Here is a 72,089-nt window from a genome sequence, read left to right as displayed (position 1 = left end):
CCCATCTGGCTGGGTTTCCCCAGCCACTCTGGGTGGCTCCCAATAGAATATTAAAAACACGATAAACCTTAAACATTAAAAACTTCACCTAAACAGGGCTGCCTTCAGATGTCTTCTAAAAGTCAGATAGTTGTTCATTCCCTTGACATCTGATGGGAGGACGTTCCACAGGGCAGGCACCACTACCGAGAACGCCCTCTCCCTGGTTTCCTGTAATCTCACTTCTTGCAGGGAGGAAACTGCCAGAAGGCTGGACCTCAGTGTCTGGGCTGAATGATGGGGTGTGTGTGTGTGTGTGTGTGTGTGTGTGGAGACGCTCCTTCAGGTATACTGGGCCGAGGCCATTTAGGACTTTAAAGGTCAGCACCAACACTTTGAATTGTGCTCAGAAACTCATCTTCACTTATTTCATTTCAATCATTTTCATACATCCAAAGCTCATTGAGCTCAGTGAAACGAAAGTGTTCACACACTTCAGCTTATATTATTGTGTTCCATACCAGCAATAGGCATACTCTGAGCTTGTGGAAACTGCTTTGGCTTTTCCTGGAACTCTGAGGTCCATCAGCTGCAGCCAAGTGCAAACCTGCTAAGAAAATGTGCATGGGGATTGCAAGCTAAAATATCTACAAGGAAGGTTTTGACAGCTGAGAGGCTGGGAGAACCAGCAGAGACCTCTGGCTTCTTGCCACTGTCAACTTCCATGATGTCTTGTTCCCAACAGCATACTTTATGTGGGGACTCATGAATCCAAATGCTCCTTTGTCGTCCCAACTTTACATCATTGTCTGGTGCGCCTACCAATTATTTAGCTGCGTCAACATTTACCATGCATATTTCATAGGGGAGGGTGTCAGATTCCTCCTCGGTTTATGACAAAAGTTACTTTAATGGCAGATAGGAGCCTTCAGTGAGAAGGCAAGATTAAAAGCCGAAATAAAAACCAGTTACCCCCTTTTGAAATCATAGGCCCACTCCTATACTTCTGAAAAGTTACGGTATCTCTGTGAAGCAGCTTCATAAGCATTTGCTAGGGTTTGTAACATAGTTGCTAAAGCAATTAGCAGGAAGGAGGTATGTAGTTGCTAGAACAATTGATGGAGAGGTCCAGGAGGGGGTGAAGTACAGCGTAGTGCAAGGATGGTGAGCCGGTTGTTGGATTCGAACTCTCATCATTCTCAGACAGCATGGCCAATGAACAGGAACAATGGAAGAAGAGAAGAAGAGTTTGGATTTGATATCCTACTTTATCACTACCTGTAGGAGTCTCAAAGCGGCTTACATTCTCCTTTCCCTTCCTCCCCCACAACAAACACTCTGTGAGGTGAGTGGGGCTGAGAGACTTCAGAGAAGTGTGACTGGCCCAAGGTCACCCAGCAGCTGCATGTGGAGGAGCGGAGACGCGAACCCGGTTCCCCAGATTACGAGTCTACCGCTCTTAACCACTACACCACACTGGATACTGTAGGCCTAGGGTTGCCATACGTTTGGATTTTCCTGGACATGCCTGGGATTCAAACTACAAAAACTGCATCCGGGGTGGGTGGGTTTAAAAACACCAAAATGTCTGGAGGTTTCAGAGCACAAAAAGCCATGCCCTGGAAGAGGAAGCAAGCCGTTGCCTCCTTTCCTGCCATCACTAGTCAAGCACGTGCAGGATGCAATGCCAGGGCTGCGTCAGCATCGCAAGAACCCTTATGCCTTCTCAAAATCATGCAGGCTTTGGGAAGGTAACAGGGAAGGTGCTCCTAGTCCCTAGAAGGGACCCAGAGCAAGGCTTGGATGGCTTAAGGTGGTTCCGGGGGTTATGCAAAAAAATCACAAGTATCCCTACTTTTTGGAATATGGCAACCCTACCATGCTACCTGAACACGGTTCCCACCCCTGATGTAGTGAATAGCATGTTGGACTTGGGCCAGGAAGAACTGAGCTAATTGACTCAGAAACTCACTGAATGACTTTGGGCCCATAACATACAAAGCAAGATGGCAGCTCGTGGCAAATTTCACTGATTTGTAGGACACTTCCATCCATGTCAATGCTTTTAGGATTAAGCTGCAAGGCAAGTTTCAACTCTTATAAAAATCTGTCTGTTTCTACTTTTTTCTTCCCCATCCAGATTCTAGTGGTGGCTTACCAGTTATCTCCTGAAGAAAGCGCCTGGAGGTCAACTAATCTTTATATGGTTATATAACAACTTTCTACTAAGCATCAAAGACCGGCAGAATCAACAAATAAGCACCATATGCTTGTTCCCGGATTCTCATTCTCTCTCTCTCTCTCTCTCTCTCTCTCTCTCTCTCTCTCTCTTTCTCTGCATGCAGTGCAGTGCAGTAGTTTTCTGCTTTAGGGGGAAATTGCTGCTTGGTTGACTCTTTATGCTCTTCTTCTCCTTCTATAAGTAAAATAGATATGATCAGATTGGTCTCCACAGCTTTTGTTCATGTTCTGTTCAACTCATTTTCCATTAGAGAGCATTTATGCAACCCATTACTAGGTTTTTCCATACCCTGCTTGCAATCTTTTGATGCTCACAAAAGGATATTGAGTGTAGAAGTGCAGAGTGGTACAGTGGACATGGAGAGGGCCTTGACAGAGCCATATACCCCAGAGAGCAATTCATGCTACAGGACTGTAGACAGGAACCATATATATCCCCCTCTCACCCCAAAATCATTGGCTAAACATTATTGGGGCAATTGGACCAGGTTAGCCATGCTCACATTGAGAATTCTCTGCTTCTCTACTATGATTACTTATTCTATTTATTTGTCACTTTTTATACCCAAGTGTCTCAATGCAACTTACGCAGTAAAGAGAGAAATAACAAAACAACTGCCTCCATTAAAATGAAATGCAACAACAGCAATAAAGCAATACCTTCATTGTTTTAGTCCAAGAATCATTCAAGAAGCAAACAAATCCTATTCACCTCAATTAAAAGGATTTGTGAAAAAATGGGGTTACTAACTAGTTACCTTCCCAATTAAGTACCACAGCCCTGGGAAAATGAAAATATTTCTGCCTGGCACTTCAAAACAGACAACGATGGAGCCAGGTTTAGCTTGCTGGGCCTCTAGGCTATGATCAATATGCCTCTGAATGCCAGTCACTGGGGATCGCAAGTGGGGTGAGTGCTGCTGTGCTCGGGTCCTGCTTTTAGGCTTCTTTTGTTCTTATGAGAGTGTTCCACAAGCAGGGAGCCACCACTAAGAAGGCCCGTTCTCACGTCCTGAGTTCCTATACCTGGTCAGCTGAGAACCTGACTGTGTAACCTTGGGCCAGTTATTATCTGTACATAAACAAAGGGATCATGTGTCAGGCCAGACCTTTCCTCCAACCCCCCAAGCCTGTAGCACTGGCAAATGCTGCTCTGGAAGATGGCATCATTGCTCTTGATGTGCACCAGAGCTATGCTTCCTCCTTCCTCCGCCTCTGTCCATGGGTGAAAAAGACTACATGAACTGACACTGAAAAATCAGGAGCCTGTAGAAGCGTGTATTTTCCCAGAGATTTCGGGAGCTTGAAGTAATAGGCTTGAAAACTGCCAGGTGTGAGAGAGCCCTTGTTACTGAGTAAAGTCACTGAATAAGAGGAGTCAAAATGATGGAAGAAGCCAAAGGCAACAGTGTCAGCGTAAAAGCTGAATCGTTTACCTGATTATAGCTCTTTTAAAGGTAAAGGTTATTGCGCTGGATGAGGACAGGAGAAATTGCTTTCTAACAAACTCAAATATGTCTCTTTTCATTTCCACATGGCTATCATTTTACAATTACAAAGCTACTTTCCCTTGCAAGCTGCCATTATAATGTAAGATTCTGATGTTTAGCTCCTTTGTAGAATATTATAATTACAGGACGTATAGGAGCTATTTCTGAAATACACTGAATTCTGTCATGGGCATTGGAAAACTGCAACCCTCAAAAGAGATATATTCCTTCAAATATTATATAAAACTGTTTGTGGGTCCATTATTATTGTTATTGTTATTTTTAAGCTGTCAGCACAGAAACCTTGTTTTCTAGAGACATGGCTGTACCATTTTCTGAGAATCGTATTATACCTAGTTTATACCTAGTTGAAACCTATCGGGTCAGTGAAATCCTAGTCATAATTCTTTTCACTGCTTTTCTATTTATTTCTGCCATCATCCCTTTATCTGGGCACCGTCCCCCGTTTTATTGATGTAATTCAATTCCCATCACTTTTGCCAAGAAGGCTGTTTTCAAAACTCTTAAATGCTCCAAATTTCTCCATCTGTTCTTTCTTTCTGTTCTTCTTCCTTCCTTCCTTTCCTTCTCTTTGCCTATCCCTTCTGTGCATTTCCAGCACACAGCATCTGGTTTTACTTGGGTGTCCTTGGCAGGCTGTCTGCACCGCTCAGAAGGTTGGCTTCGGACCAAGCTAGGATCCACATCCTTCTAGATTGCAGCAGGGCCTTTCATGGTAAGAGTTGATGCAAGCATTTCTCTAAGTGTGGTCTAAAGACTATCAGTGATGAACAGAAAACTTTCAGGAGGTCAGAGGAGAGAGCTTTGTTATGACAGTGAAAAGAATATCTGCATTTAAGCATTTAAGTTTCACACAGTCCAGCTCAAAACTTTAGCTGCATTATTGTGCCAGGTTTTCTTTGTGCTGAATATGACAATTCTGCTGCACTTTACAGTGTTTTTATTATTTATTCTTCTTGTAATTATTATTGCATTTGTAATTTGTTATTGCTTTGTAATTGTTATTGCATTTTTGTATCAATCCCCTTGAGCTTGGAATGGTGGTATTGTATTTTAATATTTATTTCCTCCCTCTCCTCCAAGAGGCTCAAGGCAGCACACGCCATTCACTCCCAATTTTATCCTTACAATAACCCTGTGAGGTAGGTTAGGCTGAGAGACAGTGATAGGCCCAAGGTCACCCGATGAGATTCATGACTGTGTGGGGATTTGAACACTGCTCTCCCAGGTCCTGGTCCAAGACTCTAACTACTACTCTACAGTGTAGCGTGTTAAATAAATATTAACAAAATAACTGCTTTAAGTCTATTCTTAAATAGTTGTTCTCAGCATATCTAAGTCCTGTCAGGATGGCAGAATGTATAGAACTGTGGCGTATTAAAAGGTCATAACAACAGGCTGGAAAAAAATAAACAAGAAAACAAAAATTCTAATGTAATTTAATTGAGTCACCTTGTAATTCCTTTTATTTTTCTTGAAGATTTAGAGCAGACTCGCACTTACTACAAACCCAGCTCTAAATTCCCATTGAGTAAACATGCTTCACTAGGTTCACGCAGGTCATACCTATCAGACTAAAACTACCTCACAATGTTCTTGTGTGATAAATGCTGAGTTCATTGCACCAGACCCAGGAAGCCAAGCAAAAGTGAATGGCTGTTTCTTACCCCTTCATTATTTTCTTCCCCGTGAAGGGACTCTTTCAACATCCAAGTATGCATCAAAGTTTGTTTTCTGTTTTCAGCTAGGTCACAGAATGTGACTTGGAGAAATTTCATATACCATACAGTCACACAACTTGTTTTCCCATATCTTTGGTAATGTGAATCCAATTATCTCCTTTTCTTTCTCCTGCACAGCTTAATCTAATAATAGTTTTGCAAAGACCCTGGGAAGAACACTGTACATTTTTCTTACAAGTTAGGTATTTACAGTGGAAGCAAAGATGATTGCTATGCTCTTTCCGAGGGTGTGGAAATCTAGTTATCAACCAGAGACATTTATTTGTTATATCTCAGATTTATACTCTACACCTTCCTCCAAGCACTCCTTTAAGTAGCATTAGAAACTTTGTTTTATTTTGCACATACTGTTGAATATGGTTTGTGATTCCTCCTCTCTAATGAATATTGGAAAACAAACCTTAAGTAATTTGATATTTTCAAGTTAATAAGATCAAGTTCCTTAGGAGATGCAAATACTGATTTTTGTTCTTTGTTACAAGACTGAAATGGGTTTGGGTCTCCCTGCTTCATTTCTCAGGTGTGCTTCAAAATATGGTGCAAGTATGGGGAAAACTGGGTCCTGTAAGTTAACAGAATGTGTGTGTGTGTGTGTGTGTGTGTGTGTGTGTGTGTGTTGGCTTTTCCAATGCAAAAATGGGAATATGATTAAGAGCATGCAGCAGACGCAAGACCTGCTGCAGAATGCACCTACAATAAAACACCTGTCCAGAGGAGCCTCTTTATATCTCCTTAGGTCACCACATCCCCTCAAGCGGCCATATCATGAACAGGCCAAGGGGTGGGGGGTGGGGAGGAAGATAGCAAGGATCAGAAAAGCAAGGAGAACTGCAGAACCAAAAACAGAACTAAAGCTCAAGTCTAAAAAGAAATTGCATGCATTTTCCTGTGCTTTTTGAATCACTTCTTCCTCAAATAGGAGGAAGGACTTTCCAGCCTTCTCTTGCCACTTGTCCTCAATGGGCATTAGGTTATCCCAAACCCACATGCTTAAATAGGGTTGCCATACAAGGGTCGCTCTGTGTGTGTGTGTGTGTTTTCCCATTCTAAGTGCAGGCTTGTTTCTTCTGGAGACTGACTGTGCAAGCCGTAGCAGCACACTAGGGTGATTGGTTTGACAAGAACCACACCTTGCTTTTTTTTAGACCTTCAGGAGAGAAGTGGAAAAGAGAGGTGCAGGGCAATAGCTCAGCGGTAGAGCATCTGCCTTACATTCAAAAGGTCCCCAGTTTGCACCCCTCCATTTTTAAGCAGGGCTAGGAGAGACTCCTGCCGGAAACCCCAGAGAGATGTAGACAATACTGAGCCAAATGGACCAATGCTCTAACTTGGTACAAGCCAGCTTCCTATGTGCCAATGTTCCCAGAACAGTATCCCACCATTTTTTTACATTTTCATATGCTGGAATTCTAAAGCATTGCCATGCTGGCAAATGAACACAGTACATTGTCTTAAGCACAGGGGATGAACAGGAATCTGGCAATTGTACTGAGTTGGATCTTTGTGCCACAAACCCTCTAATTGCCAGACAATACTTGCAATAGAACTGTTTGTTCTGTTGCTTGCAGGATTACGTTACAGTGAAAAATGGAGAGAAGAAATCACATGGGTGGGTACCTGCTTGTCTATCGGTGGTGGCGAAGGCTCATTGGGACTGGTAGAATGGAAGCCAGGGAGGCCAGCAGTAGGGGGAGTCGGAGCCAACGACAGGCACAGGCAACTCATTCTGGGTTTGCTCCCATCTTCCTCCCAGTTGTGTTGTATAGGTATTAAGGAGGAGGAAGCTGACAACCAGTTTCTGGGCTGGATGTACACCCTTGTGCAAATTAATTGAAACAAACAATGTATTGTACAAAACTCACATATACGTACATTAGTAACAGGTATGACCTCCGCTATTTTTAAGCAGCATTTGAACACGGTTTTGCATGGAGTCTACTTGTTTTGAACAGTCACTGTTGATTTTCAGATCCCTGTACCACACTTGAATCAGCGCCTGAATGAGCTTCTCCATAGTCGTACAGTCTACAGCACGGAGGCGACTTTTGCATATAGCCCACAACTTCTCAATGGGATTTATGCCCGGGGAATTCCCTGGCCAATCAAGTACCTGTATTTGCTGCTCTGTCACGAATTTCTTCACTTTTGATGTGTGACAGGGGGCTAGGTCCTGCTGCAATATCCCAGTACCGTCAGGATACCTCTTTTCCAGTTCTGGAATAACTCTCTTTTGTAGAACCTCAATATATTGTGGTGAGCACATCATTCCTTCTATTGGCTGCAGGCTTCTGACACCATAATAATCAACTGACTTTTCGTGTTTGTTTTGAGTACAGGATTACGAGTAAGACAGAAAACATGCTTTATTTCAATTAATTTGCACAAGGGTGTAAGTAAGAAGGCAGATAGGTGGGGTTCACTGAAGGCAGGCAGAGACGGACTGAGTTTGGTGGGGCTGTGCCCATTCACCTTAATGGACCAGACTCCAGTACAGTCTTTTTAAGGCTGAGTGTGCTCCCCTTTATGGGAGTTCTTGTGTACATCCTACGTTTGGAAAAGGAAGGTGTTGCAGAAGCATCAAGACACTGCCAGAAACAAATGGCCTCCCTCTCTGCAACAAAACGTGCCTCCCACTTCAAAGCGCTGGCCTGAAAAATCTCCTAGAATGCTTTGGCCATAGGGCTGGTCCTGATCCTGGTTCAATTTTATGGCTGGAGCCATAAAGTGACTGAATTAGAACAGAGAACATGTCCAAAGCTACAGACTTTAGAGCTTGGCAAAAAAAATAGCTCCTTGGCTAGCCCTGTAACGTGCTTCAGAAGCATCCGTGTTCATCATTTCATTGCAATATCTGTATACCATGTGATGTGCCAAATATTACATATCTGGCTGACCTGCAGTGGGAGACACATGTTTGACATTATATTAAAAGGTTTTGCGTGTGTGTGTTTTGTTTCTGCTTTGTTCTATCGCCATTGTGCTAACCTAGTCTCAAGCACATCCAAAGTAGTCAGAAGGGGTTGTTAAAAATAGCCCAGATTTATTTATTTTTAAAATGGATCATCCAAAGCCCCATGCACGCAGGAGCCCAGCGCCCTTTGCTATAAAGGGATACACTGTGTGCATACCAACAGTGGAATGGATGGTGGGTCAGAGCTGCAAAGCCACCCTCCGGACAGCAGCAGCAGCACTGCTGATTACTTAGGGTGGGCTGTAAAACCAGGACCGTGTGGTTGCACTGATAACAGGGCTGGATTGGTGGTGGCACTCCTCCCACAATAATGGCACTGCCCCAACCTTGCTGCTGCCCTGTCTCAGCCCTATCCAAATAAACAGCAGTGGCACTAGGGTTGGGAGGGTGGCTTCTGCCCACTGTGTAGACCACTGCTGCTGCTGTAATAATAATAATAATAATAATAATAATAATAATAATACCCCGCCCATCTGGCTGGGTTTCCTCAGCCACTCTGGGTGGCTTACAGCATATATAAAAACATAGTAAAACATCAAGCATTAAAAACTTTCTGAAACAGGGCAGCCTTCAGTTGTCTTCTAAAAGTTGCATCTCCTTGACATCTGGAGGGAGGGTGTTCCTTAGGAAGGGCGTCACCACCGAGAAGGCCCAAACAAAGGTTTACTATTGCTGCTCCAAATTTCATCTTTGCTATAGAACAGGGCAAAACGGTAGCACACTGAGCTCTGTTTAGCCAGCCGTCAATTTATCATTATTGTGTTGTTGGCACTTACAGTCTTGTCTGGATTTAGCAAGGAAAGGCAGAGCCTGCAACCCCTACTATCAGGGAAAGCTTCCAGTGTCATGAAAGTCCTGCTAAAGAATTCTCTGAACGTAGACTCTGAATTCCAAAATTCATGACATTATGACATGGAAGGCTTAGAGGAGCCTCCAGTCAGGAAAGTAGGCAAGAACTTTTCTCCCGCAGCAGAGAACAGAACGGCAACAGGAAACGACTGCCTCCACCCTGATACAGCAAAGACCAGTGCCAACTAGTGACTTAAACTGTATAATAACACTATTTACACACCCAGAACAATTCCTGCTATGCTTGTATTACTGCCCTCTACAGCCCTGGATCTCACATTGAATCAACACATCCCCAATAATATCTGCAGTCATTTTCGTTTTATTGCTGGACTGCACTGAGTGTCACATAGCATTTCTGATTGTTACCTAGTAATAATGTCCAGAAGAAATAAACTAGAAATGAGCAAACCCCGGTCTTTTGTATAAGAGAGAGGACTCCTCAACAGCTGACTACCTTCTGCGTGAATCAGCACTGCTGCCAGATGGAGCACCTTAGTTATCGCTGTTTTGTTATTAGGTTGAAATAAGCTGTCAAAGTCTATTTGCCTCCTACCGCGTAAAAGCCAAGGAATGGACCGACTTCTTTCCACTGCTGAGCTGACATACCTCAACATCTCGGAGCCGCAGGAAAAGAATGTGCTCTCCTAAAATCAACGTGGATTTATTCTTGTGGATTGATTAAAGAATGCTTAGCTTACTATTTCCATAGGTCCAGTTTGTACACCTTGAAAGTGCATTTGGGGGGAGGAAATGCAATGCTGGGTGAAGGACATCACAAAATTGTATTGTTTGCAGTAAGAAAAAAAAAAGTTCTCTGAGTCTCCACGTTATGAGGAGTTTGCCTCTGAATTTGCTCCAGATGCTGGGGAATGCTGTTGCCTCCGTTCCCTGTTTGAAAGCCTTGGGCTAATTACAAATGGAAACAGACTGCTGGGCAAGATGAACCCTTTCTTCAGGGTAGGAACCTAATCTTCCCCTCTGTCCATTGGTTGTTTGCTGTGATTGGCAGTGGCTCTCTGGATTCTCAGGCAGAGGTCCTTCCCATCGCATGCTATGTAATCTATTGGGTTGTGTCTAATGATGGTTCTACTCAGAATAGGCCCATTGAAATCGATGAGCCGTAGTCATGTCTATTAAGTTTAAGGGGTCTACTTTGAGTACAATCCCTCAACAGGAAATGCCTTCCTTGTGAAAGCTGCAGGTCAGTCAGGCATGCCTGAACAGACATTTTCATGGAAAGAGTCTGAAGAACTGCAGCTAATCATGGGAGCAAGAGTTGTAGCATTAGGCCTGACAGACAAATTAAAAACATAACAAAAATGCACCTATGTTTTGATCTAGTCTCAATTGTCTGCAAAAATCATTCACATTTTTTTTTAAATTTCTCTTTATTAATTTTCATACACATATATACACACATATGTACAGAAAATAAATTCTTCACGGGAAAAAAACAATAATAAGAACAACATAATTATAAGAAAACAAACAAAAAAAAACAATCAAAGACAAACATGTAAATTATTGACTTCCCTCCACCTCAGTTTTGGGTTATGTAATACATTTTCCCCCGCAGTTTTTCTTTAAAACTTTTGTACGTCGTAGGGTTATATTAAGCTTACTGTGATCTTTGGATTTTTTAAATCTACTTCAATATAGGTTATGAATTTATTCCATTCTTTAATAAACTTTGTTTCTTTCTGGTCTCTAATTTTTTGTGTTAATTTTGCCAATTCTGAATATTCAAATAATTTACTTTGCCAATCTCTTACTGTTGGGATATTGATTGATTTCCAATTTTGGGTGATTAAAATTCTAGCAGCTGTTGTTGTGTACTGGAATAAGGTCTGGTCCTCTTTCTTAATTTCATTGCCAATCATTCCCAGAAGAAAATTTTCAGGTTTTTTAACAAAAGTATATTTAAACATTTTTTTTAGTTCATTATAAATGAGCTCCCAGAAGTTCTTGATTTTTTCACAAGTCCACCACATGTGGTAAAAACTACCTTCCTTGTTTTTACACCTCCAGCACATTTTATCTCCATTCTTATAGATTTTTCCTAATTTTACATTCACAATCATTCACAATTTCTCTCTCTCTCTTTCTCTCTCTCTCTCTTTTTTGTCACAAATGCCAGAGGATATAGAGGGTGACTGTGACTTGGCCTGGCAAGTGGTGGCTTGCTTTGATTTATAATGCTCCGAAGAATAAATCTAGCTTTTCCGTCCTCTATCACTTTGGGGATGTATCACAAAGATAAATCTGTTAGGCTAAGATTTGCAGGGTAGAACTGAAGAGCCCCCTCCTTAGTGGGGAAATTGGTTTCAAGTCAGAGAATGCTCCTCCTTGACTTCGCTCTCACCGATAGCCACCTGGCCCCAATATGTCTCTGCTTATACAGTTCCTCTTTAAATAAATATAGTTGCCACAACGATGCTTGGAATTCTCTTGCGTTGCCAACAGAGCTGCTTTATTTTTGGACCATCACAGAGTGCACAAAAGCTGACATCTCAGGTCTCTGGCTTTTCTGGCAGCAGGGATTTGAATCCCAGGACCTCCTCTGAAAAGGCTGTTCATCAGATTCGCAGAGGACGTGAAAGGGAGAAATGGGCTTTCAGGAACGTTGATGTAAGATGAACTTTAGGTGAACTTCAGGAGCTCCATAACTACAGGAACAGAAACGACTGAGAAAACACTGTCTTACAAAGTCCCTTAGAGGTCCCCACTCCTCCAAGAAGCCTATCTATTCATCTGGTAGAGGTACAGCAGTTTCCAAAGGTATTCATGGAGGCACAGCCCCTTTATGGACCACAAGAGTACTGTGAGATGTCCAGGCTAAGGGGACAAAAGAGAATCATGTTGGCCACACTCCACATCCCTCAGGAAACTGGATTCATGCTGGCATGCAGAATTGCCAAGGCATCGGCCCTTCCTCTGAGTTTTTGTTTGTTTTGTTTTATAATATTATTCTCTAACTCACTGAGGGTTTGAGACTCATTGGCTACCATCACCTGGTTTAGCCGGCCAATCAAAGCCATTCCTGGAGTGTGGTTGCTGTTGCATGCTGACAAGCTTCTAGGAGCCACAAAGTGAGAGGTAAGGGCATAGTGGGAACCAAAGGTGTACAAACTATCCCGGAAGGAGCATGACATGTGTCACGCCAGAGATGCTATCCCTGCATGCAAAGACTGAGGCTCCAGCAGAGTGAGCAGATGAGGCCAATAGTGGGTCACACAATCAAGAAGGCGGTTTTTGCATGGACGCCTCCTTCTGGCAACTCCTGTAGCCAAGCTGGTACCAAACATATTGCTCTGCTTTCCTTTGGGCCACATTAGTAAGGCCAAGAGGAGAGTCTAGTCATCTGGGCAGCCCAGGACCTCCACACACACACACACAAACACTGCCCAGCCCCGTGCCCCTGGGAGGTCACTTTGGTGCTGCTAACACAGCAGTTTGACTTCACTCCCGGAGGTGAACTCCATTGTCTCTTGAGACAGATGGTTGCCAACAACATCATGATCTATCATTTTATTTTTATTTCTTATTTCATTTTATAACCATAATTTGAGGGGTTTTGAGGGTAGTGGTTGTTGTTGTTTACAATCCAGTGGTGTATACATTTTACGAAATAAATAAATGATCAGAATATCTGATACAGAAGCATCAGTACAATAACACCCCAGTCTTACTCTTATGCAGGATTATTTCTTTGTTGTGTTTACTTTTACCCGTAAGCACCCTCTTCCTGCCAACCTTGGAAACTTATCTGCTTTCTGCTGCCCTTCCAAATACTGTAGCACTGTTTTCTCATCTTACTTTTTGTCCATCCCCAATTCCTACAAATTCAGTGGGAAACTTTAACCAACACTTCAGAACAGCACTAGTTACAACTTTCCAGAAACTGGAGCAATAGTAACAGTTAATGAATCACATAATGAAGTACCATAAATCAGAGCCGTAGATATGGGGGGTGGGGCTAGCTGGTTTTTTTGTCCCGGGTGAAGCCTCCAGAGGGGCACCATTGAGGCTCCCAGCCTGTGTGTGTGTGTACAGAAATGTTTGTGGTGTGTGTGAAACTGGGGCTTTTGACCACAGGCGAAATAAAGCCTAGTTTTGCCCCTGCATAAACACATAAAAGTGTTTTTTCGTATATCCTAGGAAATGCAATCACCAATGAATCCCTACAGAAAGAAAACCAAAACTTTAAATAATTTGTAAAAATATGCAGGGAAATCTGTCTGAATAATTGGCGAAAAGCAATATTTAAAATCAAAATAAGGTTGCATTTCATTATAATAAAAAGGTAGTGGGATGTATAAAAAAAGATATAAAATCTTTTCTGTGTCTACACTTATAAAACAGAACATCCTCTCATTGATCAACTGTTAAGTTAATTGTTGAGAAGCTACAAGGACAGCAGTGGGCCATCTAAGGACATCTAACGTGTTTTAAAATATTCATTAACAATATGGGAAAGGCTGTGAAAGGTAGAGTGGCAACATTTATTATTCATATCAAGTGCCTTGCTAACCATATCGGCCTTAGAAAATAGGAAAGAGAACAAACAACAGTACAATTTTTAATTTGGATAACTATCCTTTAAAACTAGACTATCCAGCTTATCTTAAAAAACAGGGGTGGGGAGCCTTTTGCAGCCCAAGGGCCACATTCCCTTCTGGGTGACTTTCTGGGGGCCACATACTAGCAGTGGGTGGTGCCAGAGACAAAGGTGGACAGAGGCACCAGTGCAAAATTTTCCTTTATAAAGTAGGCTAGTGTATAAACGCAGAGACACACACCTGTTTATCCTCCATCTAAACAAATAAATGACATCATCGGAGCTCAGGGACACATGACAGCAGCCAAAAACCCATAAGGAGGGTGCAAAGCCAATCAGTGACCTCACCTGGGGAGAGTCTTGAGGGCCAGATAGAGAAAACTGGAGGGCCACATTTGACCCCTGGACCTGAGGTTTCCCTTCCCTTCTTCTAAAAGTACTGAAAGCAAATGTTATATGAGAACCTGTGCAAACGCCATGAGCAGCAGCTGTGAAAAAAAAGAGAGGCAAATGCCATCTTAGGGGTCATTAGGAAAGGAACTGAAAATAGAATTGCCAGTGACATAATGTCATTATACAAATCTGTGGCGCTCCCTCACTTGGAATACTGTGAACAGTTCAGATTCCTCAGAAAGGATATTGCAGAGCTGGAAAAGGTTCAGAAAAGGACCAACTCCCCCATGAGGAATATGAGTATTACTAGCTAAGTACTGAAAAGCGTCTGATTTCTTGTGGTTTTTACTCTTTGCAGCAATTAATTTCCATAGTGAAGAAAGCATAGCCATGTGCAGATAGTGCCAAGATGTCACTGGACTTCCTTGTTCAGTGTATCTGGGTGGATTCTGGAGTTTCCTGTCGCTGTTCTGTTATTGTAATAAAGCCTTTGTCTAGCTTGCTGTCTGGTGTCTCTGGTAAGCCATCCATGATACCTCATAATGTATGAGTGTATTTTCCACTCCAGGCTCATGTCTCATGAAGCTACCATTCCTTTCGTCTTCTAGCTGTACAAGCCTTGCATAACAACAACACCACCTTCCAAACATATGGGAGAAGCGTTTTCTGGCAAAGAGGTAAAAAAATAGTGTGTGAAGAGGTCTTCAGATTTTAGATAATTCGGGTTAACTAAAAGGGCTCTAATTTAGCAGTTTTAAAAGATAATACCCAGAACTGACCATTGTCTGGGACAGAGTAACAATGGTGTGAACATTTGATCCACTTAAGATAGCTGCTATTCTCTCACAAAAATGTTAGCAAAGATGCCCATTTTTGTTGTCATTGTTGGAAGACTCGTGGAGAGCTTGAGACTATCAATGCAATGGTTTAAGTGCCTTCCTCTACAGTTTTATGAGATAATAATAATAATAATAATAATAATAATAATAATAATAAATTTTATTTATATCCCGCCCTCCCCAGCCGAAGCCGGGCTCAGGGCGGCTAACAACAATCAAACAATCAAATAATCAGATAATCGCACATTCTAAAAATATTTCATTATAAAAATCAATTAAAATCAAATTAATGGCAACTGATTAAGCAAGATTCTGTGCAGGTTGCCAGAGGAGGGAGTCAGGCTGCGCCCTGACCAAAGGCCTGGTGGAACAACTCTGTCTTGCAGGCCCTGCGGAAGGATGTCAGGTCCCGCAGGCCCCTAGTCTCTTGTGACAGAGCGTTCCACCAGATTGGAGCCGCAGCCGAAAAGGCCCTGGCTCTAGTTGAGGCCAGCCTAACCTCTCTGAGGCCTGGGACCTTCAGGATGTTATTATTTGCAGACCGTAGGTTTCTCTGTGGGGCATACCAGGAGAGGCGGTCCCGTAGGTACGAGGGTCCTAGGCCGTATAGGGCTTAAAAGGTTAAAACCAGCACCTTAAACCTGATCCTGTACTCCACCGGGAGCCAGTGCAGCTGGTATAGTACCGGATGAATGTGATCTCGCAGCGAAGACCCCATAAGGAGTCTCGCCGTGGCATTCTGCACCCGCTGGAGTTTCTGGGTCAGTCTGAAGGGCAGCCCCATGTAGAGCGAGTTACAATAATCCAGTCTGGAGGTGACCGTCGCATGGATCACAGTGGCTAGGTCAGGGCGAGAGAGATAAGGGGCCAACTGCTTAGCTTGGCGGAGATGAAAAAATGCCGCCTTTGTTATAGCTGTAATCTGCGCCTCCATAGAGAGGGAGGTATCGAAGATTACACCCAAACTCTTAACGGACGGTGCTGGCACTAATTGCACCCCCGCAAGAGATGGGAGTTGCCCCCTCAATCCCATATCGTCCCGCCCTAGCCAGAGGACCTCTGTCTTCGAAGGATTTAACTTCAACCGGCTCCCACGTAACCATCCAGCCACAGCTTCCAGACATCTCGCCAGTGTGTCTGGGGCCGAGTCAGGATGGCCATCCACCAACAGATAGAGTTGGGTGTCATCAGCATACTGATGGCAACCCAGCCCAAAACTCCGGACAAGCTGGGCGAGGGGGCGCATAAAGATGTTAAAAAGCATCGGGGAGAGAATCGCACCCTGAGGCACTCCACACACCAAGGAGTGGCGTGATGACAATTCCCCCCCGAGCGCCACCCTCTGTCCCCGACAGATGCTCCTGTCATCCATTCCTTTCATGTTTAGATGCAAGTTTTGGATTGAGAAGAACAGAAGAAGAGCCTCCTGGTAAGGCCAATGGCCCACCTTAGTCCAGCATCCTGTTCTCACAGTGGCTGACCAGATGCCTATGGGAAACCCTCAAGAAGTACCCAAGCACAAGAGCACTCTATTCTCTTGCAGTTTCCAGCAACTGATATTCAGAAACAGTATTACCTCTGACTGTGATGAGGCAAGAAGCTGGTAAATGCTGGTCCAATCCCTGACCAGGGCCAGATTTAGATTTGATGAGGCCCTAAGGTAATGGGGACCCTTCATATGTCCAGCTGTCCTCTGTCAACAACAAATTGTCGCTGGTTTTTTTGTGTTGACTATATGCTATACAGTAATTTATGGACCTAATAGGTATCTAAAGCCATTTGCACATGCAGAATGGAGGCACCCTATATATAGAAATGAGCAAATCAGTGATATTTTAGGGAGCAGGCTAGCAGACGGGGGCCATTCTTTACATCATAGGAGCCTACACAATCCAAAACACTGTTGCTGTATGTAGGTTTTATTTTATTTGCTTTTTATCTTATATTTTGGAAATGTACACCCAGTTCCCCCCCCCTTTCCCCCTTTTTGGGAGCCCCCAAGAGAGTGGGGCCCTAAGCTATAGCTTGTTTAGCTTATACGTAAATCCAGCACTGCCCCAGACTTTCGTATGTACAACGTAAGGTGTGAAAGCGGCTTCAGTGTACATTCAGCTCTATGTGTCCTAGCCACACCGGGTCAGTAGGTGTTCCTTGTCCCCCATGTTCACACATTCATGAATTGCATGGGGGAAATATCTGAAGAGCGTTGTTGCCTGATTGTGGCACTAAGACAATAAAGACCCTTAATACTGATTTGCTATTTTTACGTTTAGTCTTTTGGATATCTGACCAAAGCTTTGGTCTTCCCAAAATTTGCACAAAAACTTCTGAAATGTTGCCGAGAGAAACGTTTCCATATGAAAATTATTAAAGGTTGCATGTCGTGCAATTCAATATCCTTGCAATCTGATAGCAGGAGCTCTATGGAAAAATCAGTAAGTACCACATTAATGTTGCATGCAAAAGTATTACAATAACAATAACAATATAAAGTAGCAAACATTTTGTTGGTAAAAGAAGCAGCTTAATTAAACCTCAATAAAGCAATTAGATGTGGGGGGTTTTGGCAGGCGAGAGAATTTTTAATTCTTAAAATGGCAATGCGTTGCAGATTTCTTTGCTGCATTGCTTTGATTCATTCATCTTTTTTCTTTTTCTTTTTTAAAAAACCTAACATGTTGTAAAGATCCAAATACAAGCTTTTTAGTTTTGTAAATAAAGACAACCCCCACCCTCCCAGCTTCGGCAGCAATGTCACTGGAAAAACTGTTGGTTGTTCTGAAAATATACAAAGACCAAACCACAGACAGAATTTGCCGAATACTGTAAACATTCTCACAATGTGGGTATAAATATCTCCTCTTTGATTCATGGCATGCCAGATTTTCTTGTAAAGAGATAAAATAGGAGGTAAAGAATAAAAGAGTGTTTGAATTCAGCAAAGAAGCTGACAATCAGGAGAGGCCAAAGGAGGAAAGAACTTCAAACGCTCTAAGTCTTTGTCTCCAGGGAAATCCCAACATTTATAATGTGTGATAACAATAATCTTAATTAATATAATCTTCCAGTTATCCAATATTTTCATGCCAAAGAATCCACTTAGGCTTTGTAAACACAAACGATCTTTTCTTTTCCTTTTTTAAACTCGCTCAGAGGCAAATGGAAACCTTCCCCAAGTATGGAAAAGCTTGTACTACAGAGTATAAGAAAGGCAGTTAAAGAACTGTATCCAATTGAAGTGGCACTGGGGGAAGTTCAGTGTTCAGTCTTTTAAACACAGAATACAAACAGGGCACTTCTTACTGCATTATGAGAATCATTTCCTATTAACCTCTCAGATGTGATAGAGTTTCCGAGACAGGGAGAGCCTGAATTGGGTGTCAGAGAACCTTTAAACAAGAAGTCTCCCATGCCGTCTGAAGCAGGAGAATCCCATGCTGGGCTGCTCCAATTATTCCCGATTTCCAGTCCATCTTGGAAGACGGGATGCAACGCAGGGTTGTAGCCAACTAAGTTCAACTCAAAGAAGACCTACTCAAATTAATGAACCTAAGTTAGTCATGCCTCTTAACTTCAAAAGGCCTACTTTGAGTAGGACTTACCTTGGCCTCAACCCCTGAGCAATGCTCACATGGGACAAAGGAGAGACAGAGTGGCAGGTCTACTGCCTCATCCCAAGCCCTGTCAGCTTGTGCCCGCCAGGGTGGAAGGTGTGAGTGCTTCTTCCATTTTGCTAAGCCAGCTCTAGGCTAGTGCAGTTGAGGGGCCTGAGGGTCAGGTCCTGGCAGGGGCGGTTCATGTGGCTTTGGTTTCAAACGCCCTGTTCAGGACTCCCCACTTGATCCACCAGCAATCATTTCCCACTCCTTTGCTATGATAAAGCCTCCCCACCCCAGTTGTCTTCTATGTCAGCAGAGGCAGGTGGAACAGCATGTACACACCATCTGAACCCCCCTCAAGCTGTCAACATCATGTGTGTATGTTGGACTGCACACTTGTTTTCTTCCACAGATTGTAGAATGGAACATCTTGTGGTGTCTGGGACATAGGACTCTGCTACCAGACCACTGGGGCTCCCACCATGGTTTTTCTAGAGCACTATGGTGGGAGTTGTGGTCCCCAGTTTTGAGCATTTGAGCATACAAAGCTTTTCATCTCCTTGCACGCCATGCCAGCAAAAGCTGCACTCGTCAAATTTCTGCCTGGGAAGCAGCTTTTATATGCACAGGAGCCCTCCTAGAAAAACAGAGTGGCAATCAAGTCTTCCCAAGCTCTGGCACAGACAGGCAGTTTTCTTTCAATTTTTCAGTTTGAAAATCAATAACAAACTTCTTACGTTCTCTCTCCTCAAAACAAAAATCATCCACAGCTGGTTCTGACAACATGAGGTAGGGAGGAACTGACTATCTCCAAATGAACATTAATTGGAACGAAAAGCTGCCAATAAATATGGATTGCAGCTAGACCTGCTCTTTAGTGGACCCAGAAGGAACATTGTAAATATATGATTTAAACATGTCTCAGGAACTACTGTCTGATCTTATCATCAGATGTTACTGTGGAATTCATCCATGCATACCCTGGGAGGGAAAACAGATTGAGTACATTAGCTTGCACTGTGAGGAGAGATCCTTGACTGTCTCATCTGGCAGATTACACTCCATTTACAACTTTCAGAAAGAGAGAGGGAGAAGGAGGGAGGGAGAGAGAGAGAAATAAAAGTGTTTCAAATGTAAATTCATTCTTTTTTATTTGCTAGCAACCCTTTTATTAGGTTCATCAGCTCATCAGTCTTTGATGTGAGCAAACAACCCACATTTTCCCTGTGGATGCCTCTCTCCTCCTTCTGCAAAACCAGTGTTAACAATTTGTGATCAGGTTCCGATTATGACAGAGATATTTAGGAGTTGCTCCAATACAGGCTTGCAAATGAAAACCCCTGATGAAAGCCGAGGCAAGAAAATTGGGAGAAATGTTTTTAATGTGTGCATTCATTCAGAGCACATTACTGAATTTTGCTAGAATAAATGGAAACTAATGTGCCTCAAATTGCCTTTCTGTAAGGCAACAAGCTGAACAGAATATTTAACAACTGTTTTGTTATTTAAAATATCATTCGTTATCAAGCTGTGGGTGGGTGGGAGGCTCACATTGCAAGGATCCAGGGTGATGGGGAAGGGTTGTGCAGATCATCCCTCTGTATGTGCTCTGTACATATTGCACAGCACCGCATCCACATGTGCCTTGTGAGAATCCTGTCACCAATGGCTGGGCCATCTGGTGTCAGAAGTGTACTGCAAGTCCTGCCCCCCATTGCATCAACACTCCTATGTGTGTTGCTTTATTTCCCCCTATATTTCCCCCAGAGAGCAGGGAGATGTGCGCTTTTCCAAAGAGAAACAGTGGCTTGAGCCCATTCCATCAAATACACAGAGTTCTTCAGTCATACCTTTATAATAAGAATGCATTATGGGCACATGGCCCAGGAGTCCTTTTGTGATAATAAAATTTACACCTTGACAGCATTTGTACAGGCCTTTGAAACATGAATTTCTCCCACCTCCCACCAGTTTTTACTGAAGCTTGGGCATGTTAAAGAAAATGAATCATATATCTAAGGTACTGGCTATTGTGGCATGTGAAAGACAGATATGATCAGTTAAAACAACAACAATACATGGATGTATATCTCTAGGACTGACCCACCTCACAGGAATGCAAAGAAAAGCATTTTTAAAGGGTTTGCAACTCTATTTGCACAGGGGGAAAAATATGCAGGCAAAAACAGTTTCTTTTGGGTATGAATAGAAGCTTCCATGTAGCGAGGAGACATTAAGTGGGATGAACTCCATCTATTTGGTATTATTTCAGCTGCTGTTTATTTCTGGCTCTTATAGCTGCTGCTGACCCATTCCCTGCAGTAGATTCCCCTCTGTGTGGCCCAGAAACAAGAAGAGGCTGGAGCTAAGAGAAAGCATTGCATTTAAGGGAACCTCAATCATTTTCTGCAGTGATCTGTACAAACTGGGACATTGCTCACCATAAAATGGCACGCGGACAACTTTTCCTTGTGGCAAACATATGGAGGGGGAAATCACTCACTTTCTATATTCAATGAGGCAAATGAAAATCCTCACATCCTTCCACATGGTTAAATAAGTCCCCGGCCAGGTCAATGCAAATTTGCTCCTAATGTCCTCAGTTTGCCCGTCAGCCACTTTCATGTCACAGGGATTCGAAAACGGAAGAGAAAAGCAAGAGGACAACACAGAAAGTTCTTTTATGCAGAGGCCACTGGACGTTCTAACTATGCTGGCCAGCAGTTGCTCTCCAGGATTTCAGGCAGGGGACATTCCCAGCCTACCTGGGGATGCCAAGTATTGAAATCCTAGGATCCCTTGCATGCAAAGTGGTTGCTGTACCACTGAATTATGGCCCTTTCCCACGTGTCAGGAGTTCAGGTTCCCAGCCTGATAACACAGTAAGCATGGGTAGTTAAAAAGGAGGATTTATTGAAAAAACAAACAGATAGCTCTGGACAAGTATAACAAAGTCTCCGACATCATTACTCAAGATGACCCTTCTGAAAACTCCTTCCGGTGTCTACCGAAGATATTGAACTTACGACCTTTACATCTCGTGTTTTGCTTCCTATCTAGCAGCCCTCCCATTCGCCAACTCTTCAGACTTAGTGGATCAGCTCCAACCTCTTCCTGTTCTGAGAGTCTGTCTCTGAGTCTATTTGCGCCTGCGAGCTTTGGCTGTGTTCCAGCCTGCTCTCAGTTACTGCCTTATCAGTTTGCCCATCAATGTCAGGAAGAGCCAAAGTCTGCAGCTGCTGGCTCTCCCCTGCCTGACTAATGTCTAAGCCTCTCTGTTCCTGGCTGCTTTCTGCAGTTGGCTGCAAACCTTTGCCTGGAGCTGGCTCGTTCCTGACCACTTGATCTAGCCATTTGCTTAGCAACATTTCTCAACCCACCCATTTGGGAACCCCAAATTATCCCTTTGGTTGAGAGCCACAGCTAGGGAGAGGAGCCCACCCCACATCTCCATGTGGCAGCCGAGCAACTCCTTGTCACTACCTCCAGGCATGCTTTGGCTCTTGTGTTATTGGACAGGGCTAGATCTATGGAGATAAAAGTAAATTAGTAATAGTACAAGCATTCTCCTGACCTATTTAGTGAGAACCCTTGGTTCCTTTATTCCTTTTTTACAGGGACGTTTAATTATTTTTGTCTCTGCTCTGCTGACCTTTCCCCTTTCCATGTAAATTGAATCTCAAATCTAAATATTTTCCTATTTGACTGTAGGCTTGGCAGAGCGCATTGCTGAGCACTGCGGCATCAGGGTAACCTTTCATTAATTTAGAGGGGAGAAGGAGGAGGAGGGGGGTTCTCCGAAAAAGTTCTGACTCAGCTAAACAGTCATGGGGCAAACGTAGCAAAGAAAGGCACATTGTTCCAGTAGACAAAAGCGAGCTATTGCTTTTCATAAATCTGCATTCCCAAGACAACTTTTCAGCTCTGGTTTAAAAAAAGAAAGAAACAAAGAAAAAAGTCCATTTCTTTGAACCTACATACCATAAAGCATTCTCCATTTTCATGTTTCATCCCCCCCCAATCCCTTGGCAGAGAAAAAGATATTGGTTAAGAATACCTGAACCACAAGCATATTCCATGATTTAGTGGGGAAATAATATAGTTTAAATGCACGGGGCGCAGCTCACACAGAAGGTTTCCTACAGATGTCCCATTGATATGAATGGGAGTTCTGCAAGTGCATATACGGGCAGTTCCTATTTATCACAATGTAAGGGAGCTCCCAGGGATGTGGGTGGCACTGTGGTCTAAACCACTGAGCCTTGGGCTTGCCGATCGGAAGGTTGGCAGTTCAAATCCCTGCGATGGGGTGAGCTCCCGTTGCTCAGTCCCAGCTCCTGCCAACCTAGCAGTTCAAAAGCACATCAAAGTGCAAGTAGATAAATAGGTACCGTTTCCGTGTGCTGCTCTGGTTTCGCCAGAAGCAGCTTAGCCATGCTGGCCACATGACTCAGAAAAATCGTCTGTGGACAAATGCCGGCTCCCTCAGCCTGTAAAGCGAGATGAGCGCCGCAACCCCAGAGTTGTCTGTGACTGGACTTAACTGTCAGGGGTCCTTTACCTTTTTAAGGGAGCTCCCAGATGGCTGCTGCCAATAGGACTCAAAAAATGGGCAGGAAAGGATAAAGGATGGGGAAGAACACTGCAGTATTATTCCTGGAGCCAGACAACAATTTTAAAATGTCATTTTTCTGCTAAATATAGGTCTTAAACTTAACTATACCCTTTCCTAGCTGATATAATTAAGGATCTGGATCATAGGAAAATGTCCCTTTCTTATACTTTGTATGAATTCTGGAAATGTTTCCATGTGTTCTGTCAAGGCCATGATTGTTGCTTGGACTCTCTTGAAAACAATATAGCCTAGGATTTTTATGCCCTTAAACCTGCTGACATTGAGTCTGGAAAATTGAAACTGAATGCTGCAATGAAACCTCATCCAAAGGTGAACAAATATGACCGTGTCAAATGCAAATATTATTAATTGCTAAAGCATAAAAGTAAGGTGGCAAAGAATGAAAATATCAATGAACGCAATATTAACAAAGCTGGGACATTTTGATAAAAATTGAGAAAAGGAGAGGATTGTGAACTACTTTCGGGACAAAATAATTTGTTATTTTAAAGACAAAACCCCTATGTCCACCTTTAGTGCTACAAGATTTAGCTATTGTCACAGACAGCAAACTCGAGTTTGCTTTAAATAAATAAATAAAATAGGTTACATTTCGTCATAACGTTCATCTGCTATATTATTCCATATTGTACCATTTGATATTGAAAGATATAGGAATATTCTACCAGAGGGTCTTTGGGATAATAAACTTATTTATAAAGGGAACTAAGAAAATAATACTTTTTAAATTATTATCTATATGCCATATACAGTTCAACCCAACTAGGGAGGACAAGGGCTATGAACACATTTTCAACTTTCCAATGAGTCTTTCTTCTTCATCATCTTTATTGCTGCACTGCCCCACAATTTCTTACACATTTTTTTTGTACATTAGTATCCTGAGTAGCTTATTAAAAATTGTTCATTTCATGGAAGAATGAGAACGGTAGTAAGCACCTATGAAGAAAGAAGAAAGAAAGAAAGGAGGTACAGTGGTACCTCAGGTTAAGAACTTAATTTGTTCTCGAGGTCCGTTCTTAACCTGAAACTGTTCTTAACCTAAGGTACCACTTTAGCTAATGGGGCCTCCCACATGCCGCCAGTGAGTAATTTCTGTTCTCATCCTGAGGTAAAGTTCTTAACCCAAGGTACTACTTCTGGGTTAGCAGAGTCTGTAACCTAAAGCGCCTATAACCTGAAGCATCTGTAACCCGAGGCATAACTGTACAACAAACACAAATGAAACAACAGAAGGGCATCTTCCTTCTCATGAGCTAGGTTTGTTAAAGTGGAGTAAACGCTTTCAGAAAACATATCAACAGCTCATCAAAGTACTCGGCATTGACTCTGTAGAATGATACCCACACTCATCTTCAGCCTCAATCTTAATTAGATCCTGGATAGAGCTGGATGCCAAGGTATACATTGTCCAAAACTCCCTGTTTGGGATTCTGTGCCTTCACTTATTTGTGTATTTTATGTGTGTGTGTGTGGGGGGGAGAGAGAGTTCTAAGAGCCGCACACCATTATTCAAATAAATTGATAAAATAAAAATAACAAAGCAGAAGAACTGAACCACAGCAATGAATAATGAAGATGAAAGAAAACCAGAACAAAGAACAAAAGGGAAGCACACACCCATTAAAACAACATCTAACAGGGTAAACAAAAAGGTTTTCACCTGGTGCTGAAAAGGCAAGCCTCCCCAGAGAGGGCATTTAGGAGATGAAACATCAGCACCAAAATGGACATGGACTGTGGGGTGAAGCAGGACACAGAAGGGGCAGCCATGCAAGTTATTCATGTGTCTGCCCACTTCATATAGAGTGATAGCAACTTGCTGAAACTAACAGGTCGGAGTCCAGTCAATGCCTAGATGGAAGCTATCCTGGGAACATTATATATGTTGCCTTATATTTCATCATTGATGAAAGGTAATATATCAACAAACCTACTGGATTTTCCGACAGAGGATTTCCCTCATCTCCTTCACCTTGTATGGCTCCTATGGGGAAGGTGTGCCACAATTTGGATACCTTAGGATTTGAACCCACCATAAATCAGCAAGATTGACAACCTGTCTCTTTGGAACCCAAATCTGTCCCACCATCCCCCCTCCCTCTCTTGGCCAAAATGCACATCCGATGTATACATGAAAAAATGAAATAAATAAATCGAAATACTTTGCTTTGTGGTTGCAGCACATTGTAACCCAAGATCAAATGACTCCATTCTGTTATTAGTCTGTTTTAACTTTGTGAGGTCATTTTATGAACTGTGGTCAGGCGGAATGAGTTCCTTGCATTCCTTATGGCTAACTGGAGAAGAGAGCTGATAGTCCCACATTAGACAGATAGCTTATGGAAATCTGGCCACGGAAAAACTGACTAGTCTTGAAAAACCTGCAGGAGACATGTCTTGCTACATGATTACTCTTTAAAACTGCAATAGGTGTCTGCGGTTACAGAGCACAAGACTTGTGCAATTCTGCATTGTGAGGGAGCCAAGAAGTGAGCTTTTCCTGCATTTTCCAAGCCAAATGATATTTTGCTTCCTTTGAACTTTGCCAAAAGTTTATGGATGCTTTTTATCCTTGCTCTCCCTCCACCCCTGGCCTTCCAGGTCTGGGGGAAGCAGCAAAAAAAAAACAACTACCAAGCACGGCACTTGGAAACTCTGGCTTCTTGGCGCTGAGAATTTTTTTGTCACTTTGATGATGTGACAGAACTTCAGAAGAAATGTAAGTTCAGAAACATACAGTAATTATTAATTTTTTCACAGGGGTGGGGCTTGCTAAAAAATTGTGATGATGAGTAGGATACATCCTCATTAAGAAAGGATATTTGGAAAGCTGAGTAAGAAACTAACCCCTTATTAGGCTTGCCAATTTGTATGGTGGTTTCTTGCCAGCTTAACAGCTGTGCCAATCAGAGGTTCAGCAGCTAAAAATTTCTATCTTTCCAAGGGAAAGCTTCACCTGTTGAATTTCCCCTGTGAATTTTTAACATTTGCGGGGGGTGATACCCCCACCACTACCTTCAAAAATTGCTGGGCAGAAATACTTTGACCCAGCATGATTTTTTAAATTTTCTATGGCCAGAGTATAACACACAATGTGACCTTAATTCAGACTCCTAAATCTTTGTTGGATTAAATTGCTAATTAGCTCTGTAGGAAGACCCCGTGAACAAGTGAGTAATGTTTTCCATGCCCCAAAGACCATGGCAAAGCATCCCTGTAGTCTCACATTTGCCCTCCATTGTATCATAAAATAAATAGATTTGCTGTCCTTGCAACTGATAAATGGGCCTGGGGAGAAGGCTGTTAAAGAGGAGGACGTGTTGGTCCATTCTTAATGTGGAATGGAGAATATTTGTTTAGGAAAGACCAAATACTCCTGCTGTAAATTTAACTTCTTGTTTTCCCTTTGATTTCACAGTTAAGACCAGCGCACACGGTCTTCTGAAAATGGCCCACAGAAATCTGTGCAGAGGGAGGTCAGCAAAAAGGCAGTGGTTAAGTGTTTTCATTAGAGGGGATTCAAAACACACAGGGCGAGATAAGGGAGATTCATATGCTCAGTGAATTTCAAACAAGCACATGAGTCACCGGCCAGCCATTTGGTAAGCAAGTATCTTTCTCTTTCCCAGCAGTATGATAAAACTCTGAGGTGGGGGTGGGAAGTGATGCCTTGATGTTGGGAGGCCAAAAAAGATGTGTGTGTGAACCTAGAAAGTTCCCACTGAGCGGAGGGGGAGAAAGCCAGACAGCCATTTATTTCAACACACTGCTGGATTTACTTAAGTTTGTCATGCAGAATATCTAATATAGCTACTACTTGGATACTTAAAGAGAGAGGACACATTTCAGGGATGTTCACGAGGTGTGTTTTGACAGACATGTCCCTGGTCAATAACATGGAAATTGGATCAGGGGGGATGAAAGGTTAGCTTGCTGTTTGGCTGCCCAGATACTAAATATAGACTCTTGACCTGGAGTGACACACATCAAGTTATATCATAAATGGGCAAGACAACATGAGCGTGTGTTGCTCTGACACAGCTAATTTTCAACCTGCAGGTTATTTGCAGGTTGGAGAATTAAACTTCACTTTGGCGCTCAGAATACTTACAAAGCAAATATAACCAAAATCCCTAATGTGAAATAAGAGTACTAGATTTGGCTCCAGTCTAGGGTAGATTGCTGTTTCCAAGCTGCTACCCTAAAGAACAGGGATTTTGAATTTTGTGGGGAGGGGGTAGGGAATAGCATGTGAGTTGATCTTTACTTGGACAATGGCTGCCTTGTTTAAAAGAAAGACAGTAAAGAGTGGCGTGTAGACTGGAAAGATATAGTTTAAAATTCCTACTCAAACAAGAAGCTCACAAAATGACCTTGAACATGCTACCTCTGGCTCTTGGACAAACCTACTGCACACATGGTTGTGACGATAGAGAGGGGATGATGACACAAATGCTGGGTGGGTTCAGGATTCTGTGAACACTTCATTGCAGGATGGGCTGGGTCCCCACCAGCTTGAAGAAGGTCAGTGGGGAGGCCATCCTGGGGGGTGGGAATGCCCTGGGCCCAGAGGTTTATGCCAAATACCTCCAGATCACCTATATACTTTTCTTGGGCAAGATGACTGAGAGGAAGATGGTTCAGCTGTAGACACTCTTTGAATTTCTTGATCCATTTCAACCTGGGTTGTGGCCCAGTTTCGAGACAGAATTTGCCTTGGTTGCCCACATGGATTACCTACTTTGGGAGAATGACGAGGGGATTGTGACCTCATTAATCCTCCTAAATTCATCTCTTTGAAAAATGAAATTGGGGAAAACCAAATAAATTGCTGTCTCAGCTTTAGCAAGTTATACTGCATAAAGGAGGGGATAAAAAAGCAAACTACTGTATGTTCAAAACCGCAGAGGAATGGCAGGACAAACATTTTCAGAAGATATACAGAAGTAAATTTAGACAAATATGAACAAATGTACAGCATCATTAACGTTAACACACCTCACTAAAGTTATGGGTGAAATGGTATTTTAACCCTTTTAATGGTCTCTATAATGCCCAATTCTACTAATGACAGTTGTTGGAAGTATGGGAAAGGCCAAGTGGATTTTATCCTCTGTTGGTAGGCCAGCCCAGAGGATATTCATGATGAGAACTCCTATTCATGAAGCTGTGATTTAACTACCTGCACTCATCTGCAACGGTGGTCTCAAACACACACTGGTCTTAAATATGAAGTGAATGAAGCTTATGTTTTCTAGGCAGAATGAAGCTGGTTTGCGAAAAAATGCATCAAACACCAGCAGTGGCATAGCATGGGTTGCCAGTGCCAGGGATGGGCAAGTGTGTGTCCCCTTGGTGGCCAGTGCAGCTGGGATAAATTCCATGAGGCACATGACTGCCCGTGCTGCTGTAGCTGGTGGCAATGACTGCACACCTTCTTGGCTTGGCGGCTCTGCCACCTCCTGGCTTGACCAGCCCAGAGGTGGGGTGTTTGGACATTCCTTCACCGGCCATGAGGAGAAGGAGGCACTGCCTCAACCCCAAAGGCCTGGTCCATGTGCAGCTTGCCTCCTTGAGGCTCCAGGAGGCAGCAGGAGCTCTGCCACGTGGCCTCGATGAGGGAGCCTGGTTGGGGGCATCTGGTTGTGTCCCTCTCAGAATTTTATGCTTAGGGTCACCACCCCTCTGAGCCCCCTGACACTACGCCACTGACCACCAGAATTTCTTAAGAAACTACAGGATTGATAGGGATCAGGGGTTACATGTACACGGCTTCAAAAACTAGTAAGGGCAGTTTACTGCATGTGGAGTAAGTTGTAATGCATGCACACCCTAAGTGGATGGACAGCTGAAGTAGAATGCCATCAACTTCTTTAAAACTGTAGCTTACACACTTTTCATTTTATTTTTAAAGAGCCCCAATCCTTCCTCTCCATCTCTTTCCTTCCTGTCATTGAAACCACCAGAGATGCTTCTCTTTGATTATTCTTCATGGAACACTTGTAACATTTGCAAGTGTTTTGCTTGCATGTTGTTCCCATCATGTAAACTGACTATCTACATCAGTGCAAGCTGTTTTCATGAATGACAGGACACATGATCTGGAAATGTTCTGCTGGTATGGAGAAGCTCTATGTGGTTAGAACAATGTACAAGAGAAGCAAAAGATGAGGCATGTTAGACAATTACCATACGACTGGGGTAACATTTTGGGTCAAAGGTCAGCATAAACTGTTTTTCACAGAGGCTTAAATCCTGTGGTGTGGAGCATCTTCCCTGTACTTGGTGGTACTGGCTGGTGGACTGTTAGAGCTATTCCCTTCATGGGCTTGCAAGAAGCATGTGGTTGGTCACAGGGGAAACAGGACACTTGACATACACTTCCCTGGGAGGAAGCCCAGTGGAACCAAGTAGAACTTACTCCCTCATACAGTGGTACCTCGGGTTACAAACACTTCGGGTTACAGACTCTGCTAACCCAGAAGTAGTACCTCGGGTTAAGAACTTTACTTCAGGATGAGAACAGAAATCGTGCAGTGGCGGCACGGCCACAGCGGGAGGCCCTATTAGCTAAAGTGATACCTCAGGTTAAGAATGATTTCAGGTTAAGAATAGACCTCCGGAAGAAATTAAGTTCATAACCAGAGGTACCACTGTACAGATGTAATTAAGCAGGTATATATGCTGTCAGTGGACTCTGTGAGACTGATTCAACAGAGCTCTTACATTCTGTGCTCTTAGCACAGGCGGAACAGAGAAGTTCCTCTGGTCAAGTGGTTGGGCAAGGCTGGTCTGTCCACAAAAAGGATTACCAAAGATGGCACAGGAGACTTGATGAGAAGGAGCTGTCAGGAAGAAATGCTTTTTTCTCTTCTGCAGGGTTGAGCTGTAACTTGGAAAGGTTATTTTTCTTCTGCATCCCCCCCCCATAACACCTTGCAAGATTACATCTCTCTCCCAGCGGTCAGATGTACACGATGTCTGTGTGACCCTCCAGCTTAGGAATAAAACCCATTTCCCCTCCTTAGTCTTCCCTGTCTTCTTCCTCTCACAAAACAATAGCACAATGTAAGGCTTAACCCATAACATCTGTAACTGGCTCAGCAAAGGCATCAACAACACTGAATCTGCGAGAAGAGAGAATAATGCTTGGGCACCTTTCTTGTCCTTTTACTCTTTCAAGAGTCATGCAAACGGCCTCTTGGCAAAACGACCTCTTGGCAAAAAGGTCTCTAGAATTTATATATCTATTATGATATCCATATCGAAATGAAAAAAAAACAACCCCTCTTTTGATCACTGCTGGACTCTTATTCCTGCTCCTGCAAAACATATTCAATACTAAATTTTATTCAGGTTCCTTCATAAAATGTTGAATTGTCTTGGGAAGCTAATAAAGGCACACTGACGTCAAAATGAAACATAAAAGGCAGATGTTTCTTGTTACAATTATTTACCCACAGCCACTTTTCCTTGTTTTTAGACAGTGCAGAAGATTATTAAATGGGCCATGCTAACTTGCTAATTATTGTTTCCACCATTGTCCCTGCCAAAGGTTTTATAATAGACAAAGCTTTCTTCGACAATGTATGCATTATTAAATTCATTCCTTTTGTTTCTGTTAATGAAATTTAATTTATATAGATCCACAACACAGATGGTATCATTAGATGGCTAGCTGACTTAGAAAGATCAGTCAGATGTATCTAAGATTAGATCATTTCTTAGATTATATTGTGAACTTGCCAAAGGACCTGCGTTACGTAAGTATTGATTATCAAATTTATGTTTGTCCACACCACCTTATTGTTAATGGGATGCTATGCAATCACGTATCCAATTTGTCTAGATTTCTTTGATATTTCTGTTGCAGAAATGAGATAGTTGCTTGAAGCAGTTCAGGAGATCAGTAGATTTAATAGCTGGCTTTCTCAGAGGCTAGGAAATACCTGGACAGGGGCAAAAGGACCTCCTCCTGCCCCACTAAGCTGAGGATGTTGTAAATCAGGCATCTATGTAAAGAAAACAAGAGAAAGATTGCAGTTTGGGATAGGCAGGGAAAGACACAGGAGCTGAGTTAGGGCTCCGTAAGTATCTTACAGTGGTGCCCACTGGGAAGGGAAGAGGGAGGCCAGCAGTAGGTGGAAAGACAGAGTCAATGACAGGATTGTAAGTAAAGTACTGACTGGTTATAAGTAAAACTACAGGCAGGTGAGGGCTGGCTCAGGACAGATTGAGATGGGTAAGATATAGGCCCACCTGCCCTAAAGGACCAGCCTTCACTGCTTGGGGTGCTTCTTGTCCATTGTGGAAGCACTGGACTTCAGTCTGCTGGGGTATTTAAACGGTGCCCCCATCCACATTCACCCTGTATATGTGTAAATACAGTGGTACCTCAGGTTACATACGCTTCAGGTTACAGACTCTGCTAACCCAGAAATAGTGCTTCAGGTTAAGAACTTTGCTTCAGGGTGAGAACAGAAATCGGGCTCTGGCAGCGCAGCAGCAGCAGGAGGCCCCATTAGCTAAAGTGGTGCTTCAGGTTAAGAACAGTTTCAGGTTAAGTACGGACCTCCGGAACGAATTAAGAACTTAACCTGAGGTACCACTGTATCTGCACACTTCAAAATGCCTAAAGGATCCAGGGACCTCCTTCTAAAGGACACCAAAACTGGGGAAGCACTGCATCCCTGGAACTTCTTGTGACTTGAAGAAGTGGGTGAACAAAAGAATAGGAGGCAGCCCAGTGCAGGATAGATGAGGCTGATCTCGCCATCCATCCTTCACCCTGAGTGGCCCAAGACAGGGTGGCCCAAGACATTTGGCTGCCTGAGGGGGCATCAGAAGCTGATGGGGTTGGCAGTTGACTCTTATACCAATACTGTCAGTGGCATAGTTTGGCCCTCTGGGAAGCTGGTAAGCAGTGAGGATACAGAATGGGCTGTGTGGCACTCGCAGGTCTGTCTTCCAACAGAATGGTATGGCCGGAGACACAGGAGAAAGGGCTGTCTCTGGTGCTGCCTCCTCCCAACTGCTGCCTGAGGTGCTTACCTTACTTTGCCTCATGATAGGGCTGGCCTTATACAACAACAACAACAGCAGCAGCAATTTATTATTTCTACCCCTCCCATCTGGCTGGGTTTCCGCAACCACTCTAGTTGGCTTTCAACAGAACATTAAAAACATAACAAAACTTCAAACATTAAAAGCTTCCCTAAACAGGGCTGCCTTCAGATGTCTTCTAAAAGTCTGATAGTTGTTTATTTCCTTGACATTTGATGGGAAGGCATTCCACAGAGCGGGCGCCACTACCGAGAAAGCCCTCTCCCTGGTTCACTGTAACTTGACTTCTTGCAGGGAGGGAACCACCAGATAGCCCTCGGAGCTGGACCTCAGTGTCTGGGCTGAATGATGGGGGTGGAGACGCTCCTTCAGGTATATTGGGCCGAGGCTGTTTAGGGCTTTAAACCCAACACTTTGAATTGTGCTCGGAAACATACTGGGAGCCAATGTAGGTCTTTCAGGACTGGTGTTATATGGTATACACATCTACCTTGTCCTGGCCTTGCTCCCTCCACCATCCTCTCACCCCCCCCCCCCCGCAAAAAGATGTTAGTTGTATGCAATGCATTATTAAAAACAAAACAAAACTAACAAAGAAACAAAAGTTACTGAACTGCAGCAATAGAAGTCGTGTGTTTTTATTTTAAGAAATGCTTAGTCTTTCTGTCAACTTAAAAGCCTGCCATTTGCAGAGCTCCAGAATACAATTCATAAACCCTGCTAAGTGGCAGAACGGGCTTTACAGTATAGCTGTCGAGTCCCCCCCCCCCCCCCCGCTCCTTCTTTACCCCTTTCCTCCCTAACATAATACATTTTTTTCCAACTCAGCAAGTTTTATTCCTTGCTGACTGCTTTTGGCCTGCTATTATATTGCACCAATAACATGCCCATATGACACTGTAGTATCTTTTTACAGTATAATTGCATGTACATATTTTCATTCGTAGCCCGAAGCTTCATTTAAGGGCGCATGGTAAGAATCCATGCTCCACCAGACACAGAACAAAATAATCAATAATTCCAGACAAATCTGTTTTTATAGCCATTTCTATAATAAAACAATATAAAGTTACAGCGTATAAGGAGACATATTAATGTGACTTTCCATATGTAGTGTAGCTTTTAGGTCTCTTAAACCTTCAAGTTAATAATGCCTAAGGATCCCACTGTGAGTTCAACTACACTTTTAAAGGCATGCATGCCTTAAAGTGTGCTTTAATAGTAATATATTGCTCTGCACACAGTCAAAGAAGCCATAGGCTGGATGTCACTAGGCTTCTTTACGATGAATACATGTAGAATATATATCGAGGGCAGGATCCAATGGACTGTAGCCAGAGCTTCTGCATGAATTGGGGTCTGGGAGGCCGGCCCCAACCTTTGACATCCTGTACATCCCCCACCCAATATATTCAAAGGAGAAGATTCTGCTGATTTGTGTTTGATGCAGAACAAGAAGCTGCAGCCAGAATAAAAAACATCTGAGGAGATGTATCATATATTTTTCAGATGACTAGGGAAGAGGCCATAGAGCGCATGCTTCACGTGGAAGGTCCCATATTCAATACTGGCATTTTCATTTAAAAAGATTACATGGAAGGTTATGTGAAAGGCTTGGCTGAAACCAAATGCAACCTGGTGGGCTCATGATGCCTCTGCAGCCCCCAATATCTGCCGGTTGCTTCCTGGCAGACTAACTGGTGCAGGCAGGCAGTGGTAGACAGCAGCTGTGCCATCATGGGCAAGCCACCTGCCATTTTACTTTCATTTACTTCATTTAATAGATTTGAAGTCCACCCTTCACCCAAGGGCATGAGGGTGGCAACAGTTCCTGCAGTGCCCCAACATCAGGGCCGGCCCACCTATGAGGCAAGGTGAGTAGACCTCCTCAGGTGGCAGGATCCACAGGGGAAGCAGGTATGGCCTCCAAGGAATGCATTGCCTGCTGCCACTGCCATAGTGGTAGCAGAAGCTGCAGCACACTCCTTGGGCAGCCTGCTGCCTCCCCATGCCATCTCTGCAGTGTCTTGGAGAATAGGAGGCCCTGCTGGTCTCCTCCAACCCTTGTTTCTGTATCCCCCGCTTGTTCCTGATGTAGATTTTCACTTATCCCATCTTCCCAGGCAGGGCTGGGCTGGGGAGTGCCATTTTGCGGTGCCAAAATGTATTGGGCTGGCCCTGCCCGATATAACATCATTCTAGGTGTTGTCAGCAACTTAAAAGGGCAGAGCAATTAAAACTCATAATAGAAGCAGAAATCTATTTCAAAATGCCCACTGCAACAGGGAAGTCATTGGTTCCACAGGAAGGGAGCCTGTTTAATATCAGCCAGGAAGGAAACTTGAGATTCCCTGCCTACTGTATTATGGCTGTTCCCACTGGTACTAATAGCAGCTTTAGCAAAGGAGGGGCAAATTTGGATCAGAAATGCACCCTGGGAGGAAACTCAGCTTTACTGCTCCAATCCAAATCTGATTGCAGATCCTTTTCTTGCATCTCATCTGTGAGAGGCCCACACAAATAATTTCTTATCTTCCTCTTTTTCACACTTGAAGGGAGCTTCAGATCTGTGACCTGCTGATATGAGGTTGCCCCACATGCTTGGAAAAAGGGAATGCTTTGTTGTTATTTGGCCTTCAGTACTGGAATACCCAAAGTGTGAAGTAGTTTGCTTTTTTATCAGTGAGATAACTGGTGATATTTTAGGTTGCCAATTAGCAGATTACCAATTTCAATTCAATGGAGGCAGCTCATGGGAATTGTCTCATGTTATAAACCTTGGAAGCAGAATTGTCTCATCGCACTCATTGCAGTGGCAGGCTCTAATAGGCCTATAAATATAACCTCCTGATACCTTGATGGCGATCTTTTCCTTAATTCCTATTCGGTGTGAGACTTCTTTTTTTTGACACAACCTTTCCTTCATCAGTTGGGATCCTAATCTACACGTACTGTATTACCAAAGGTGGGCCTTGTGGCATGTCACACAGAGCAGTGTAAAGACTCCCTGGCTATAGATCCTGACCAATATCCACTGTTCCTGAGCATGACCCCCCCTAGTGAAAACGCAAAGCTTTGCATTACCCAAGTGTAATGTTCAAACTCCCCAAACCAACACCATGCCAAATTATTATTTTAAATCAGGCTTCCTCAACCTTGGCCCTCCAGATGTTTTTGGCCTACAACTCCCATGATCCCTAGCTAGGAGGACCAGTGGTCAGGGATGATGGGAATTGTAGTCTCAAAACATCTGGAGGGCCAAGGTTGAGGAAGCCTGTTTTAAATCATAGCCTTTTTAATGAGTTCATTCTTTAAACAACTTGTCCAAGAAATGCAAACGTCTGCACAACTGATGCTGTGGTTTGGGTTGTCCAATAGGTAATCGAGGTAGGAGATATCTCAAGATCTCTTTACCTTGCCCTTTGACTACCGAAAGAGATACTTTTAGGACTCTGTCCCAGTGCTTTTCTTCTAGAAAAAAAAAAGTGCCGGACTACTCCAGAAACAAAGCACTGCCCCCATTATTTAATGCTCACTTTAAGGCAATGTCCTAAGTTCTTAGGTGCCCTATCTATAATACTTCATTGCAAACAATAAGCAGACCAGACATTTTGCATGAAGCAGTGTATTCCCAGATGAGAAAATGTGCAACCTGCACTATAGGAATCAAAGGCAGAACTCTTCATAATACAAAACAATTAGATACTTTGCCCTGTGATGGAAGATGTATACAGCCTTTGCAGAAGTATCCCAAAGCCTATGGAGTTGTATGAAGTATTTCTGAGTAGCCAGACATTTTAACGATTGCTCTGTATTGCTTCTAAAGGTCTTTCATGCTGCTGTTCACCAAAATAATGTTCTGTGAGAGGACATTATATAAAATGTGTGTGTGTTTCAAAATTAAAATTCCACCTTCAAAAAAAGGTAGGGAAACGGCATGTGGAAATCTCACAGAAATGCCAGCGGTTCCAGCAGATCTGGAACTGTAGTTTTCTTTCCTGTGGTTGGTTTGTCTCAGAATCCTCTGGAATTCTGCCTGAGGTGGCCGGTGGGGTGGGGGGTGGGGGAGTGTGAATGTCACCACCTCCACAGACCTCACATGTTCTGTTGTAAAGTGACACTTCTCAAAGTGTTTCATAACTTGTGTGCTGCTTCCATTTGGGCTCTTGTACACATTTGACTTCTCTTCCCCCGCCCCGCTTCCTTTCAATTTTTAATCGGGGTAGTCATATGTTGTTAGCTGTTTTGTTTCAAGGGCAGCAAGCTGGCTCAGGAAGGAAGGAGGGACGGAAGGGAGGCGAGGTGACTAGACTGGATGGTGGGCCTTGTCCATAATAATAACAATAGTATTAGTAGTAATAAAAATAATAATCAGCCCCAAAAAGTCAAGGAGGGCTTCCTACGATTGCAAAGCGAGATGCTGTTCCAAACAACAGACATTGGCTTTGCAGCGTTCAAGCAATCTGAGAAATACATAAAGTATTGTTATGAGTTTGGACTGTTAAGCTGTGCGCCAGACCCCTCTAGTCCCTGGATCCAACAAGTGTTAGAATTTAATCAAGGCTTCCAATTCTTGGAATAGCCTGACTAGCCTCCTGCAGAGGCGATAGCCTGGGTGAGGGGGAATTAATGGGCTCTGTGTAAGATGGCAAATGGGTGGGACAAGATCCTTTTGAGTGTTAATGCTGTGAACCCCTCCATCTTAGGCTCAGGTTGTATATATGTATAAATAAACCATATGCCATAAAGACACCACAGTCTCCACTGTGCCTCATTCCCAAAAGGAAACACGAACCCTGGGTAACATGCCTGGAACCCCCTGGAATCTCTCATGGCTCAAAGATTGGATGGTGGGCAACAGCACTGTATGTAAATTATGTATCCCTTCTCAAAAAAACCTCATTTAAGATTTAGAGCTGTGCGAAACATCCACAGACAGAAAGCTGGCTGCAGGAGACCTAGGATATATGTATGCAATTTGTATAAGATGGTTAGACTAACACTCTTATGCCCACCATAAAAGAAAATCAAAAGTATATTCAGTGGCAAAGTGAATTATTTGCCCCAGTTCAAGACTCCAGTTCAGTCCAGACAGAGCAAAAGAGCTGTAATTCTAGAGGACTGGGTTCATGACCAGTCGAAGGTGAACGAATCTTATGGAACAAATGAGCAACTGTGTGTGTTCATTGCTTGAAAAGCTGATAATATGTAAATGTCCTGATTTCCCAGATAAGAAACTGAGGTTAATAGCTAATGCTGTTTTCCAAGGCATCCAATGAGTTACAATTTAAGAGAGGGTCAAGAAGATTTTCTCGCCTTTATCTGCTCCAGTAGTTTGTTGCAGAGTGCGCAGCATATTCCTGAATTCATTTACTCTGGAGTAGTTCTTTTGAAGTTGGTGAAAGTTTCCCATATATTTTAAGGAGGAAAGCGGGACTCCTAATGGGATTAAACTGGAGCTCATTATGTACTGAACTTGCTGCTCCTGGCATTCCACATTAAAGACATACACTGATTGGAGGAATAGTCTTCATTCTAACGCCTCCCCTTAAAAATCCCTTAAAAACGCATGCATATTTGGAAGAATTTGCTCGTTGTACCAATGGAAAATTGAACTGCAGAAGCACAGTGAAATCCAAGATTTAATCTGGGTTCGGAAAACGGAGAAAGCACAATTGCTGAAGAAAATGCACTGGTTACATAACTGACCAAGCCCAGGCTTAAATCATTAACATGTGATCATGTGCGGTACACTTTCTGTTTCCAACAAACCGTTCTGGGATGCTTTGGAAAGGAAAGCACAACAGACCCCCATCTTTGTGGCCTGTTAATCTTCCTGAATGCATTTGTTTGGTTTCATTTAGTGTAGCAACTTGATGTATTTAGAGCATGAAAGGTGGTTGACCGAGCATGACTTGCAAGATCACAGCAAACAATGTTTTTCTAGTATTAAGCAAAATCCATAGTAAAGACATGAGACCATCTGATCTCAGGTTACTCAGCTAAGGAGAGGAAAAAAAACCCTCTCCCGCTGCTCCCTGCTGATGCTGCAGATGCCAAGAATGGACTGGATCTCTTGCTACTTATTTGTGGGATGAAGTTGCATATGACTGCAACCATATTCACGTCTCTGCTGCAGAGGGTGGTGCTAGCACTCAGCAGGGGTCATCTTTGGATCTGGAATCGGTTTCCAACTCCAGGCTGAGAAACTAAGCACTGGATGTGTACTGAATAAAACATACTGGAAACATTAAAACATAACTTGAAACCATGATATAAAAAAAGACAAAAATTGAAGAAGGGCGGGGGAGGGGAAAACCTGATTAAAAAAATAACTCATCTGCTCTCGAAAGCCTAGGCAAAGAGGTGCGTCGTTGCTAACTGATGAAAAGAGCACAGTGATGGTGTCAGAAGCACCACCAAAAGGAGGAAGTTCCTTAAGCAGGGGGCCACCACTGAGAAAGCCTTACCTCAGACCTCAGCAGTAACCAGCAGTACCAGCATTCAGTCAGATCTATATGGAGTTGGGATCCAAGTTGTTTAGGGCTTCATATGTTAACATAAGCATCTTGCGTTGTGTTATGAGAGAGGGAGAAAAGAAATTATTTCATTTTTCTCTAACTTACTTTGTATTGTTGTACTGTACAGTGAAAGACAAGTAAGAAACCTTACAGATAAATAACTAAAGCAGAAGCCTAAACCTATATTCTTTTAAATGTGTTTGTGGGAGGGGAGGGTTATTGGTCTGTTTTGCTCTTGTTTTTATTACGTATTTTGAGTTTTTATTTTGTATTTTTATGCTGTGAACCCCCCATCATCTGAAGATCTCAGTTCAAACAATTAAAAAACCCTAAGAGATCCAATAAAACAATAAAACCATTTGAAAGACTGAGCTCATTGAAAGAGTGAGGAAAGATGAGCAATTGCAGGATTGACTACTCCCTCACATAAAAACACCTATGCACTTCAGGGTAAAGACTATAAGCTGGCCTCTTCTTCTTAAACCAGCTTTCTGTTTTCAGAGGCATCTGATGTGGGGAGCATTGGCGGTGACTGGCAGTGCAGCAGATTGTAAACCACATAAAGGGGAGTGGGCCTCTTGCCCCCACATAATACACAGTGGTGTTATTGGAGTCTGGGGGCGCTGCAACCGTATTGTGCAGGCAGATGGCAGCTGACTGGTTAGCAGTGACCCATCATCAGTCTGTGTTGCTGATGTCATCAATTCATGCCACACCTCACTTGCTGCTGCTATTTATTAATCTGCTCTAAATTTATTGTTAAGCTGCTGATGCTGGGAAACATTTGCACAATCCCCTGGAGAATAATTATATGATCCTTTCTTTCCCCCTTTCGTCTACTTACTGACATAAAATGCATGGACACCCAGAATGAGGTCATGAAGAGAAAGTTAATGCAGTTCAGATGGATGTTTTGAGAAGCTGGTGGTTTACACAGCATGCAGGGCCCTCTAAGTTTGGCATGTTAAAATTCCCCAAATGTGCACCGGGATAATACGGAAACTAAAACAGAATATTTTATGCAAACATCCCCTAATCTGCACAGTTCTGGCTCTAGGAGGTTATTGCGTTCCCAGAGAATTTGAATATCTTATCCAAAATGAGATGCTAGTTGCAAACTGAGAAAAACGGAGGTCTGACGAAGTGCAGAGCTCCGGAAACACAAGTATAACAAGCAAATAATCAACTCCAATTTAGCTGCAGGAGGCTATAGACTTGGTGTTTATGGTAGGCCTTGTCAATGCAGCATTGGCTCCATCAGCTATCAAAGATTTAAATTTAGAATTTAGGGCTTTTCCACACTCCCCTTTTACCCTGGTCTTTCCAGGCAGAGGTCTGTACTTTTACATTCCGTGTCCAAGCATTTTTCCTTGAGCTTTCCCTGCTGAAAACTGCTCTTTAAAGCAAACGTCAGTTTGGGTTTTCTGTGGATTAATGTTTGCTCCGATAGAGCTTTAAAGAGCGGGTTTTCGTGAGGAAAGCGAGAGAGAGAGAGAGAGAGAGAGAGAGAAGCGCTTAGGCACAGAGACACGGACTGTGCCTGGAAAGAGCAGAGGAAAGGTAAGTGTGGATAAACCCTAAGCAAATTTTTGTGCTATCTAACTCAAAAGAATGCTGAAATTATATTGCTCAATATTTCTTTATTGCATATCCCTGCCCACCTGCAACATGCCTTCCCCAAGACACTTCAGATTTTATCTGGACACAGGTACGACCAATATCTAGAAAGGAGATGGATCATTAACAGGTCCAGGGTAACTTGTGTGCTGTAAGAAGTAGTGCTCTTGCCATATCTTCTCACTAGAAGGTGTATTGTAAAACAAAACCCCACATTTGTGGGCTGAGCTCACCCTTGTTATGTAAAGTTTGTGCTCTGATCAGTGCTGCAGTTTTGGCTAACTCAACACTGCATGACTAATATTATTAGACATTCTTAAAACAACAACAGTGTGCTGCAGCCAAAGGACAATGTGGCAGTGCTAATGCCGCCTTGGCTGATTAATTGAGCAGTTGATGCATAATTTGTCAATATTAAGACTGAATGTTCTGTTGACATCTGTTCCTCATTCCCCTTTGCCTGTGGTGTAAGTACATTAATACTGGATGTAATACTGCCACCTACTGGTTGCAGACAGTGGTAGGAGGCCTATAGCGAATAAAAAGTTTGCAATAGCAATAGGATTTGAAATGTCTTACATGTCACCACAGGGAACCCAAGCGAAACCCAGGGTGAGGATCGGAAAATTTTCCAGGATGATGCATTGGATCCTTTCCTTTTGTTCATGGTCCTTTTATTTACAAGACCATGTAGCTTCCATGTTACAGTGATTTTTTGCACTTATCTATTTATTTATCCCAATGTATTCCACGGTATCACAAAGGAAATCTTTCTTGGTTAGAAGAACAGTAGTTCAAAAGAAACAGTGTCCAGTGGCAGCTGGTAGAAATTCTGGCAAGGCGAGGCTCAAATTATGCTGTGGTTGACCACTTGTGAATACTCATGCTTACATAAACACTGATGGCTACATGTGGCTTGTAATGTTGGAAGAGGCCTTGAACTGAACATACTAATTTTCTTCAGTCTTTCTTTTTATATTTTTGATGGTTTCCTTTAATCCATCTACTGGTGTAGATCCTAATCCCTCGCTGCTGACCTATTTTTGAATCTTCTCAAATACGCCTATATGTCATCAACAAAAATAAAGCTACGGTGTCAGAATCGGGCCCTTTTAACTTGACACGGTTTCGTTTAGTTTTTTTAAATTAACCCCAGCCTTTAATTTTTTTGGGGGGGAGGGGGAGGTGGGTGAATAGGATCATCTTCCTCTTCTCTATTTCAACACAGCGATGGCAGCAAAAATTTATTTTAATACGCCTATCTGTGAATCTAAAAGTCCCTCTGCAGGCTTTCACACTCAAGAAAGGATGTGAATTTATGACATCTCCCAGAGGATTCTGGCTCCATAAATTTAATAGGTTGGAACAGCTTTAATCCTTGCTTCCATATGTTTTCTGAAGCATGGGATGATATTGTAGCCGTTTCCCTCCTCATGGGCAGAGCAAAAATTCAAACTAAGGAAAGGAAGACTTTTCCTCTGACAGCATTTGGCACTGTCCTTCGGTTTTTACCATTCTTTGAACCACAAAATGAGCAGCCATTACTAGTCTCGTACCATTGTTGCTGTTGTTATAGTCATGTAGAACCATACATGTATACAGTTATGTATGCACAGTAAAAAACAAAAAGACAGGTCCCTTCTTCATCCGAGGAGGGATGCCAACAGAGAGATGACAGGAAGGTGGAGATAATGGCAATGGTTTCAGTTGTCGATACTCAATACGAGTTGTACTGTGGAATAAGAACCAAGGGGTGAAGTGAAAGGTTCTGCATAAATGGTGGGTTTTGGTGGGGCAACATCATGCAGTTGTCATCGAAGGAAGTTCAAGGGATACAGAGCAGCTAGGAAGAAAGGGTGGAGTTTTTTGAGAAAGCAAGAAGGCCATTGAAAGCTTTGAAAATAAGGGTGATGAGGAGTTGTGTACTGGGAAGGATGTCATATGGTTTCAGAATGATAGAGAGGAATATCAGGCTTCTGAATAGAGGTGAGAGGACCAATGGTGTGGCAACGGAAAGTCCTGTTAGGCAGGGGGAAGATCTCCCAGAAAGCAAATTGGCCATTGCTTCATGCCAGTTCCATCTTACTGTCTCTGTCCTTCTCTATTTGATGGTCCCCCACACTCATCAGTTGAACATGTGTTCCCCGCAGATGAATTGCAAAATTCAGCAAACTGCTGACAATTAAGAAACATGGATGCTTTTTGTCAAAGGTCATAAGGACTATTTCACAGGGTTCAGGCCAGTCAAAATCAGAATAGGATTTTTGTTTTATTTTTTAGTATCAAAGATAGAGAGTAGTTGCTGAGGATTAGTCACATGCATATTGATTAGGGAATTTGATATTCTTGCCTTGCCAGGAAGGTGGCAGAGGAGCAGCAGGAGAGCCTGCATTTAGAGTTTGCAAAGCCAAGAATTCATTCCTCTGGAGGGTCTTGTACTAGGCACCAAACAGTTAAACGTGAACAAATCCTTAATATTTGCTGAACTGGCAGTAATGACCAGGATGCCTTAAAGGCTTTCCTCCTCCAGTTTCAAACATGAATTACAAACCACTTGAACAACGTTGTGTGTTGTCATTTGTCCCAAAACCTCAAAAGCCTCAGCCAAAGCCTATCCATCTTGCAAATTATGGAGGGAGAATTGGAAGAACCGAGTGGAGCCAGGGTATTGGCTATTACTTTCCCATCCACCGCTCAACTATTTGTGATCCACAGCCAACATTAGTTATAGCTTTGTACAGACTGATTCCTATGGAGAGCGTCTGGAGAATAGGCACCTGGAAAGGGATCCCTGTGCTGTTTTCTTTTTCCACCTCAATCATCTTACAGACCTGTGGGGTCTCTCCAAAAGCTTGTCTTCAGAATTTCAGTTCAGCATAAAGGATAGAGGAAAAGGTTTCAGTGTATGGATGTTCTGAATATTATCATAATGATATAGCCATACACTATATGAAAAACAACCACCCAACAGTTGGACCTTGGTTTAAAAGGACATATAAGATTCACATTTTGAATATGTGATCTTTTTCTTTTGTTTTGGTCCTTTGCGTAGTCATATTAGGCACAATATTTTCTTTCTGGGCTGCCTTAAGCTTATTTCACAGCTGAGATCAAGTGTGTTCTTTGCAAAACCCTTATCTATCATGTTGTTGTTGTTGTTGTTTAGTCGTTTAGTCGTGTCCGACTCTTTGTGACCCCATGGACCAGAGCACGCCAGACACTCCTGTCTTCAACTGCCTCCCGCAGTTTGGTCAAACTCCTGCTGGTAGCTTCGAGAACACTATCCAACCATCTTGTCCTCTGTCGTCCCCTTCTCCTTGTGCCCTCCATCTTTCCCAACATCAGGGTCTTTTCCAGGGAGTCTTCTCACAGACAAAGGTTTGATGGACACTGTCCATGCCCAGTCCACTGGGGTTGATTGTGGTGCTAAATCCATTTCTTCCATTTTCTTCCAACGAGGTAGTAAGCTTTGTTATGAGCACACTTGACACCTGAAATATGGTGACCAAAAGAGAAAATAAACAGCTAACCATGTATCTCAGAATTGTGTAAAATGGTCCTAAGAGGGTTTGACTTACACCGTGGGGGCTGCTGTGCATTTGAGCTGCTGGAGCAGGGGACCCAGCAGCTAACAGAAGGCGGAACCAGGAGTAGCAAAAGGCTGAGTTATCAGTGCTAAGAATCCTCCCAAACATTACCTTCTTCCCTACTCAATCCTTTTTCACTGTTCTTAAACTGTTTTTCAAACCAGAAAATTTTCAGCTCCCATACTTTTAATTCAGGCTGTGTACATGCTCCCCTTTGCTCTGCATTGGTTTTGGAAGCAGTATACACAAAATATTAGTCACAATCCATTTCTATACTGTATCTATCCTGTCATTTATTATGTTTTAACGTGTGTTTCCCCCACATTTTTGAACTGAGAAGCAGACTGGAAGCTAGCAGGATTGGCACAGGTAACAAAGGCAAGAAGAGGAGTTGTTGCTAAAACCCCAGCTTCCTGAAAATATACTATATAGCTGCTATCTCTTATTCCTCTACTTTTTATTATGCATTGCAGAGCAAAATCATCAACCATGGAGGAAGCTTCATCTGAGCAAGCTTTAAGAACACAAAATTATGTGATCATCTTGTTTCCAGGAGCCTATCTTCCCCACTTAGAGACATCCCACAATAAAACCCAGACCAAGAGTTATCAAGACAACCCAACACATGGTAGTATTAGTAGATGACTGGGTGCCTGCCAACAATAATGTCTAAATTGGTTATTTGAGTATAGCCCTGCACTGTTTAAGTAGTGGCTCATTGATAACCACTTGGAATTTGCCTTTCCTTCTAAGCAGTTTCCAAGAAAGCAGGGAAAAAATGACTTACGGCAAGAGAAAGTTCAGGGAGGAAAGTGTTCTTTGCAATGGAACAAATGTTATATGATTCAGAGAGTTTGGGGAGCCAATTCTTCTTGCATTTTAGAGGCAATTTTGATTATTTTCTTTTAAAAAAATAAATATTAGAATAAACATAGCACATATCCAGGACACACAAAAGTATTTTGGGTGCTTACTTTTATGAGAAGCATTATTTTTAAATATTCATATCTAATATTCATACTATGGCATTACTCAGTTTTAACACATTTCTCATATTTACCCTGAGCTATATTTTTTCTCCATGAATATTTTATCCATTTTGAAACCATTTGTATAGCCATAGCATATATTCCTATGATTAAGATGCAGAATGTAGTATCTTACTGTGGTGAGTTGGTGGTGATTGCTTTTGAATAGGGCGGTCCAACTTTTCATGCCAAGTGGGTCACATGAGTACTTTGACATGGAACCCATGGGACGCACCCTGCCTTGCCATGCCATGCCAGGGGGAGGCCAAAATTTGATGCCCCCCTCAGCCCTTGCACTGCCTTCCAAAAGCTGGGTAAGCAAGTTGCTGGGCTTTGGGAACGAGGTGTGGGGCTCTGGCAGGGTCATAGAATTCGTCAGCCTCCTTCCCAAAACTGGGAAAGCACTAACAAGGCTTTGGAAAGGAGGAACGGGGACTCTAGGACACTGTCAAAGTACTTATGCCTCCTTCCCAATGCCCAGCACCTCACTTACCCAGCTTTGGGAAAGCAGCACGAAGGCTGGAGGGGCATTGTCATGGGCCAGGAGATGGCTTCACCTGCTGAGCAGCAACCTGAACGAGCAGAAGGCAAAGTGCTCCACCTGCTGCGGATCAGCCTTCTTGCTCCTGATGTGAACCAGCTGGCTCCAGCTTTCTTAAGCAGGGTTTCCAGCCTCAGTTAGTTGCTGGAATGAACGTTTGTCATTCCTGGCCAGATCTTGCTTCTTCTTGCTTCTTGTGACCTTGGACCTTCTGCTTTCTTGACCCCTGGATCGTCTGACTACATGAACTGAGGTACTCCTGCCCTTAGGACTGGACTTAGCCTTGCATATGGACTCTGCCTCAGGCCAAGAATCCTTGAAACTTGGCTGGTTGGCTGGCTACTCCCTCCACTGAGCTCTGCCATGGCTGGCAGCACAGGACTACGGGAGGCATCAAATGTTGCCAACAGCCACCAAAAAAGGCCTTGAGGGCCACATGTTGGACCTCATGTTGGAGAACCATTCTTTTTAGAAGTTGTCTTCACTTTCCCAGGGTTCTCAATGATCACCTTAAAATTCTATAATACAAAAGTCTCCCAAACACTCCCTGCCAATGGCATTATGTAAAAAGTTAAAGTAGAGCAGGTAGCAACAACCAGTTTGCATAGGAGGGATGGGCCACCAGAAGGATGCAGTCTGGATAAGGCCCTCGAAGTTGGGTGGCACAAACAAAAAATGGTTTCCAGTTGTAAAAAAAAAAAAAGGGGGGGGGAGAAAGGGTGTGTGCGAAGAGATTCCATACACTACCAACAATGGCCCTGCTACACAAAAAAAATGAGAATGCTGAATAGATGAGGCAAGTTATATCCAACCAATCCCTTGTTTATCCTACTACTTTCTTTCAATTCCAGTTGCCAGTATCCACCACTAGTCACAGTGCTTGTTACCTGGCTAGCAGGAGCATGATTCAAACTGCTTCATTCAGAGGATGTCCTGGGCCATCTTGCAATGCCATCATATAGAGATTGCCAGAGCCACCCTATTTGCTCGATAGTGTGATTCAGCTTCATAATGAAACCAGCACCATTGTACAGCAAGGCCTTCACAGCCATAGAGCGTGTGTTTTCAGGCAGAGCACAACAGACAATTAGATCTACATTGTGTACTTTTACGCACAAAGCCAAAAAACCGCAGAGCAGCTATGGGGAACTGCTGGCCCTTCAGATGTTTCTGAACCACACCTACCATCACCCCTGGCCACTGGCCATGCTTGCTAGGGCTGATGGGAGGTGTAGTTTAGAAACACCTGGAGGGCCAAAGGTGCCCCAGCTCTGCTTTAAATCCTAGGGGAAATAATCATTGAAAAGTGTGTGCTACTTCTGCCCAAGCTCATGAACTGGGGGATAGCCATAGAAGAAGAGTTTGGATTTGATATCCCGCTTTATCATTACCCGAAGGAGTCTCAAAGCGGCTAACATTCTCTTTTCCCTTCCCTCCCCCACAACAAACACTCTGTGAGGTGAGTGAGGCTGAGAGACTTCAGAGAAGTGTGACTAGCCCAAGGTCACCCAGCAGCTGCATGTGGAGGAGCAGAGACACAAACCCGGTTCCCCAGATTACGAGTCTACTGCTCTTAACCACTACACCACACTGGCTCTCAGAGGGCTGAAGCTGAGCAACACACAAGCTGTTCCCCAAGTGGGGGGAAAGGTGCCCTTCCTTTTGCTCGGTTCCCCAAATACTACACAGGCAATTACTCGTGCAAGATAAATGAAGACTCAGGATGGAGTTTATCCATTGCTGCCTCTCTGAGCACCCTGTTTTGAAGCGTGGCTCACATGGGAGTTCTGCTTGCTTGATTTGGCTCCTTAATTTATGGCATAACAGCATGAGGTAGATAAGAGAATTCCCATTAGGACTTCACAAAGCCCCTCTCCCAATTTTTCTCTGTATATTCCAAGTGAAGGTGGAGAGGGCAAAGCTTTGATGAATAAGGCATATTTTCTCACTAGCTTCTTTCCTTAACTAGCTCAGGTTTTTGAAATAACATGGAATGACCATCGAAAACACTTCTTTGATAGTAGTGAGGAACTTAAGATAAAAAGCAGCTGGGCAGGAGGGTTCCTTTCCTTTTTTTCTAAGACAAAAGGAAACAACTTTGAACTCGGTAGACAATGTAGTTTAAACCCAAACAGATGTGGCGTAATCTCCTTTTTTGATCCTCTTGTAGGTTTCCTTTTAAAATGCGTACATGTGCGTTGAAATGATGACTTTCAGATGTCTCAACGTAATTTGTCTCTGTTGGAGTATCACCTTGGTACATAGATCATATGTGCCGAATGCTTAAAGTCTTTGAACATGAACTGAAGGGAACCGAGTAGAATTTATGTTGGTCTTTTAGCTCCTTTTTGGTGACCATGTAACAGAAGCAGTATAATCGCACTAATGCAGAAAGTTTGAACAATGACACCCACACTCACGTCAATAAATCCTTTTACCTTAAGGCTTTCAGAGGTAACTAAGCTAAACTGATCTAAGTTAGAAAATATGACGTTTGAGACCATGAAATGGCAGTCTAATGTGCCGTAAACACCCTAGCTTTTCTTGCTTGATTGACATTAGTTAACATGAGGTTTTCCTGTGTGCATGGCTATGCTCTTACCACCCTAGCTACCCCAGTGAGATACCACAATTAGGAATCAACAATGGAACAGATTTCCTTTCAATAGCCATTCCAACGCACTTACATGATAAATGTGGCAATGACACCATCCTTCTTCATGTGCATAAATCTACTTCCAACTTCAAGGAGTTGTAGATTCATGGCCTAACCACCTTCTGCAGGGGAGAATCTAAAAGACTGGATATACAGAGGAAGTGGCAACAGAAATATGTGGTGCCCAGGTGTGAATAAGAATTATAATATCAGAACTGCATGTCTGGGAATGATAAAGTGAAGGTGGAAGTATGAACCCAAACTGGTGGGAAGACTGCAATCAAATTCTCTCTTAATGATATGATGCTGCCTTCAGGCCCAAAGACACCCTTGCTTGAGTTCCAAATATGCTGAGGATCTTTCTTCTGACCTTGGCTTAGCTCCACCAAATTTTCTGTTCTGCAAGATGTGAGTTATGATCTTTAACACCTGTGGCTAAGATTTAGTTAATGCAAGTATAGGAGAATCTTGGAGCCTTTAGAAAACATTGTTTATATTTCTGAACATTCCTCTTTCTTGAAAAATTGCTGGTTCACTAGCCATTTCCTGCTCCAAATCCATTCAGAGCACACCTAGTCAAAAATTTACATCCTCAGTATTTCAGTACTTGCTCGAAAATCTCTTATGCAAAAATACTGTCACCCTACAATTCTCCTCTCCCTTTGTTTTTGACTTGCCCTCTTTCTGAAGAAACACGTACTTGTTGAAGAACATCTCCCATGAAATCATTCCTTCAAAGACCAGTCTGGCAAGAAAAAGGACCATTTCAGTGTTCTTTAAAAAATGGCCAACCTAGATTTTGGTCACTAAACTTCTCAGTGCTCATGATGAACGATTCAGTTGACTGATTCACCACACACAAATTCAACCTGTGCTTGTGGAGAAAAGTTAATAGACCATTCATGGAAGTGTGTGACTCAATAGCCAGTACGCAGCATTCTTATTTACATTTTTATCCCACCCTTCCTTCAAGGAGTCCATTGTTCTCCCCTCATCCATTTTATCATTACAACAAACTTGTTAAGCAGATTAGGTTTAGGGTGTGTGACTAGCCATGATGTCTATGCTCTGTCTCCACAGTTGAAGGCAGCAATGTTTATGAATACCAGTTTCTGGAAACCAAAGGAGAGGAGACTGCTCTTGTGCTCAAATCCAGCTTCCCTGTTTCCCACAGGCATGTGGTTGGGCAGTGTGAGAACAGGATGTTGGACTACATGAGCCATTGGCCTGATCCAACAGGCTCTTCTTAATGTCCTTGTGTTCTAATAACTGGACCCAAGGTTATCTTGTGATCTTCAGGGCTCAGGAGGGATTTGAACCCAGGTGTCCTGGTTCTGGACTGACATTCTGACCACTACACCACCTTGGCTCTCACTGAAGGTGGTAGCAGACTTCTAGGAAAACATCATAACACAGACTAAAACAAAAAAACAGCCAGGTTGCATTCTTGGGGTTTGTATTCTGCTGCATAACTTCTCTTAGCCTAAATGAAGCCAAAAGCAACATACTGAAGCTGGAGAAAAGATGAAGCTGACACATTTCTATAAATCACAGAAGTTGTACCTTGACAGAATTCTGTGATACTGTCCTGTGTCATTCTAGGGCAAATGTCTATTTCCAGCTGTCTGAGAGTTCTACATTAATTTCCTAGATGGTGTGTGTGTGTTTTAATCCTGTATATGGGTGGAGTTCTGAAATAAACCAGATATTTCCTGCTTTCTCTTACATGTCTAGGTCAAAACTTTAATATCTTTGCCAACGCTGTCACTCCAAGCACAACAAACTGATGCTGAGATTTAAGGGGGGGAAACACACCCCAACTCCTCCAAAAAGAAAATCTCCGGATAATACTTTCACATGATTCATTGTGAGATAAGAATGTAGTATCTAATAAAGTAAATACAGCCGTGCCCAAAAATGTGATTTAAACAGCTGTTGGCTTAGAAGGGGGGCAGAAAACCAAAGGCCATTATTTCTCAGGATCTTGTGGTAGAAAGTTTTGCATTCATGAAGCTTTAGAACATCTCTTCCACCCACCCAGTGAAGCTCAGCTGTAATTTCAAGTTTTCTACTCTTCAAGTTTTATTTAAGCAGCTATAGTTAATGTCCTTCAGATGTTAAGGAACAATACAAGATGTGCTGCTTATAACATGTCTTAGCACACTGCTTAACTATGCTAAATATTCCTTAACATAGATTTCCTCCTACTCTGAGGAGGAATCTTACACATCCTGCCTATTTCCTTGGGCTAGGTAGTCTGTGTGCCCTGCCCTGTTTCCTGTAATCAGAATAGGTTGGCATCTTACTCATCACATGACTGAGAAGAGTGGCCTTATAACCAGGAGCTATATCTGCAATTTTCCAGGACATTTTGCAGATTTCTGCCCCAGATACTGCTTGCGGCTACAGTATTCCAGATATGTATGGGAAATTCCAGGCGTATGGCAATCCTAATATAGACGGTGCATGTACAGAGAGCAGTGGGGTCTTTCCCATGGGCCCCACCACTATGCACAGTCAGTATAATGTATTGGGATGCCCCATCTTGGCCTTCAGGCTTGAACCATCTCCTGAACATGCTGCCTAGAAACCACAACAATAGCATTCCATGTGGCCCCAGAAGTGATGGGGAGGAAGTTAAGGTCCACCTGTGTCTTTGTCTTCCACTCCAGCAATGGAGCAAAGGCACTTGCAGCTTTTTCAATGGTCTCTCGTCTCCTTCTGCCTCGTATACTGGACATCCTTGGGTGGGAACAGAGATGCAGAGAGGAAGCTATAATTTGTAGTAGTTGGCTGAGGCTACAGCATCCTTGAAATACTGTTCCTGTTGGGTGATCTCATCAGATACAGTACAAGCAGTACCACACCTCGTGAAAGAGGGCTCATTCCGGTAATTCATTCTACGTGTATATTTGTAAGCAGATACAGCAAACTGTGTTAAGTCTCTGGTAGCATCTCTTACCACCCTCAAATTTTGATGACTCCTCAAATTTTGTTCTTCTCAGAGTGAGCTCGTTAACATTTGTAAAATTTTATTACTTATTTCCTAGCCAGAACATGGTTAGAAATCCTCCATGGAAGCGAAGAAAGCAGTTTCAGCATGTGAGTCTCATCACTCATGAGTATTTCTTATGCTCGCCCCAACAATTTCCTGATAATAATTGTTTCTACTAAAGTTCAGATATTTGGTTTCAATTAAGCTTCTATTGGTTCCAGCCAGATAATCTTCTCCATCACTCTGCATTCTGTGTGATGAAAGAAGTACACCGAATTGCACTTCATCAGCAGCTGAATGTTTAGTTTTAACAGAGCCCCAGGCTACACTATGGTTAATCTAAACATACACATTTTGGACGAGTCAAGCGCTTTATTGTAAGCAATGTGGAAGTGGATGTGTTTGCAGCTGTTCTTCCAAAGGGGACCCCAAAGGTGGGCCTGGTGCGCTGCAGGTGTCTCACAGACATCTGCCAACAGTTATAGCTGTTGGAGTCAATGTTACATAAAGGCCTAAGTGGGTTTCATTTCTGGGTGATAACATTATAGCTGGCAGCTCAGTCTTGAAGAAAGATGAAATTCAGTTTGAACAGGTCACTGAAATAGATGTCCAAATGAAGATTCTCTGCCATTACGTCTTCTACTACTGGTCACTACTGCCTCATAGAATACTTAAGTGTTTTGTTGCTTCAAGAAAATAACAAGACCATTTGTGGGTACATGGAGTCCACCTGGCCTATACAGTCTAATTTTAGAGAGCTCACAAGTTTCAGACAAGAGGCTTTCCAGGCCCTACCTGACCTTTTGCATGCAAAACTGAGCCACAACTCTTCCTCTGAGCATGGTGTGGATTCTTAAAAACTCCCAAGATATTAGTTATATTTTGCATAATACAGAGAAAAGACAAGAACTGTGCATTGAAAACCACCTGAATTAGTTACAAAAGCTGTGCATAGACCTGAATCAAATTTATTTCTGGCTAGCTTGTCACCCTAAACCTTACCTGCTTCACTATAAAGAAAAGGAGAAGCAGCTACCTTTAATTTGGCACTGCCTTGAAACCTGGATAGCTTGTCCATTAAGAGCACAGGGTATTCATTGCTGCTCTGTTGATTTATATTGGGAAGCTGAGCATGGGAAGATGTATGAGCAGTGTAAAAGTAAGCAATACTCTTTGGCAGTAAGACAAATACCTGTTGAAGTGTATGCATGAAAGAGTAAAGGTGCTTCTCGTACACAGAAGAAATGTTTTTAGTGAATGCACCACATCATCTTTCCATTCTTTTCAAGTGGATCAAAATGTAACATCAAATGAGGTTTATTTCATGCAAGTAAATTTTTACACTCTATGGTAACTAGGCTCTGTTGGACCTGAATAAGGCAATTTGAGCTCTTGGTAAGCCCATTTGCATGCAAGCTCGACAAACGCTAACCTTTATTAAATGGACACTCCTAAATTCAGGCTAACATAATTGAAACCAGTAGGAGAATTAAATTATAACTAACCTCATAAAAATGTGTCTTCAAGCAAGGCATGATGCTGAAGAAATTGAAAAATGAAACATGTTGCAAGGTACTCCGGCTACTGCAAGTCTCATTGTTATTTTAGAAATTTGTAGGTGCCAGCCTTCAACTGTAAAAGAATGACATCTTAGGGTGGTATCACTGCTAGTCTTATCCAGTTTTGGGAAACACTTGCCTGCGAGTGCTCCAACTGGAGAACAACCTCTACCAAAGGTGCCATGTGCTTTGAAAACACTTGAACTCAGGACGCAAGGGAGAAATGTGCTAAGAGGAAGGCATGCTTGGCAAATCCACACCGTGATCAACTCCCGCCCGGAAACCAATGTCCAGTGGCGTAGCGTGGGGGGTGCAGGGGGGGCCGGCCGCACCGGGCGCAACACCTGGGGGTTAGGGTTAGGGGGCGCAATTCCACGGGTTAGGGGGCGCAAATCCACGGGTTAGGGGGCGCAAATTACTTGCCTTGCCCCGGGTGCTGACAACCCACGCTACGCCACTGCCAATGTCCCCACTATGGAAGGATGTGTGGATCCAGAATTGGCCTCCACAGTCACTTACGGACTCATTGTTAAAACCGTGTTTATGGAAGACAATCTTACTCAGCTACAAGTGATCGAAGATGACCCAGTTTAAGTCAACAGACATGACTAACTATTCTAAGTAGGACTTAGCTGATCCTACACACAATAAACTGGCATAAAGCAAGATTGTGCAAGTAAAGTTATGCCAGATCCAAGTTCCATTAAACAGCAGGGCTACTGCTCGCTGAAAACCAGCCTTTAAAATAGTATTTGCGTTACTTCATCTTTTCTACTGGCTTAACGTATGTTGGGTTGCCCTGTCATGTGACTGAGCTGAATGATCTTGGAGTCCAGTCTGAGTCCTGCTTCTTTGCCACACCCCTGGAATGCTCTTTCCTCCAAGGCTTACACTGACTTAAGAGCCACCAGGGTCAGCTCAGTCACCTGGGCCCTAGATGAACCAGGATGGAGGAGATACTCTGGCATATCTCCAGCTGAGCATGTGTTGAGGGAATGAAACCAGTGTAGCCCAGTTGCGCCAAGATCCTTTTGGCTCAGCTGAAGATCCACTGGTTCCTAACCTTCTCATCCTGGTGGATCTTGCTATTGGGTTCCTCCCTACCACCCTTAATTCTGTGAAGGTTTAAAACAAAGCCTGGAACATCATGAATGCAACAGCTACTGATTTCTCCACCTCCAAATGCCAAAATTTTAAGCCAGGTCAGGTCACGAAATTAAGTTGTTGTTGATAAATGTCTTAGTCACCTTTCTCAAAACAACCCACGGTAACTTACAGAAATGTAAAAGCTATGAAAGAAATGTAAACCTGATAAATGTACAAAATTTAAAACCAAAGCGTACGCCACAATGAATCCATGTCATACTAAAAACACCCTGCTTAAAAATGAGAAAAACCAAAACCAGCAGGATATGCAATTAACTAAAGGTAAATAAAAAACTAATGATCTGTAAAAACAGACCATCACATGCCACCAAATGCCTGAGTGCAGAGGCAAGTTTTAACCCATTATCCGTGTCAAACAGGTCTCACTGGGTAGAGCATTCCATAGACACAAGGGCAACAGCTTAAAAGTCCCTCTCCCATGAAAATGTCCAGCACTGAAAAGACTAATCAGTTTGCAAAATCTAGGGCTGTAGGGGGAGAGTTTGTTGGCAGTGGAAGAGAAATTAAAGGATAGAAATACTGCATTTTAAATCCACTCTGGAGAAGAATCCAGAGTTACATGACGTATTAATTTATGCTTAAAAAAATTACAGACAAGTCCCCCTGGCCCCACTCATTGCTTTCTATTTCTTCTTAAAGTGTTTGGATTTGTAAACTGGAAATGAGTTCCCTTCCCAGACTAGATAATGTATTTTTCATAATTAAGATTCTAGTCTTGAGAATTCATGCAAAGAACAAGATATGAAGTTCCACATTACATGCTGTTTTATGTTCATTCAAAAACGTGATACTGAAATCTTCCAGAGGGTCTGACTGTAATATATAGAGGCAGACAACTAAACTAAGCATCTTAATTCCCATGAGATTTCCAAGTCTTCAAAGTCACGATGTAACAAATAGAGGACCACTATTTTCCAGGGGCAGCTATTATTAGCAATCTTGCAGCCATTAAAAATTTCCTTAAAAAAATACACTGCATTATATAAACTGTTGCTTTAATAGTGTCTAGAATAATAAGTGGGCAGTCCAAAGTTCTTGTTTACTTTTATGCTTATTTACTTCCATTATATATATATATATATATATATATATATATATATATATATATATATGTATATGTGTGTAGGGACGCAGGTGGCGCTGTGGGTTAAAGCCTCAGCGCCTAGGACTTGCCGATCGAAAGGTCGGCGGTTCGAATCCCTGCGGCGGGGTGCGCTCCCGCTGCTCGGTCCCAGCGCCTGCCAACCTAGCAGTTCGAAAGCACCTCCGGGTGCAAGTAGATAAATAGGGACCGCTTACCAGCGGGAAGGTAAACGGCGTTTCCGTGTGCGGCTCTGGCTCTGGCTCTGGCTCTGGCCAGAGCAGCGATGTCACGCTGGCCACGTGACCCGGAAGTGTCTCCGGACAGCGCTGGCCCCTGGCCTCTTAAGTGAGATGGGCGCACAACCCCAGAGTCTGTCAAGACTGGCCCGTACGGGCAGGGGTACCTTTACCTTTACCTTTATATGTGTGTGTGTGTATATATATATATATATATATATATATATACACACACACACACACACACACACACACACACACACATACATATAACAATTATTACACCACACTATTTCTAAAAATCTAAACAAACTCCCAAAACTTTGAAAACTTCATTGGAACCAAAGGACATGTCATAAAAAGGTGCCAAGCTTTTTTTTTTAAAGTGTCCTTCTTGATTGAATTGTGCAGTTTCATTTTTTACATTCATTGAGTGAAGTTCTACCACAGTCCAAATGAAGGTTATAGTTCACAGCCATAGAAATATGTGCTGAAGCTTCCATAAATTTTTATGAGATTAGGATTCCCATCCACACTCTACTCATAACAACCATTTCTCACCCCTTTTCAAACTTCAACTCTCTTCAAAAGTAAACGTGGAAGTATTTATGGATACATACTCCAAAAGAAAATGGACGAAGCAATTTTTCCATCGTCTCTGTCGTGAGATGTGGAAAATCTTTTCAAATAGTTTCAGTTCGCCCTTTGATCACTTTTCCTTTTTTTTTTTTGAATGGCATGATGCCCGGTGTGTTTTATTTCGTTGATTTCCACCTGCTTTGTGTTAGCAACTGTTGAAAGCTGGAGCATGATTTTGATCGTGACTTGGGAGAGTTAGGAAGTTGATCCATCATACATGGATGGGTTCAGTCAGCAGATCAAACAATTCCTAGGCACATCACTTGTTGCTGAAAGTGAGTTCAATTCCCATAGATTTCCAGATGGATGGAGAAATGCAACAGTGTTCCCTTGTTGAAAGCAATACAGTGGCCCATTAGCAAAGATATGTGTGGGTGGCTTCCGTGAACTGTTCTCCCTTTTCTCTCAAATCTCTTTTGTTTTTCTAACTCATGGGGGCAGTAAGATTACCTCAGATGCAGCCTGGAATATTCCCTGAGGGTTGCCTTGGGAGACGGGCACCTTTGTAAAAATAACAGGTGTATCTGGATAGTTTTGGTCCTGGTATCTTCAAAGGGAAACCTGCAAAGCAGAGAGGGAAAATGACAAATCCTGACTGCTGTTAATTGTTCTCCTTCATTAAAAAAGCATGGCTTGTCTATAGATTCCGTCTAGTATCTCTTTCCAAATTAGGGGCTGGCCCTCTGTGCTTTATTATCTGATGTAGATAAAGCTGCCCGTATCTCCAACTTCAAAGAAGAAACCTTTGGCACTGTCCATTTCAATTAATCACGAGAGAAAAGAGTTTTTAAGTAACTGGAAACATTTATTCTCATGTATGAGAAGATTTCTTACAACTAAGCATTTCTTTTCAAAATGCAAGGCAAGCATAAGTGCTTAGCAAAAAGACTTTCTTATCTTTATACACTTTCATTCTCGCTAATCAGCAGTAACAAAGACTTGGCTAATTTTAGAAGATTTATATTTGATGTCCCCCTCTCTCTGTGGAATCCTTCATTTGCTTTTTTTTTTTTTTTTTTTGGTTAAGAAGAAGGAAAAATAAATAAAGGTAGAAAACTACAGGATACAAAACAGGAAAATAAAACCCCAGAATTATTGTGTGTAGAGTATGCTCACAGAATTATGCAGCAGTGTATGGAATGTTAGAGGAGGGGGAGTACCTTTTTTTGCCCCCACCCGGCACCCAGCTCTCACTTGTGACTCCTAGAAGCTGTCAGCATGCAACAGTGGCCACAGCCCAACTAAATCAGATGAGGATAGCCAATGGGTCTCAAACCCTCAGTGAGTTACGTAGTTCCCCCACAGGCGAAGACAGGCTCCAGCAGATTGAGCAGATGAGAGAAATAGTGGGTCCATTGGTTAAGAAGGCAATTTCTGCACTTGCTGTAGAGGGAAGCGAAGGGCAGAGAGAAGAGGGAAGTGAAGGGGCTCATCAGCCTGGAAGGTAGTCCTTCTAGGACAGAAGTCAGCAAACTTTTTCAGCAAGCGGCCGGTCCACTGTCCCTCAGACCTTGTGGGAGGCCAGACTGCAGTGGTACCTCGGGTTAAGTATTTAATTCGTTCCAGAGGTCCATTCTTAACCTGAAACTGTTCTTAACCTGAAGCACCACTTTAGCTAATGGGGCCTCCTGCTGCCGCCATGCCGCCGGAGCACAATTTCTGTTCTCATCCTGAAGCAAAGTTCTTAACCTGAAGCACTATTTCTGGGTTAGCGGAGTCTGTAACCTGAAGCGTATGTAACCTGAAGCGTATGTAACCTGAGGTACCACTGTGTATATATATATGTATGTATGTATGTATATATATAAAAAAGGTAAAGGTACCCCTGCCCGTACGGGCCAGTCTTGACAGACTCTGGGGTTGTGCGCCCATCTCACTTAAGAGGCCAGGGGCCAGCGCTGTCCGGAGACACTTCCGGGTCACGTGGCCAGCGTGACATCGCTGCTCTGGCGAGCCAGAGCCGCACACGGAAACGCCGTTTACCTTCCCACTGGTAAGCGGTCCCTATTTATCTACTTGCACCCGGAGGTGCTTTCGAACTGCTAGGTTGGCAGGCGCTAGGACCGAGCAGCGGGAGCGCACCCCGCCGCAGGGATTCGAACCGCCGATATATATTGGGGGGAATGAATGAATTCCTATGCCCCACAAATAACACACAAAGATGCATTTTAAATAAAAGCACATATTCTACTCATGTAAAAACACCAGGCAGGCCCCACAAATAACCCATAGATGCATTTTAAATAAAAGGACACATTCTACTCATGTGAAAACACGCTGATTCCCGGACCGCCTGCAGGCCGGATTGAGAAGGTGATTGGGCTGGATCTGGCCCCCAGGCCATAGTTTGCCTACCCATGCCTTAGCCTTACCTTTTCCTGCAGATATCCCACAAAGCAGTGGAGGTTTAGCAGGCTGGATTTAGAAGGGGACTGGGCCGGATCCAGCCCTGGGCCTTAGTTTGCCTACCCATGTTCTAGGAGAAGGAAAACTGTGAACCTAAACCTCCACTGCTTTGTGGGATATCTGCAGGAGAAGGAAAGGCTAGCGGAAAGCTGATTTAGATAAGAAAAAGTGAGTTAAGTATGCTTCCCCAGCACCTCTGTACCAATGCTGTTCAGAAAGCCCTCCCCCCCCAAGGCTACTTTGAAATAAATATTAAAACATGGTGGAGGGATCAAATCCCAGGTATTGATCATAGCAATCCCACATCATTAAGAGAGGCCTGTTTTCTCAAACTCCTGATGCCATTACTTTTAGGGCATGTTTACACATTACCCAGTAAAACGTTAGCTGCTGGAAAATGACACCAAGTGGTTCAGATGGGGGGGGGGGGGAATAGACACTTTTCGTGTTTATCCTTCTAATTGACTGTAGTCTCTCCATGCCAGAAACATGGTGCTCCAGTGCTGTCATGAAGACTCTTCATGGAGACTTCTTTTTTGGGTAGAGTCTGTTTGCCAACACTAGCCACCTCAAGAATGTATGGCTCAGGCATGAAAAATCGGCACAAGATTTAGGAGATTACTGAAGATCACTGGCATGCTTTTTCACGTGCTAAAAATGATAGGATTCCTTTCAGATTTGTCGTAGACTAGTATTAGATCAGTTATGGTGGAAAGCTAAAAGTTCCATGTAACATTATACACCACTGACAGGCTTTACTGTTTGCTAAAGTTTCCTGAACCTCTGCACTGCTGCTGTTTTCCCCATTTAGAGAGTGATATACATGAAATGCTTATTCCAGAAGTGGTAGGACATTTATTTTTTTGTCACTAAGGTATTGAAATTAAATTAGAACAGAGGAGAAATGGTCATTGGCCCATTAAAGAAGGACCACATACACATGGCTAGAAGATTAGTTAACAACTGGTTTGGCTGCATTACGCATTAGAGACAGAATGCCATCATTTCACTCCTGAGCAATGATATTTTTTCCAGATTGTCAGAGGGGCAGAGGTGTCTGGGGAAATTGCTTCCTTGACAATGCAACTAGTATCTATGTGAGACATATTCCATTATTTTGCCATATATGTGCAAGCAGATATCTTTCTGGGCTGAGAAGTATAGTGTGCCAATTTTAAATTACTTTAATTAAATAACTTCCATCATTATGATGAGCAAAAGAAAAGAAAAAAGTATCCAATTTAATGTTGTTTAATTTCAAAGCGGTTAAAAAACCCTCCAAACAGTAAGAACTTGCAATCTAATCAGTTACTCTTCAGGCATCAGTCCCTGAAAATATATTCTTAAGATTCAAATGTCATGATATATTTTCTTGGCATGAGAAGGTGATCTATGGATAGGGAACCAGAAATTATGGGGGTCCCTGAATGACATACACAAGCCCACCCACTGACTCCTTTCAATTTTAGCTAAATTATACCCCTCCCAAGTATGCTTCTAAAAATAGTAATTAAGGAGGCTGGAACAAGAGGAAGACAGGCCCTCCAAGTGTCCCTATTTTCCAGGGACGTCCCTGATTTAGAGAATCCATCCTGGTTTCTGATTTGATCCTGGAATGTCCCATTTTTCCTTAGGATGTCCCTATTTTCATTGGAGAAATGTTGGAGGGTATGGAGTTATCCAACCCCTGAGCTGTCTGAAGGCAATCCTGTATAGGGAAGGGTTTTTTATGTTTAATGTTTTATTATGCTTTCATATATGTTCATATATGTTGGAAGCTGCTCAGAGTGCAGGGGCAACCCAGTGTAGGGTATAAATAGTAAAATGATCATTATGGAATGGGATGTCCCAATTTTCACTGGAGAAATGTTGGAGTGTATGGATCATTATGGAATGGGATGTCCCAATTTTCACTGGAGAAATGTTGGAGTGTATGGGAAGAGGGGCAGACACTCTCTCTGCTGCTCTGTAACTTGAGCACTTCCTATTAGGACAGTCTATCTTGAAACTTAAGCATCCCAACAGTTTCCAAAGGTCTCTAAGGAAAGTGCAGTATGGCAGTTCTATTGATGGCCTAGTCAAGCTCTGGAATGAGGAAATTGCTTGGGCTGTAGACATGACTGAACAACAAACCAAAATCACCAGAACTGGCTTATGAATATAAGGAACAATTATAGTGGAATAAATATATAAACCAACCAGACAATGAGCCTGAAGGGGGGGGTGACATTTGCCCCCCCGTCCTTGACTCCCCCAAGCCCAGTGAGCAGTAAAGTGGCAAGCACCAGCGGGCAAAGTGGTGAAGCAGCTGCTGCGGCTTTCCCCCTCCCCCCCGGCTCGCTTGGGAGTCATGGGGGGGTGTGGCTTCAGGGAGGATCACGCAGCCGCACTGATCGGCCCCATGGGTGGGTTGCTCCTGCCCCCGTGGGTGGATCGCATGGCATGTGTGTTGCTCCGGGTGCAGGAACAACCAGCTCCACCACTGCCAGTGTTTACATTTTGAAACAATATGTGGCATGGCACCATTTGCCTTTTCCATTAATTGTTTACTGTCCCCCCCCTTCCATCCTAGTTAAAACACAGACAAGAGAAGAGTTAACTCCCATAATCTGCTGCAACATCAGAAAGTCAGATACATGATGGCCGTATTCCAGCAGAATATGTATTAGTTTTAAAATCATGGGGAACATTAGCTCTGCCATAGACCATAATGGCTACTGAGGAACTCCTTCAACCAATCCTGTGCCAGCTAATGAGTCTGAAAGTCTACGGAGGATGCATCAGAAAGAGTCTTGTGGTACAGCAGGACACAACTCATTTGATGTAATATTATCTTTAACAGACGCTGAGTAGTTAAATATAGAACCAGTGGAGAAACTGATTCATTCTTTTCAGCCATCGTCTGATTTACTTTGCAAGCCATCCCTTGCCAGAGACTCCCTTGCCAGTGAGGTGTGGCCACAAACTCTGAGAAGCTTAAAGCAATATATTTAGAATTTTATATCAGACATAATAGAAAGCTAAATTAGTTAGTGAGTTGAAAGTCAAAGACCAAAAGTACAGATACAGTGCATGACTTTGATTAACCAGTTAGCCCCATTCGAAGAGTTTCTTGTAAAAGAAACCCTTTGGTTTATTCATCCTGATAAAATGTAATCTGGGAAAAGATTTGAGGCAAAGAACTACTTGATTAATAGTTACTCAGATGACAATTAGGAACATGAATATAGGTGGTCAGGCCTCAAACATTCTTCCCCATTGAGTATTAAAGTAAGCTGCTGAGTTTGCTGTATCTAGGTCAGCTCACCATATGTTTCCTGATTTGGATCAACGTCCTGAACAGCTGTAAGATTGCAGGTCTTCAGTTTTTAAGTATTGGGTATTTCTTGAGACCGATCCAACTGACTGATGAAACTCACTGCCACAGGACATGAGACTGCACAATGTAATTATTAAAATTGTTTACAAAATGAAGGATTGCTCATCTGAGTTGCCTGTATCGGGGCCAAACGAGATGTGATGGTGTGGAGATGTCTTTTCATTTTCCAAGTAAGTTTAGGTTTACTGAATTTGTGACTCGCTTCCCACAACACAAAGAACTGAAGCAATTTGAAACATTAATAAAATGCAGATATAAAAACAGGGGGACCAACTTTAGGGGGCTCTGGGTGCCTGAGCATCCACAAAAAAAATGTTGTGGGTGCTCAGCACCCACACCGCAGGGCCTCCAAAGCAACTTCCGTTTCCTTTGCAAAGCACTGGAAGTCATGTCTAAGGCCTTGCAAGATGCTTCATGTCCAAGGCCTTGCGAGAAGTCATGTCCAAGGCCCCAGAGATGCTTTTGGAGGTCTTGCGAGGTCTTGAACTTGACTTCCGGTGCCACCAGAAGTCAGGTGCCGAGGACGGGGGCGCACATGTGACGTCATGATGTTATGTCACGGACACTGGGCACCCATGGCCTGGGGCCCAAGGCAGCTCCCCTGTATAAAAATGCATTAAAAACATAGATTAAAAGCACCTAAAACAATTGCAATATTGGCATCAGGGTATTGGGCAGACCCCTCTGAGGAACGCATTCCATAGATGCAAGGTTACTACAGAAAAGGCCCGTTCTTTCTTGTGCATGTATGCATAAGTGTTCCAGTCCAGACTGGGACTGTGGCACAGAATTAAGCTATTGTGGTTGAGGTGACCTCAGATGATATGAAAGCGCTGTCTGCAATGTTTGATCTTTGATAGCTTATTCACACATGCATATAATGGTTTCAGATTGCTGTTACCGAGTGAAAACATTCTGCTGTATAAGCTTATACACCAATATAATCAGTAACAGCTACTATTACATTGTTGAGAAGGCATGTATAACTCAAATTAAGCATTTCCTAATCATGCCCCTGATCTAAAAGCCCTTAACCTTAATTCCAGATGTGTGCAAGCCTGATTGTGATTACTCAGTGGCATGGAAAATATGCATGTGAGCTATTATAATTTCTTATTTCTGGGGCTAAGCCGTAGTATTGCATGCCATTCAATACTTAATTCGTTTAAATCCTGCCTTTCCTCCAAGGTGCTCAAGGAAGCATTCCTCTGTTCCCTGATTTTTTTTACTTATTCCCTGGAATCAAGTGCCATATCTAATGCAGGTGACACCTCTATTTTGGCCATCGAGAGCAATGGAGTCCCTGCAGTGAGCGTATCCTCCCCTAATTAAAACAAGCCCTGGGAAGTTCAAGGTCAAGCCCTCTCATGGTTACAGGAATACCTCTTAAAACATGGTGGTGAACCTCCATTCCACAGGAACTATTTGACCCCAACACGTGTTTCAATTTGGCCCACAAAGTCATTTCCCCAAACCATGCCCTCCTCCCTTGCCACTGATGTCGTATGTGATGTTGGCTGCTGGGCCAGTATATGTGCTGCTAAAAGTGAACTCCCAGTTGTTCTTCTACAAGCAGTGCTTACTGATGGTGCTGATCTGCAGACTGGTGCTAACAGCAACCTCCACAGAGATTGGCTGCACTAGAATGTTTCCCATTGGGAACTTCCTAATGCAGCCAAAGGGGCTTGCTGCCAGCGTCAATCGCTACAGTCAGTGAGCCCCTTTGAAGGTACGCTCCATTGACAGAGCACATTCAAAGGCGCTCACGGCAAGCTCTGCTTTGCCCACTTGCAGGAAAAGTGTTTGAATGCGAACCGTACCCACAAGCAAAACTCCAAAGGGACTCAGCTGGATCATACATACATACACTTACTTTTCTGTCTTGCTCTTTTGTAATGTATTAGAATAGGCGCCTGCAACACATTGTAGATGGGGAAAACACGCCACCTTCAGGTAAACGACTCTATATTTTTCTTGAAATATAAAGGGGGAAAAGGCAGACGAAAGTGTAAAAGACAGTGTAAGATTGTGTAATGGGGATTAATTATACATGCACATTTTTTATCTTACCAGGTTTATTGTTGTCATTTTTAATTAAAATTTAATTAATTATGAAACTTTGACATAAGATGTTAGGATTATATCAGAGGACCCGGTGTGGTGGGTGGTAACTGGGCAGACCCACTTTTAAATCCCCACTGTACCAGGAAGTTTGCTGCCTTACCTTGGGCTAGTCTCAGAACCTAACCTACCTCACAGAGCTGTTGTAGGAATGAAGTGGGGGAGGAGAGCCACATATATGGTCACAAATTCCTTGGGGTTACAGTTTGCGTGTAATAAATGATAATAGGGCAACAGGAAACACAAAGTTGAATGACTTTTGATGAGCACTGCGATACCAACCAAGACTGGGACAATTAGGAGTCCAACTTCCATAGTCACGACACTAGCATTAAAATTGCTTTCTAAATATTATAACAAATGGCAGAAACTTATTTTCCTCAAAAATATTTACCGAGTCTTTTCATGTCTGGGCAGATGCGAGGATCGGATAACTGAACACTATGACACTTCCTTCCGAGTAGGACTAGACTGCGTAATAGTTATTAACCATCTAATCCTACACACGTCTGTTCAGATGAAAGTCCTGTTGACTTCAATGAGGCTTACTCCAGGAAAATAAATATTTCACTGCAGCTAGGAATGAATGAAAACAAAGATTGCCATGTGCACCAGAGTTTGGTTTGGAAACCTTCTAAGTTTAATGTTTATTATACAGTGGTACCTCAGTTTTCAAATGTCTCTGTTGATGAACATTCCAGTTTTTGAACGCCATAAACCCAGAAGTAAATGCTTTGGTTTTCAAACAGGACTTGGAAGTCGAACATGCCACATGTATTCCGTATTGAGTTATCGGTTTTCGAACGTTTCAGAACTCGAACGGTCTTCCGGAATGGATTATGTTCGAAAACCGAGGTACCACTGTACTTTTAAAATTATATCTTATATAGTTTATATTATGTTCCCAGATAATTTAACTGTGCTTATTTAATGTCACTGGTTTTAATTAAGGAACTGTTTTGGCACTTTTATTCTGTAAACTGCTTTTAACTCAGAAAAGCACTGGCAATCATGTACGAGTCTTCTGTTCACATGTATGGGATTTAAAAAATATTTATATTTTATTTAGAATTAGAAGCATTTGCTAATTTTCTCTGATAAGTCCCCTCCTGCCACTGGTATTCTTCCTTGCTGGTCCCCTCCTCTGGGTATAGATTCAGAACAGGCCTTGCACAAGTCTTGCACATACATACATACATACATACATACATACATACATACTTTAGAACACAAGGCATGAACTGGAATGGCTCCACCAATAAGAAATGCATGCACCTAAGAGGTGGTTGTGCCAGATCTTTGGGTGCCTCCTGCTCAAGTGAAATGCCAGGGAAACATTCACCAGTTTTTAGATTGAAGAATACCTGCAATTTCTAGTGGCACAATTCTAGTCACAGCAGCAAAAGGCTACCTTAATTTGATTGAAAAACTAAGAACCGCTTGGCCACTGGAGGGCAGCAACAGCCAATACAAGAAGAGCAACATTTCAACCCCCCCCCCTTTAAAAAAAAACACCCTCCCTCCACACTCCTATAAAACGAACTGCTCATGCCAAGCTACTGCAAATATCTCCTCCCTTTGCAGATTAAATTGAATCTGCCTTGCCTTGCATAATTTGGAAATTCAAAAGACCAATTTCTGAGTGTAATTGAAAAGCACATTTCAGGATTATTCGCTGAATCAATAGTTCCAGCTAGAGTTCATATTAATCTATATACTGTTCAACAAGATAACAAGGGGATAGTTATATTTACTCAACATTTCAACAGTTCTATTGAAAGAAAATAGTGGTATCGTGTGCATGCATGCACGCACGTATGTGCAGGTGCTTATTAAAATTATATGAATGGAATATACCCTACTTTAAAGGAAATTTGCATCTTTATTCTGGATGGACGGGTGGGCTGCTGATCGCCTGCTGTTCTGAGACAAACTTTTAATGCTTAATTAGCACGTCATTTAGTTACTGTGTCTGGGTAGGGGGACAAGGTGCCCGAGGGTGTAGAATGCTGAGTTTAATCATGTGACGCCCACATCCAGTTACTGGCTTTGGTAAAAATCAGTTCTTTCGCACTTAGCCTGAGCTGACTGGGGTTAAATGAGATCAGAATGACAAATCACTTGGCACATTCAGATCTCTTGCTTACTGGGGCAAAGTATAACCCATCTTTAACATAAGCACAGAAAGGGGTTGAGCTGGTCAGCGACTGACCAGGAAAGGGATCTTGGGGTTGTGTTTGGGGTAGCTTGAGGAAAACACTGACTCAGAGTGTCCAAGCTGTGGATTTAAGGGAAATAAACTCACAATCCTGAGGGGGAGTTGGCACCCCTCTGACCACAGGCCCTGCCCATGGACTTCCCAGAGGCCACTATAGGTCAGCCTATATTCTGGTCAGCCACTATAGGAAACACGATGAGAAGACAATATATCCTTTGGTCTGATCCAGCAGGGGATGCTCTTAGGTTCTTAGATTAAGCCACAGAAGGCAAAATGGAGCATTAACATTCCCTTTGGTCTCTTAGGTGGAGTTCGGTTCAGAGTTGAGTTGGCAAACGCCAGAAACTTTTCAGTAAATTTTGGAATGACGCTTGGTTGTGGGTTTTTTTTTTATGCTGGTTACCCATCCCCCAGCAACCCCGTACCCCAGTAAGGTAAAAAGAAGAAGAAGCTATGCAGCATTTATGCATGTTTTGAATGCATATAATAAAGCACCTTCTCCATTTTCCTAGGATAAGAAAGGCAGGCATGTAACCCCTACCACTTCCAGCAATCTGTTCCTATAGCGGGAACTATGGTACCTGGGCTAAAATGAGGGCAGGGAATGCCAGGGCCCTAAACTGTGGGCCTGCGAGGCCCTATATTTCCTGAAGGCAGGCAGAGGAAAAACCAGTGGGCAGTATATCAGAACATTAAAAAGGGAGCTAGGATTTATTCAGCAGGCAGAGGAAAAAAGAGGAGGGGGCCGTCTTTCAGTCCAGTCTCTTCAGCAACACTGTCTTGGGATGGGCTGCTGCTGCCACGGTGGGCCTCAGCCTGACTGTGGAGCTGCTGCTGGATGAACACTGTGTGAGGGGAAAGAGAAAGCTGCTGCAGTTCTCCTTTTTTACTCCCTCAGCCTCTTTCATCTCTCAGCTCTCCCTTCCCGAGGAGCAAAATCTGCTTTGCGCTTATTCAGAAGCATGCTGTTACACTTTTGGTTTTTGCTCATTAGCATGTAGGTGTCTATGTGTGGCAACACTGAGGGGACACTTGACCTCTTCCTCCACCCTGAATGGAAATGGCCTTTCCTGTGTGGAATTTGCCTCTGAATCTCTCCATCTGGTTTCCCCAGAGCTCTCTCACATTTGCCTCAGCCCCTTCCAGAAGCTCTTCTGAGGAAATAAACCTTCAGTCTCCTAGAGCAGTTCTCAAGCCCCCCACCCTTGCAAAAGCTGTCCCCCAATGCATATTTCCAAAAATGCATGTTTAGGTATGGTTTTAAATTAATGGTGTGGGGTTTTTTGGGGGTGTGTGGGTGGATTAAACTAAAATATTCAGAGTTCCTTCCAACCTAGCAGTTTGAAAGCACGTCAAAGTGCAAGTAGATAAATAGGTACCGCTCCAGAGGGAAGGTAAACGGTGTTTCCGTGCGCTGCTCTGGTTTCGCCAGAAGCAGCTTAGTCATGCTGGCCACATGACTCAGAAGCTGTCTGTGGACAAATGCCGGCTCCCTCAGTCAGTAAAGCGAGATGAGCACCGCAACCCCAGAGTCGTCCGTGACTGGACTTAATGGTCCCTTTACCTTTACCTTTATTCAGAGTTTAATGTGGAAATGGAATGAACGGATTTAGGAGTGAACACCTGCAACAATGACCTGGACAATAACCAGACTAAGACTGCAATCCTGCACATAGTAACAGGGAGTTAAGTCCCGGTGAACTAAATGGGATTGAATTATGAGCAGATGCTTACAACGTTGCCCTGAAATTCTTCCACCCCCAGCTGCTGTACACCTCTGCAGAGCTGTCTCCTGGGCTGACGGCTGACTACCGTAAGGTTCATGGCATAGGATATGGTTCTCTGTCATAGCACATTTTGGATATAATCCAATGCAGAGCTAAGAAGAGCCTGATAGGTCAGGCCAAAGCCCATCTCGTCCAGGGTCCTGTTCTCACAGGGGCCAACCAGTTGCCCATGGGAAGCCCACAAGCAGAATCTGTGCACAACAAAATTCTCCCAGCAACTGGAAGGAGAGAGTGGAGGCAGAACATAGCCATGGTGCTACAGACTAAGCAGGACAGGTTGGTGAGACCACCAACATACCGTATATATGTTTGCCCCCATTCACCAAGGCTCTCTGCAGTTTTCCCTGCCTGGATCTGATACCAGGCAAGCAAATGAGGGAAGGGGGAAATTGTTTAAGTCTATGGAGTGCTGTGAAGCAAAGTGGAGAGGGGGGTGCTTTTCTCCTGCCCCCTCCATGATTCGTACCTGTCTGCATTGGCTTATTCCAGCAGCACCAAGATAAATTGGTACCCAGGTGGATTCTTCCTGGGTCTAAAGTTTGGGCCAGTGACATAACTGCCAATTTCTTTGTGAGGTATGCCAGAGATAAAAATCTTAATTAGTGACATTTTACTATTTCCTGGGGGGAAAACAATAGGGCAGATTGCTCAATCTCAAAACATACTTTCAATTACCAAAGGGACAATGACCTCCCTTTTCTGCAGCTGTTACAGAGACATAGCTTTGATGGACAAATTAGCTTTGGGAACTAATTTCTAGAAAGATTAGCTTCTATTTTAAGATATCACAGACTGTCAGAGTTATGACCTATTACAGGAAACAGTGACTCCACTGCAATTTTGAAAAGTCTCCTCTCTTTCCCCCTCCCCTGCTCACTCTGTTAGGTTACATACCCTAATTTTGTAGCCCGTATTCCAGCTCTCACACTTTTTCATCTAGCTTTCCACATAACTCTGTCCATGCTGGTTAGATGAAGGGTAGTCTCCTTATAGCACCCACTACCCAGAGTTTGGTCCTGCTCAATAAAAATGTGCTGCTATACGATATTAATCATTTGGTATCCTATACCTCACTTTCACATGTGGTAAAACTTTGCCCAAACTGCACTACTTCAGGGTAAGGACTCACATGTTCCCTCATGCAAAAAAACCCCACAACCATACAGATCCCCAAACAACAACTAATAGATGCCACACTGAAGGGTTCTAGACTTAGCAGACATTGCAGTATGAAAGTGCAGGATTTCAATATGTTTTGGTATGGGAGAGTATTTGAGGTAGCAGAGCCCTTTCTGCAATCTGAAGCAGTACATCCCAAACAGAAGTTTACAGCATCACCTGCTGTGTATAATAACCAGGCTGTAGTATGTCCTCTTCTTGATGTCTTCTGCTTCTATTAGGTCCTTACCACTTTTGTCCTTTACTATGGTAATCTTTGTATGAAATGTTGCTTTCATATCTCCAATTTTCCTGGCATGCTCTGGTCCATGGGGTCATGAAGAGCCGACTCTTCATGACACGACTAAACAACAACAACAGTATGCGCTCACACTTTCAAATCAACGTGTATGTTTGTATGTGTGTACTAGGGGCCACATACCTGCTTGCAATGCACACCATCTCAGCCTACAACTTTACTTACAATCATAGAATCATAGAATCATAGAGTTGGAAGAGACCACAAGGGCCATCGAGTCCAACCCCCTGCCAAGCAGGAAACACCATCAGAGCACTCCTGACATATGGTTGTCAAGCCTCTGCTTAAAGACCTCCAAAGAAGGAGACTCCACCACACTCCTTGGCAGCAAATCCACCCCTGTCAAACTCCCCTCACTCCCTAGACCACTGGTCCTGTTAGCTAGGGATGATGGGAGTTGTAGTCACAAAAACAGCTGGAGGGCCGAGTTTGCCTATGCCTCCCCTAGACTGTGCCAACCCACACATCTGTAGATGTCACCAACTCATGCATCCATTTCAGTTCTGGACTAGTAGTATGACAAACAAAACAACAATATGAATTTACTAAAATGGGTACACCTCTATTGGGACATTCTTTATGCATATTAGTTATTGAATGTCTCTCTATTGCCTCTCTATGAGGCAAGATACTGTGATAACAGCAAGAGACTTTACAGAGCTAACAGAACAAGAAGGGCAAAGCAACTGCTTATACGTGTTTCTGAAGGCGTGGGCCACTCCTACCCTCAACATGATTGGCTGTCTCAACCCCCAAGCTGCGAATTGTAACTCAGAGCTTAAGAGCCAATGCCAGTAGCCCAAATCCTGAAAATGCCACGTGACTGGATATCATGTATCGAATCAGAACACAGGCTCAGAATCCTTAGTCCAGACTTAAACTCAGGTGAACACAGACCACTGAATACATAACAGTTATTGGTCTTTGAAAGGTTTATTTGATCAAGACAGGAAACAGCTAAAATGAACACCATGCACAAATATAGTTCCAAGCATAACAGTTTATATATATACAGTGGTACCTGGGTTTGCAAACTTAATCCGTTCCGGAAGTCCGTTCTTAAACCAAAGCGTTCTTAAACCAAGGCATGCTTTCCCATAGCAGTGGGGAACTCAATGTACAAATGGAACACACTCAACAGGAAGCGAAACATGTTCTGCTTCCAAGGCAAAGTTCACAAACCAAAACACCTACTTCCAGGTTTGCAGTGTTCTTAATCCAAGTTGTTCATAAACTAAGCTGTTCTTAAACCAAGGTACCACAGTAAATGGGGCTGCAGAAGACAATGCAAGGATGGCTAGGAAGTCAGCTACTCCAAAGGCACTTGCAAGCATTTCTAAAAATACTTACAACAAATCACTTCCTCAACTGGAAATAATTTTTTTACTGCTAAGATACTAAATCTTCCTACAGTTATGAATTGGATTTTGGAAGGGTTGAAAATTCCATTTATCACTGGCCTAGTTCATGGACACCTTCTTGAAGTGCTGAAGGAGAAAGGAAAGGTAGACAGGCATTTAAAGCAAAAAGCTTTGTGTGTTCTCACTCCCCACCCCCTTTCTCTTTCCATAGTGCTGCTTATCTTGGAGGGGAGAGCAAATGCATGAGAGAGACACTTTTAAAAATAAAAAATTAGAAGTTGCTTCCTTTTCCCCCAAATGCTATGCTGGTCAAGATGGTGCTGTTTTTTTTTCTTTTTTTTCTTACATGTCTGAAAGCAAGTACATAACATTCCAGGAAATGCATCTGGAATTTTAGTAGGCCATGTTTCTAAACAGCATCTGCGCATGATCAACAGGTGATTGGAATGTGTGTACATGCTCAGTGGTTTTTAAATATGGCATTTTATCTGCTCTTGCTGTTTATTTGACTGGGGGTTGCATTGTTTTAACTTTTTATGCTGTAACCCGCCCTGGGATTGTTACTTGATGACAGAAAGACTAGAAATCTAATAAATAATATGCACAAATGTCTGATTCTCATGATTCTTTCCACCACATTGAATTGGGTGCATGTATTAACAGGGACGCGGGTAGCACTGTGGGTTAAATCACAGAGCCTAGGGCTTGTCGATCAGAAGGTCGGTGGTTTGAATCCCCGTGATGGGGTGAGCTCCTGTTGCTCAGTCCCTGCTCATGCCAACCTGGCAGTTCGAAAGCACATCAAAGTGCAAGTAGATAAATGGGTAGCGCTCCGGCGAGAAGGTAAACGGCGTTTCCGTGTGCTGCTCTGGTTCGCCAGAAGTGGCTTAGTCATGCTGGTCACATGACCCAGAAGCTGTACGCCGGGTCCCTTGGTCAATAAAGGGAGATGAGCGCCGCAACCCAAGAATCGTCTGCGACTGGACCTAACCGTCAGGGATCCCCTTTACCCCTTTACCTTTATTAACAGGTGTGCAAGTACATGCCTGGGGGGTATCACTTTGTTTTATTATGTGTGTGCATTGTACAGAATTTATGATTAGCGAGTATATGAATGAGTCTTACTGAAATATGTGTTCCTGTAAATTTTATGTTTAGAATCAGGCTGCATGCCTCAGTGGATTCTCTCTGCAAATATCCCTGTTCTGGAAACATCTTTCCACAGATACCGTACTCATTTCCCCCAGAATCAAATAATCCAGTATTAGCTAGCTTGTTTGTAGTTTGACACAAATCTGCAACAGCTGTTTATTTACGGGTTTC

The 72,089-nt window shown here is 43.0% G+C and overlaps 1 long non-coding RNA gene across 1 annotated transcript; it reads left to right on the top strand.

Moving 5' to 3' along the window:
• The first annotated feature begins 25,673 nt into the window (after positions 1-25,673).
• On the top strand, positions 25,674-45,055 carry LOC307209251. The gene is made up of 3 exons (XR_013835477.1): positions 25,674-26,043; positions 26,743-26,926; positions 44,586-45,055. It is a non-coding gene; the product is annotated as an uncharacterized lncRNA (long non-coding RNA).
• Positions 45,056-72,089: the final 27,034 nt, after the last annotated feature.

Source organism: Podarcis cretensis (genome assembly GCF_951804945.1).
Source record: "Podarcis cretensis genome assembly, chromosome: 2".
Classification (NCBI taxonomy): Eukaryota; Metazoa; Chordata; class Lepidosauria; order Squamata; family Lacertidae; genus Podarcis; species Podarcis cretensis.
This window is presented reverse-complemented; position numbering and strand designations above follow the sequence as displayed.